Source organism: Myotis yumanensis, unplaced genomic scaffold, assembly GCF_028538775.1.
Source record: "Myotis yumanensis isolate MYYU_CA2020_CCGP unplaced genomic scaffold, mMyoYum1.0.hap1 SCAF_5, whole genome shotgun sequence".
NCBI lineage: Eukaryota > Metazoa > Chordata > Mammalia > Chiroptera > Vespertilionidae > Myotis > Myotis yumanensis.
Genome location: NW_027223756.1, coordinates 41,475,644 through 41,547,732, shown reverse-complemented (window position 1 = coordinate 41,547,732; position 72,089 = coordinate 41,475,644). Strand labels below are relative to the sequence as shown.

Here is a 72,089-nt window from a genome sequence, read left to right as displayed (position 1 = left end):
TTGATTGGCTGAATGTACGGCTGGATGACTGGGCACTTAGCATATTAGGCTTTTATTAAATAGGATAGCCCCTTCCTCTTCTTCTTTCTTGGGAGTGGTCTTGCCCACAGAGTAAATATTCTTATTTGTCCTAGTCATTTAGCAAGGGAAGATGGCGGGTTCCTGGCCTTGCTTGTGTACGCACATATAATTCTGGCGTTCAGTATTTAGAAATATTTGTCCGCAACAATCAGCCCCTTCCTCAAAAACCAGGTTGTTCATATAGTTAACGAATTTGTATATGGGCTGCCTCTTTCTAAAACTTCAGTTGCAACATTTGTTAAGAATGAACATTATTATCTGTTAAAGAGATATTTTCATCTATGTCACCTTCATCCTCTGGAACAGTTAAGTGGTTCCTTTGAGAAAAATAATGAAATGTGAATACATGCAATGAAATTGTCAGTGAACACACATATATTTTGTGATAAACATGGAACATATACAATTCAATATACAGAAAATTATGCACCAAACATTAAATCAAAGGTTGTGGCCTGGCATAACCTGAGGATGAAGAAGACCCTGGCCGGTTGACATGGAAATCTTTTTGTGGTCTGTAGTGTCTGAAGTTACTTTTTTCTGACCCCTTTAATATTACTTTTTTAATGAGTTGAAAGAGGCTCATTCAATGGGTTCCTGTCCACATTATGGAATCTGTTTTTGCTAAAAAGGCTATCACAGCGCCCGCCTTCCCCAATACAGAAACCATTATTTTATATCAGGAGATACGTTTCCACTCAAATATCCAACTAAAAGCACACATTTACACACTCATTTCTTTCTATTTTCTTGTGTTATATTTCCCTTATTTCCACAAGATAAGAATATTTTTCTAAGACTGATATACTACAGCTATAGCTTTTTAATGCAATACTAAGAATTTTATTTAATATATATGTTGCTTCGAGTTTTTCAGTCATTATAATTTTTAAGCAGCAAAAGCATATAGCTACATTTTCTCCTCCAGTGTCACAGTTGAAGGTTGGTTTGTCTGCAAGCAGTAGTAGAGATTATAGTTATGTAAATGAGAGATAATGGGGAATACTGGAATAATATATACTCTAATAAAAATATGTAGTTTCTGAACATTGCAATCTTTAATGCCAGAGACACATTTTTTAGGTACTGCAAAAGAAAATGCTATCTTCAATCCTTACAGAATTTGCATGTTAACTTATTTCCTGTCTACATAACATAAACAGATAACAGAAACATAACTGTTTCACGTTAATATATTATTTTGTGTGAGGGTGTGCAACATAAAATGCTATTGAAGCATACAAGTTACTTCTGTCCATTACAAATAAGGGATAAAGCAAAACATAATTAAATTAATAGCTACTAGCTCTGGAGAATGAAAGGTGAAGACACTGTTTTATATTTTAGCTACCTATATTATTTTTTAAACTAATTTACCCAGTACCCAGTAATGAACATTACTATTCCATAGACACTGATGCATACACTTCAGATGTAGCTATGGCCTGGCTGGTGTGGCGCAATGGTTGAGTACTGACCTATGAACCAGAAGGTCATGGTTCAATTCCTGTCAGGGCAAATGCCTGGGTCGATCCCCAGTAGGAGGCAGCTAATAGATATTCTCTCTCATCATTGATGTTTCTATCTCTCTCCCTCCCCCTGCCTCTCTAAAAATCAATAAAAACATTTTTAAAAAGATGTAGCTATGCACAAGAAAGTAACATTTGTGTTTCTCATGGAACTGATTCTCAGGGAATATGGGCAGCTAAAGTACTTCATATAGGGGAAAGTGGTATCGATAAAATAAACCAGGGTAATAGAACCACTGGGTAGGTCTGCTGGCTGAGACGGGATTAGGAAAGGCTTTCTGAGGAAGGCAAAATGCAGATATGATTGGGACCTTCATCTCTGAATTCCTCAGGCCATTTAACAGTGGTGTAGAAATCAACACTCCTGCATCTTATAAATTCTCAGTGGTGACAAAAATCTCCATCACACTCCTCCTCGAAGGCAGTCCTGCTGTTGATATACTGTAATGACTGAGGGCAGGGTTGGCAGTTTTCACTTGCTTTCAGGTGCCTGTTAATTGAGCCCGGCTTTTTCTTATCTTATAAAGTGTACATTGAGTTTAGCAAATTCAATGCTATTTTTCTCAAATTCACCACAGTAGACTTCATTGGGTATATGTTCCAAAACCCCCAGTGGGCGCCTGAAACTTCAGATAGTACTGGGCCCTATTTATACTATGTTTTTTTTTTCCCCATCCATACACACTTATGATAAAGATTAATTTATAAATTAGACACAGTAAGAGTTAACAACAATAAAACGGGACAATTCTAGCAATATACTGTAATAACATTGATGTGAATGTGGTCTCTCTTCCAGTAATTTTTATATTTTTCGGTGCAAATCTCTGCCTAGATCTGCGCGGCCATCTGTCCCTTACTTGCAGCAAATGGCTTGGGCTCGCTGGATTCAGAGCTCCCTTGCTGACGGCTCAGTGCTCTCTGGTGCAACTCATTAGCTTCAATCAAACACCATCTCTGTATTTGTCTCCCACCCACAATCATAACGCCCATTTCCATCTTAACGAAGCGTGTGTCATGTACAGTAGCCATCACTTTGGCAGTCTGAGGTGTGACAGCAAATTAACTCGGACTTCTTTTGCCTTCGTCCCAGGTTCAGGGACAGAAGATTCATTCTTATCTTAGATCTTAGCAACTTCAGCACGGGACATTGTTTCCTTTCCTTATTAAGGCGTGACCTTTCACCTTTTCACCTAAAGGAAGCACTCAAAGCTTCTCTCCCGCACTTCCAATCACCATCGCTGCTCTTGCACGTCTGGGCGGTTAGGAAGTAAAATGAGGGTCAGTTAACACAAACACTGCCGAGTGGCTACCGGGCTCAGAGTGTGTACAGCGAGCAGACACTGGACAAAGGGATGGGTCCCGTCCCAGGCAGGTGGAGCGAGATTGCATCATGCTCCTCAGAACGGTGAGCAATGGAAACTGTATGACTTTTTTATTTCTTGAATTTTCCTTTCAATAGTTTTGGATTGGGGTTGATTGAGGGTAACCGAAACCTTGCCAGAAAGCAAAACTGTGGATGGTGAGGGTAGGGGGTGTACTGTATTTCCTCCAAATGTGTTTCAAACAAGTGATAAATTACGCATTTCCTTCTCCCTGGCACGTTGTTCTACTTCACGAGTGCATTTTTAACAACTGGGTCAGCACCTTGTGCCAGGGCCGGTCCTTTGTTTCCCTGCCTCAGGTGATGAGGTGCTTGCTGCCCGCTGATGACCCACCTCATTGCCTGCTTTTCAGGACCACTCTGGCATCCACTGTCACAGGTCGGGATCTCGAAGCAGACTCTGAGCTGAAGTTAAATGTGTAGACGTTGTCTGGAGGTTGTCCTAGAAATGAATGCTTGTGGAGGGGAGGTGAAAGAACAGGGTTGGGCAGAGGAAGATGATGGGCAGAAGCATAGGGCTGACGATGAAGATGAAAATGGCCCTTTAGAGTCCCTCAAAGCTGCCCTCATGGATTGTCACAGGTTATCACAGGTCACCAGTGAGTATTTCCGGAGGGGAGCAGGTGGGAGGAGTTGTTTCTTTTCTTTCTTTTTTTTATGTTTACATCAATCGTTTTAATGAACAATTGGTGCAAAAAACAAAGTATGGAAGGCTTGGGGACCTCCTGTTCTCAGTCCAGCCAGCACAGGCCTTGAGTCACAGGTAACCACAGTTTGTCATTACCTTGGGACCCAACATTTCTGATCCTAATATGAGGTGTGGGGGTGTCTGCAAAGGACACTGGTTCTCTGTAATGCTCACGGCAGTTTTTGGTGACAGGCCCAAGCTCCAGGGGCTAGACTCCCCCCTCCTCCTACTGAGTTCCCCTAGGATCGGGATGTCCTACAAAGTAGCTTTGCCTAAGGAGCCCCAAACTGCCCTCTTCTTGGTCCGGCTTGGCCTGTGGCCCGGGAGGCTGGGAGAGCAACGGGTGTGCTTCTCGGCCTTCCTGGTGTGCTTCTGCTGGTCTTGGCCAATCGCTTCTGGAGCATGAAGCTGAGGCTGCACTTGTACAGAGGAAAGGCTTCTTCCTGGTGTAGAGCTGCAGGTGGTGGATCAAGTATTCCTTTCAGCTGCAAATACTTCCACACTCAGAGCCCTAGGAGGGGCACTCACCAGTGTGAAGCGTGTGGTGCCCTTAGAGCCAGAAGCACACAAAGCTCTCATTGCACCCCAGGATAGTGGTGGGCTGGCTCTGCACAAAGCCTGCTGGCACCTGGCCAAGTGCCATGGCCTCTGTGTGCAGCTGTCCCCTTGCTCCAGATCCAGGTATAGCACTGAGGGGGTTGGGGGAGGGCATCTCCTTGATGGCCTGTGGCAGGAGGTAAAATTCCTGAAGCAGCTGTAGGTTCCCCAGGCACCGCCTTTGGCCTCTGGGAAGGCTGCTTCTGATTGAGGCTGATACCTGCATGCTGCTGCTCCAAGTGTTACTGCAGCCAGATGGGCTTCTGTGGTCAGTGCTCGGAGCAGGGCCCCTTGCGTCTGGGAGAGCTCAGCTGTGGAACTTGTCCTGGGGAAGGGGCACCTGGGGAGGCACATGTTCTAGTCCTTGGATGCCATGCTCTTTATCAGCCAAGTCTACTCAGGAGCTCTTTTCTTCTTGTGGAGTATGCATTCGAGGCCTCGATCTCACACCACTACCAGAATCTTCTAGTATATTAATCTCTGCACTGAGTCTTCAATATCCTCAAACCTCTGTATTCATCAAGAAGGGAAATGACTTTCTCTTCTGGGGCCCAGGCCTTTTAAAGGCGAATGTGCATAGGAAAGATGACTGAGCTGCATGAAGCACAAGTCTTTGGTATCTAACAGAGCCATCTCAGACCACTGATTTTCAGAGCACACAGGCTCCCTTTTCACACAACCCTACTTGGGCATGTGTTCCCAAGTGTGTGTGTGTATGTGTGTGTGTGTGGTAAGCATGTGTCGCACTTCATACATCCTATAGTTCCTTTGACTTCCTGGCCTCATCCTTGCATCAGCTGAATAAAATTGGCCAGTCTCTCTTACAGGTGCCCCTGTGGAGTTTTGGCTCTATGCAGTGTGGTTTTACTGCTCTCCCTCCTTCTCCCCAGAATGTACACATGGTTAAGTATCATATCATATTCCTTGTATATATGAACCCCCAGTTTTGGGTTCATGTTTATTGTTTTTTTATGAGGCCTTAAAATCAAAGGCTATGACCAGATACCTGACTTCTGAGCTCCCCAGTATTTTATGGCAGTTAAGGGTCCTAAGATTGGTTGGCATATGATAGACTCGTTTGCTCAGATCAAAGACAAGAACACTAGAGGGAACTATTGCCTAATTTCACAGATTAGGATATGACAACTCTACTCATCTGCTAGCCATGAAATGTCTGCAAAGCAAACTATTATTAATATGAGTGTGTTTGGGAGATCTATTGATCCACAATGAAATTGGTGAAATTTTTAGTCAAATAAGATATTCTGTGCTTGGTTGCAATTTTTTCATGTTCACTAATTATTTTCCGTATCTCACACTATGCAGTAATCCATTCTGGTTTGCACCAGGATGGGTTATTCAGTGGATCATTTGTTTTAGACTAACTTCAAAGTCTTATTTTCTTTGGCAACAACTATGTTAATATCAGATTCTAAGAACAGAATCTTTCTCACCTGAGTTTCTATTATTCTAATAACATTTGTTCCTAATTTGCTAATGCAAACATCTCTAATGGATTTCAGAAGGATCTGTGACCTGTTTCTTCTTTGAAATTTCTCTTCTCCTTTAAGTTGAAAAGAGTCTCTGGCATGGAGAAAAGAATTTTGATGTTGTAATTATGAATCATTATACAAATGAAAGCTATTCTTTTTATTGTTTATTTGATTTATAAAATAAACATAATACTGATGGAATGCTATATAACTATCAAAATAATCTACTATATATTAGTAGTTGTCAAAATATAGAGAATAATCTCCGGGAGTGTTTATATAAAAATGCAGATTTCTGGAACCCACTTCTCAAAATTCCAACTTAGTGTGTTTGTGGGTCGAGGGGGAGGGGGGCTGAAAATTGGCATTTTTAAGTTAACAACTGTGCTAGGTTGTTCTGATGCAAGTGGTGGGCATTCATCAGTTAGTTATGTCAAAACCTTTTATGTTTACAAATAATTAAAATCGTTAGAAGAAAGGAATCTTGGTGAAAACTGTGAATAACCTCATAAACTTGAGATGATAAACTAGAATCTCAGAGTTTGAAGACTATCTAAAAGTCATCCACCTTGAAGTGATTGTCAGAATCCAAGCCAATGCGCCCCCAATACCACCTGCTAAGTAGTCTGTCATCAAGTAGATGCAAGGTTGGTTTGACGGAATTCAGATTCAAAACTTGCAGAATCCAGTAAGTTTCATTATGCTGCTCATGAAAAAATTGCATATTTTGCACTTTAAATGATTACTGTGTGGTGTTTGTGTTGACACACACATATTGACATAGATTTTAAATTTTCTGAGTGATGCTTTGATAGGCAGAAACATTTTTGTATCCGTTTAAGTTTTGCATGTGAAAGAATCTTGTTCTATACATTATTTAGTAACCTCTTGGAGATACGAATAGAAGGCCGTACTTGCAACATGAAAATATGAGAAAATATATAGATGTAAGAGTCCAACTAAATCAAACCCAATCTACTTGGACTATGTATGTTCTCTCTAGAGATTCTAAAGAATTTTTTAAAGATGCAAAGACGACTTATCCCTCTTTTCAACTTCTCTCCTAGTAGATACTGTGGTTTCTCTGCATGGACATTGAAATATCACTTAAACATATGGCCCATATGCATTTATAATAAAAATGTTCAATGTCAAGTACTACAGAGTCTCCTTTCCATAAATTACTTTGCATTTTTCTTGGTTTTCCAAGCTGAGAATTTTGGGGGAATATCATTTGAGTATGTATTTCATTAGGGGATAGTATTTTTGGCCCGAAGTTTTTCTTATTGATGTCAATTCTTGGCATATTCTAAAAGTAGAAAAGTGAAAATTGCTCAGCAGCAGTATGTATGAATCTGGGAGAAAAATAATGGCAGCAGTTAACCATGCCAGCATGATCAGAGAGGAGAGAATAGCATAACTAGAGTGCAGTGGAAGAATGTAAAAAGAAGGCATACTGGGCTATGTTACATTTTTTTAAAAATCATAAATCATGATAGATTTAATCCTAGATCTGATTGTTAACATATATTTACAATTCAACTTAGAAAAAAGTCACTTAATCTCCATCTGAATTAGTTGTGAGTTCTTAAGCTTTCATACCTTACAGTTTGCTATCACATTTTAATCTAGCTACCCCCAAGGAAAACATATTAAGGGAATGCTTTTTTTTAAAAAATATATTTTATTGATTTTTTACAGAGAGGAAAGGAGAGAGATAGAGAGTTAGAAACATCGATGAGAGAGAAACATCGATCAGCTGCCTCCTGCACACCCCCCACTGGGGATGTGCCCGCAACCAAGGTACATGCCCTTGACCAGAATCGAACCCGGGACCTTTCAGTCTGCAGGCTGACGCTCTAGCCACTGAGCCAAACCGGTTTCAGCAAGGGAATGCTTATAAATGTAAAATTCTGTCAGAGCAGTAGGCCCTTCCTTTCTTTTATGTATAACAATTTGTATGGACATGACAATTGCAGTTGTAGTGTTGAGTGCAAAAAGTCATGAAAATTCTTAGTAATTTTCATAAAAGCCTTTTGTTTGACTGAAGCAACTGTATTCCACTACAGTGAGAGAGGAATGGGAGTTCATAAAGTAGTTCCCAAGGTTTGGGAATGTGGCGAAGGATTATGTGAAGCACAGTAGTGAAGATTGAGATGGCAGGGCAGTCAGGAAGGGTAATGGTCCAAAGATGGAGTGATGGTTCTGTCCCATTCATCACTTACAATAAATTGAATTTGAAATTTTAATTTTTTAAAGATTTGTTAACATCTCCTAAATCAAGAATAACATTGAATTCTTTTTTCCTAGAGATAATTGAGAGTATAAATGCCTTTATGAGCTCTGAATCTTGGCAAAAAGGAATTGATTCTTTTTTCCCTTCATTTTATTATATCTTGTTCTTTATCCAGGGGTCAGCTCAAATGACACTTCCTCATTCCCTAGAATAGGCAATATTCCCTATTATGTACACCCATACCACTGTATAGTTTTGCTGATATAAAGTTCATCACACTTCTTTAAATTAATTGCTTAATGACTGTCTTTTTACCTATACTGTAAGCTATGAGAAGACAGAGAGCACAGTGGTTATAATAAATATTCAGAATATAGCACTTGACTAACCTACAGCAGGCGATCACTAAATATTTGTTGTATTGCCTCTAATTGGATGATTGCCCCTCATACATCTTTTCTCAGGACTCTTCTTTCTTACCTGGCCCCAAATTTCAGACATTACAATCCTACAATTTGTCTTTCTGAGTTAGACCAACTTGTTCCAAAAATGTGTGCTACAAAAAAACATTGTTAAAAGATATTCTAGGAAGCAAACACAATTTTAGGGTTGAGTAGGTTTTGGAAACGCTGTGTACAATGTAGGATTGTTTTGTTTTGTTTTCACTTTATGTTTATTTATAATAGCAAGTGTACTGTAGGATGTCACAGACTCTGCATTCCGAAATAAAGAAAACCACATAACCTGACCTGACTCACCCTTTCAGGCTTGTTGGACATTGGAGCCCATTCTGCATGACTTGTCTATCACATCGTACAGAATTATGTTGCAAAATACCACTTTGGAGAAAGATCGAGTTAAACAACAATATCACATGTGGATTTGGATCAGGGCCCTTCCCAGCTCACATGAGTATCCTGTAACGAGAATCCCATGACAGTTACAACCTGGTTTCTAACCCCATTTCTACTGTTTACTGACCACGTCACCTTAAACTAGGCAAATTCATGCCACTTCTATGAGGATCAGTTTTCCTCTTCTGCAGTGTTATCTGACCTGCTGAAGTGGGTCGCATGATGGCCCCCAACATATCTGTCTATTTGGTAACTCCCAGAATCTGTGAATGGGACCTTATTTGGAAATCGGGTCTTTTCATATATAATCAAGTTAGACATCTTCAGATGAGGTTATCCTGGATTATCCAGATGGGTCCAAAATCCAATGTCAAGCATCCTTATAAGAGACAAGAGGAGAAAAGGTAGACATGGAGGAAAAGGTCGGGAGAAAAAGGGGCAGAGATGAGAGTGATATAGTCACAAGACTAAGAAAGCCTGGAGCAGGGCAAGGAAAGGTTCTTCCCTAGAGTATCCTGAGGAACGTGGCCCTGCCGACACCTTGACTTTAGATTTCTGGGCTCCATAACTTTAAGAACATGTCTATTGTTTTATGCCATCAAGTCTGTGGTAATTAATTATGGCAGTCTCAACAAATTAACATAACTTCCTGTTATATAGAGACCATCATAAGGCATGATGCATGTGAAAGTCATTATTTTGGGTATTAAAATGAAGTATGAATATGGTTAATTTTTATTAGTGAAGCTGAAAATCAAGGGTCATTGGGTAGTATTGATTTTGAATTCTCAATAAATGGAAGGAGTGTCAAAGAGGCAGCAAAAGATTTTGTCTACATTTTTTTTCCTTCCAGAAGGAGTTACTTTTGTTTGTTAGAAGAAAGTATACTTTTAGAGAAATATGACTGCAAAGAAATATTAATAGTAGCTATAACATAATTAAAAATAATTGAGTAACTAATAATTTCAGGTGTGTTACATGAATTACATAATTTAATTCTGGCAGTTTCCCAGAAAAAAATATTCTTTTCTTTCATAGATGAACAAGAAAGATTTGTTATTAATGGTGGTGTTCATGTTGCTAGTAATAATAGAAATTTTAGTAGCAATTACTGCTGATTGAGAAACTGCGTTATGTTATACTAGTACACCATAGAATGCATACTGGTCTATGCCTTCATATATATTTTCATGCAAAATGCTTAATTTTCAGATAAGAAAAATGAATCTCAGAGCAGTTGAATAGCTAGTCCACAGTCACACAGATGGCAAGGTTTGGAAATGGAATTTGGCTAAATCTTGTGACCTTTCTGTTATATCATGACAAGTTTGTTTTAGCCCATGTTTATTTCTAAAGGAAGCTTATAGGCTGTAATTGAACATGGTGTGACGCCAGGAAGGAATCCTTGCTTTCTGAAGGAGGGATCCATTGAAGGAAGAAAAAAGAGGGAGAAGACGAACTAGAAAGATAAAGATTTGTCACATATGGTACCTGAGAGAGCCCAGGGAAAGAAAAAATAATTATAAGTATGCTGGTAAAAACAGGCTAGGGTGTCAGGCTCTCTTCACAAAGAAAATATTCTACATCATAACTGGAAACACATTATTTTCATAACTATACCAGCAAGCTGCAAGCAGAAGGGAAGTTTTCTGCCACCATAATATACTGAAAGAGAAAGCTCAACAGATGTCTTTCTCTCCAGGTTTATTATTTCTTGTAATGTCCTCTATTCAGAGAACTTGCCCTGTATCCAGAACTTGTCACTTCAAGATCAGCCAGGCCTTTTCACCTTCTTAATTTTGACTTTAGGATTTATATTCCCTCAACGATCTCTCATTCTTTTTTTTTCTCTCATTCCTACCATGTTTATCCTTTTTGCTTATTTAACCCGTATTTTTCTTTTAAATTTCTTGGGGAAGATGAAACAGATCATTCAACATTACATGTCTTACATTTTTGTTTCGAATTGAGTGCAAGTTTTCGCTTTACATATTTTGCTCATAATGAACAAGATCCATGACGGAAATAAGTTTTGAAATTTTGTGTAATCCTTAGAGGGAGAGGAATTTTGTACTTATGCAAATATAAATACATACATTAAATAATTATGTTTTTATTACTGCATTAAGGGAAAAGCCTACAATGAGTGAACCAACGTAGAGACTATCAATCTTGATTACAGAAACGGAGTGACAAAATGCCCTCTTTGTTGAAATGACAAATCCCACACCTTTGTGTCTCTATCTCTAATTATCAGGGTGTGATTTAAATGCAAAACCAAATCAAACAACATTCATCATGAAATAGAAATTGGTGGCACCATTTCTTTTATTTTTTATTGATTTCAGAGAGAAAGGGAGAGGGAGAGAGAGATAGAAACATCAATGATGAGAGGGAATCATTGATTGGCTGCCTCCTGCATGCCCCCCACCGGGGATTGAGCCCACAACCCTGGCATGTGCCCTTGACCGGAATCAAAGCCAGGACCCTTCAGTCCACAGGCCGACACTCTATCCACTGATCCAAACCAGCTAGGGTGTGGCACCATTTCTTTATATTAGGATTATTTGTAAAAACCATTTGTCAATTCTCTTATTTATTCTTGAGGGGGCTGACAGTTTTTTCTTTGCATACCATGATGAGGAAAAACAAGGGCTTCATATAATTTGCTTCATTTAAGACAATAATCTTTAGAAATTGTAATGATGCTCCATGTTCATAATTCCGCACACCACTTGGCTCAAACAAGAATAACTGGGTATAGTTACTAGGGGGGTGGTGGGGGGGAGAGATTATATTGGTTTTTTTTTTTTTTCTTTAAATAAAAATCTTTTTGAAGTATAAAATTGCCTTCTGGCCTCTGACAAATTTTGAGAATATCTATAGTTACTATCTGTGGAAGAAAACCTACTCAGAGACACTACAAAACAAAACAAAAAAAACAAAACAAAACATTGCCTTCACACCATTCTCTGCATTGAATGGAATTATTGGCAATAAAAAAAGTTCGTATTAGCTCATTTTGAAAAACACTGTATTATCTCAATTTAACTTCAAAAATCTCAGCAGTGTATCACAGTTTACATTTAAACCGGTTATGTGTGTCACCCTTTACACTGATAATGAGTTCACAGACATCAACATATGACTTTGAAAGTCACTTAAAAAATTTGACTCACTACAAAACTTTTCACCCTGCTAAGTGTTTCTTTCTCTGCCTTTCCATCTCCTAAACAAATAACTTTGGAAAAATCAATTAATTCCTTGGACTTCAGTTATGTCATATTTTATTAAAAAGACCATCTTAAATGGAGTTATTATTCAGACACCTAGCTCTAAATTTCTAGAAGATACAGCTGCAAATCATTCAAAATGCATTGTCAAACATGCAGCAAAGAAATATAAAGAAAAAAAATAAGTTTATTTCTGCCTTCCTGACTTCCTTCCCGCCTTCCCATTCCTGGCCAACTGAAGGGAAAAATATGCACATACAATAACTGTAATTCTTGTTACTGAATATGTGTGCTATTATGGTCTTTTGTCTGTTGCCTCCAGTAATGTTCAGGCCTTTGACTCTGCCTTTTGCCACAGGATGTATAATTTTAAAGCATTACAATTTTGTCTAAATTATATCTGCCATAATAAAAAAATCTTCATTTCTCTTTGTAGGCAATTTTAAGTTAATGATTATAAGTATTTGACCTGCTTTGAAATTTCCACAGCTGTAAGAAGAAGAGATCATTGGAATAAAAGCACACATCATGTATTATTATCAGTAGTGATAGCAATATTAGTAAACAAAAACAATAGCTAACATTTATTGAATACTGGTATGTTTGAGGTATTAGAATGTTAGATATTTTTTCATGGGCAAGTGATTTTTTTCATCAATTTATAAAACAGGGGTTCCAGATTAGCAGGGTTAAATAATTTGTTCAAGATTATACAGCAACCAAATTGCTTTAGAGCCCATCATCAAAACCACCAGGCTAGAGAAACCAAGTAGAAAGTAAGTTACCCACTGTACCATCAACCATACAACCTCTGTTAACATGTGCAGACGGGGCCTCAGTGCCTAAGGCCACTGCTGGCGCTGTCCCAGTGTGAAGGTCAGTGTGAAGGCCATGTGGTGATGTATCCAGTGGGCCCCCTACAGGGGTCCCTAGTCCCCAAAGCTCATGTACTCAATAGCCAAGTAGCCAGAGAAACTTTCATTAAGGTTTTCTTTGTGGAAGAGAATGCTCTTTCTAGGCCACTTATTTTAAATCCAGATAACCTTTTGTCAGGATGAATAAATAATAAGTGGTTAATAGTTTTTAATAATTTAAAAATACTATAAAAATGAAATTAGCTATACTTGTATATTGATCATTCATTATGCTCCAGGCTCTGTGCTAATCAGTGTGAGTGTATGCAGGCATGAGAGCCTGTACTTTTTGCCTGTGTGTGCACATGTCTGTGTGCATGTTTGCTTTTTCATTCAGTCTAGAAAATAACCAGTTTATGGAGGAAAAAATTGAGTCTCAGAGTTTGTCACTAATAATGCCCAAAGTTATTTGCCTGGTTGATGGCATGGCAGAGAGAAACGCAATTTGGAATTACATATAACTGAATTTTAATATTTCTTTGCCAACTTCTAGACGGGAAGTGGTAGTTTCTGCATTAGTAAAAGTTGGATAGTAATATATACCTTAGGCTGCATAAAGTTTAAATGAGAAAATGTATCTAAACCACATGGTCCACTACCTGCAGAGAGCAAACCATTTGCTCATACTGCTCAAGTTCAGCTACTCTGCTTCCAAAGGATGAGCAAGGAGCTTTACCTTCCCAGTACATTGGGCAACTCGGTGGGAAAGGCTTGCAGCCAGACAGGAGAGAATGGTGGTGGGAGTAGATGATTTCCTCAACAGTTAGTTTTAAGTGATCAAAATTATTAACAGTTAGAAAAATTATCAAAGTTATTAACAGTTAGAAAAATTACCAAAGTTATCAAAATTATTAACAGTTAGAAAAATTATCATGAACTCATGTACTGTGCCCTCCTCTGGATGAGAAGAGCATCCCATAAAGACTAAAGGCAGCACCGTTAGTATAGAATTTCTTCCTGGGACCAGTATATGTGTTTATGGCCCTGGCTCGTTTGCTTGCTTTATGCCACAGGACAGAAAGCCTGGAGACACCACAGTTTGACTGCTCACGCTTCACACTCACTATGCATTTAGAAACATTGCAGTCATCTCCTTATTTGCTTCACCAAGAGCATTAACATCAAGTAAAACAGGCTTGATAAATTCAGTGATAATTCAAAAGCTGTGTCAAAACCACATTTTGCTGAAATGGAAATACTACTAAAACTGGGGACTCGGAGTTGATTACGGCGCTCACCAGGTTTTCAGAGAAGTTGCCTCTCATTAGTTCCCATCCCCTGGTGGACTCTGGCTATTTTTACAGTTGGGTTGAAACAAAGCGTCCAGGGCTACCTGGCAAGGCGGAGCGGGCGCTTTGTTCAAGGCCTTGCTCATCACATGAGGTAATGGCACATCTGTTCGGACCATCGAAGCCCAGATAGCAGATGCTGCTGCAAACTGAGCATTTGGAGAAACAACAACAAAAATAAAGAGAAGGCTAGTTTTAAAACAGTCCCCCTTCAGCTCAGATTCACAGGCTGCTGCCAGAGACCGCAGAGAGCTGTACGCACTCCCAAATGTGGCGGGCCGCTCTGATGCATCACAGATCTCCGGTTGGAGGGATTAGATGAAAATAACTTTTTCTTTTAAATGTAACAGATTCCTTGCAACACTAGGACATTCAAAATGATATTCTTAACTGGTGTATCTTCTAGGAAATGACAGACTTTGCTTTGTGGCTGTGTTAAACAGAAGAGCGTTGTGCAATCCTGGCTAATATTGGAAATGGCCAGATAGTCTACCTGTAGTCTTCATGGGCCTGACCTTTCTGGACAGTTCATGGCCTATACCTGGGTCATTTTAAACAGAGTAACATCTTATTTATCATTGGTGTTTAGTCTGTTCCTCAGACTGTCCATCTGTAGATCCATCCATCCATCTAACCATCCATTACAATGGTTGGACATTACATTGGCTATTTAGGCTTGTTTCCATTTCTTAGTTACACTGACTCAAATTGTGTATTTTAAGCCATTTATTTAATAAGTATATTTTTTCTTCAGGGCATTAGGAAAGATAGTGAAAATCGGTTTTCATTAATGAGGACTACTTTATGTGCTTATAGAAAGCAGAGAGTCCTGGATTTTTATCAGACAGATGCCAGATGTTATGTGCATGTGGTAACTTGACTTGTGTTGGCCGTGCTAGTCCCTATTTTTTTTTTATTATCCTGGTATTCTACTTAGTTTATCATTCCTATATTTTATAGTTTTAACAAAGTAAGAATTTGTATTAAGAGCAGTTGGGATGAGTTTACTAACTCCAACCTTGTCCTTTGAGCTTCGATTATCGTTTCCATTGGTAATATGTGGTACTGGAAAGTAAACAGAATTTTTATTTTAATATATAGTTAAATGTGTAAGTTGACCAGCCACTTTTCACTCATAACTCTTTATAGATACAAAGTAAACCTGTGTTTCAAAAAGAAGGCAGAATGCTTGCTGTTAAAATGAAGTGCTCCCAGCTATACATGTCTAGAGACAGCTAACTCCTGGTCCCCAGTGGTGGTGGGAGGTTTTACTTGTTTGTTTGGTGACCTGTCTTGATTTTATTAGGAAGGAAACAACTGAGCATCCCAGACACCTCCTAGGCTCTCCTGGTGGGAGAATGACAGAAACCCAGACATCACATCCAGTCCTGCCATGTACATTGTTTCCTTCCACAAAAGTCAACCTAATTGTAGTTCTTACTCCTTATTTTATTTTTTTAAAATATATTTTTATTGATTTCAGAGAGGAAAGGACAGGGAGAGAGAAATAGAAACATCAATGATGAGAGAGAATCATTGATTGGCTGCCTCCTTCACGCCCCCTACTGGGAATCAAGCCTGCAACCCGGGCATGTGCCCTTGACTGGAATCAAACCTGGGACCCTTCAATCTGCAGGCTGGTGCTCTATCCACTGAGCCAAACTGGATAGGGCCTTACTGCTTATAATTTTTAGCACATCAAATGTGTCATATATTGATAGCCAAGCAGGATAAACACTTTGATCGTACTTCTACATACCCCCAAATGCAGGAAACATTGAACTCCTTGCTGCTGTAGAGAGCCCCATAAAGTGTGGGGAGAAAGCATTTGCTGCACAAACAAACAAACAAACAAATAAAAGCATTTATAATCAACAAGATGTGATGTTGGATGGACAAAGGTAACTAAGGGGAAAAGTATTCCTAGAACTAATGTCCTCTGTCCTCACGATGATGGAGCCTAGGAATTTGTCTAATATTTATGAAAATATGTATACTGTTGGTGGGTTGGAAGTAAGTGGGCAGCCTCAGGGAAGCCCCTTGGCAGTGGGTTGAAGAGAGGAGGGCGTCTGACAGGTTGAGGTGGTTTTGGATTTGTGCTATTGTAGGAACACTAGCAAACAGACTGGAAGTGGCCTGGTAGACTTTTAGTCCATAGTGACCCAAGGTGAGACATCAACAGTCTGGACGCCATCTCACTCCTCAGTCCCCTCCAGCACAGGGTTACTGCCATGGCGAGGCCTTTGTGGTTATTTAAACGGCCTCTGGTTTTGAAACTGAGGATCATATGGAGGATGTAGGTGAAGATGAAGAGTATGGTCAAGGGGGGAGCCATCCCATCCAGATGCCTGGAGAAGAAGCCAGCAGAACCAGTAACCAAGGATCCAGTGGAAAGGATCTGGGCTGCCAAGACACTCGGCTTTTCCTTTCTAAAGGACGTAGTGGGAAGGTCTTCCCTAAGAGTATGAAGACGTGCCCTTGCTAAGAGGTCATGAGCTGTCAGCATGCCAGTAGTCAGAGTGGTTGGGAATTGTGGGAGATTATAGGTTAAGCATATATGAAATGTGTTTGGTAAAAGGTGCTGAGCAGTTCTGTCAAGCTTACAAAGGCTGCTTGGAGTATTCTTGCTATTGTCATTCTTGCTATATTATACAAGGTAGACCTGTGAGTGGGTATGCATTACTTAGTAGTATTTTTTAATGTAGCAATAAGTCCTTTTCATAATAAGATGTTCAAAATAAAAAGTGCATGTTTAATGCAAAACTTAATAATTGAAATTCAGTTTTTTAAGGAGTTTGATGACATTAATCAACAAATATAGGGGCTGCACTGACAAGAAAAAATCAGGATAGTGATGAACATTGCTTCAATGTTCATAATTACTTCTAGAGGAGCATAGCAGTAATTATACATGGCCTGCTGCAGAAGGGTATTTATGTGGCCTTCTGTCTTCATGACTTCTGATGTATATCAAGTGACTATTTGTCTAAATTAACTTCACTCATTTTCTAGTCAAAGTTTTATGTGTGTGAATGTACAGCAATTGATACAGTAATTGTGAACTCATAAACAGATTTTGCAGTTTAATATCTGTATCCTCAGATGCTTTCAATATAAAATCATATCATTAATTCTAAAAATACTTAAATTTCTCCCATTCCAAGTTACAGTATCAGAGCTTCACTTTTCCAGGCTCATTCTACTAAAGGTAAAACATCTGACATTATTGTGTGTGCTATTATAAATTCAGTGTTTAAAAGTCTAAAGGTGCCGGTATATAAGCCCATGGGAATTCATTGAAGAAATACAGATGGAAAGATAGTTTGCTGGGCTAAACTGAATCAGAACAGAGTTAATGCCCTTAATGTTTACTCTTAAAGTTCCCTGTTAAGTTTTCATAACTGAGAAAACACACACACACACACACACACACACACACTTGACTGGCCAGTTAAATCCCATACTTGTATTTGATATTTGACTGAATTTATTAGAATTCCTATAATTGCCTCACTCAGACTTAATATCTTTTAGATTAATAAATATCCTGTCTAAAAACATTGCAGGATCTTATGATAGAAATTTTAATTTTAAAATATTAAATTTCTCTAGGCCTGGAAAGAGCCTAACTACAGTAGACAGATTGCCATATGTGTTAAAATGTCTTTGCGAGGATTTAAGTATGTGTGAATCTAAAAGACAAGCGGAAATATAATTGGCCCATGAAATAATGTTATGCATAATAGCTAAGAAGATGATAATGAATAATGTATGTGTTGTTATTTAAATAATGACTTGCATTTGAGTTTCTCACATGTGCCTGGTACTCAAGGGAAAGATGAGATGTTGTAGAAGCCATAGATTAACATACAATTAAATGTGATTATATGAATAATTTGTTCTTTTGAAGACTCATTTCTGTCAGTGATGGAACATAACATGAAGCTACTCTGCAGACATTAAAGAGTCTTGAGATCTTTAAACAAAAGTAAGGTGTCCTGAACATTTCACCTGAATGTATATTCTTTTTGTTTTCTTCTTTCAGTTAAATTTTTGTCCACTGCTTGGATACCTAAGTGGGTCCTGGCTTTGCCTGTGAAATCTTAAAGACCTTTGTCACTTGTTTGCACTGTGATCCAGCAGAACATCGCTGTATCCAGCAGTGGATGAAACTGAAAATCCGAATGCAATTTTCAGAGTGCAACTAAGAGAACAAAACTATGGATATAAGTAAAATATTTCAAAAACAGTTTTTAGGAATCCTTTATTTTTTATGTCTGAAAGCCTTGAGTTGGGAGCTGGCTTTTCTCCACCACATGTCTTCATGGCTTTATTGTTTAATCAGCTGATCGATAAACATCTCTCCTTATGGGAGTTGTAAGTTCTGGCAAAATGTCTTCTTAAAGTTCAAAGTCTTGCCATGACTGGCAGTATAATGCATTGGTTCCTTTTGTTCCTTGATTCCTTATTTCTGTCTCCTTAGTTCCACCCTAACCCAACAGACACTTTTTTTTTTAATTGTCACCATCTACGTTCAATCCTATTATATTGTGTGCTTATCCCTTGAATGATAACTATGGTCCTTGCAATCACCCTGTTACCATATAGCAATGATAAAATTGTAAAACTTCTGTAGACCAAGCTTTTCTATTTTATCATTTAAATCAAACCATGGGTCATTATGGCAAATTATATTGTGGTTTTTTACCATGCCATGTTGTTGCTTCCCTTTTACTATGACTTATTCTTAGAAATGTTTTGCTAAAAAATAGAAAATTATATAATGATATTACCCCAGTGGTGTATGGCAAACACATTACATACTGTGTTAAAACTACCTAAGTGCTGCGAATTTGGCAAGAAGTAGGAGTCATGATATCGGTTTGAACCATGGTTCCAGGATTTACCAAGATCACCTCATGTGTCTTAAGGTTACAACGAGATAATCAACTCATACCCATCATAGCAGCTACATGAAAAGTTGCTGGTTAATAAATCTCAATATTTATGGCAAGAGCTTGTCAAACTATGTGAACAAGCCCAACCACAAGGACATAACCATGGAATCGCCAAGAGGGCCAATTCCTAAGAGAAAAATAACCTTATATTTACTGCTCAAGAATGGACTTGGGGAAGGTTTTTGAAATGTATACAGAAGGAAAACAAATTAGTAAATATTATTATTACTTGTTTTTAATGCATGGAAAACTAGATAATTAGCTAAGTGACATTTTTTATGTATTTTTTTTTCCATCAAGCATTTTTTTCTGGAAAGGATTAAATCCCAATTGGCAAATGACTGCAAATCACACTAGACATATTTCAAGTCCTAAATATCTATGTGTGGTTGGTGGCTACTATATTAGATAGTACAGATACAGATAATTTTCATCACCACAGAAAAATATATTAGAGAAAATTCATTAAATACCAATTTTCAGGTGAGATTTTATGAATAAGATATTCACTTTTTAATGTAAGATATGCACTTATTATTGAATACAGAATCTACTTTTCCAGAATTAACACTTATGCATAAGCATAGTATTCTGATGAATATGAACGCAAAATATTCATATTCCATCAAATGTATTTCAACAATAAAGAATATGTGTTTCTGTATGTGCTTCTGTATGTAGGAGCACATTACTGAGAAACCTTTTATAAAAATTCTAAACTGTATTATTAAACATATATTTTCAAACCTGAACTTCTCAAATATAGATTTTAACACACTAAAAGGCACTGTTTTAGAAGACACAATTCAATAATTAAAGGTAAAGATTAAAAATGCTCACATAGTAGAAGATAAACTGAAGCAATATAATTGTTTCCCAGAATGTTTCTGGAGTTAATTATTTGAAAAATTATGGCGTCCTACATAAAGAACAGAACTGAATTTCCCTTGCCAGATGATATAGATGTAGCAATGTTTTTAAATAAAAGAAAGCCTTATGCTTCTTGAAGAGCGGATTACATTATTGAGGATATTGGTCATTTGAAAAATGTAAAGGTTATGTTAATAAATTATACACATTCTTCAATTAAGTTTGACGCTGCACAAGCCACATGCATAATTGATGTTCATTCAGATTAAAATATAAATGTAAATATCAAACCTTAGTACATACAGTAGGTACTCAGTCTCCTTGGGTGTTATGTCCAAGTAAATCCCATTATTTTTTAATGTCCTTTCACAAAAGATTGCGTTATGCAATATTGTCAGATCATATTCATGAGTTTGCAAAAACCTATATTACATCTAATTACTACACAGGCCACATAGACACCCAAATTTTTGCTCATGTTAGTTGAGTTAGTGAATGACTTATTCTATTTAACCTAAATCTAATAAATGTAACATTATAATTTTATATTAATATTATATTCAGCTATTTAATAGTTTTAAAAGGACTATGTATTAGGCAGAAGTGTTAGGTGGAGTTTTGATGGAATAAGAATAAGAGAAAAGCAGAGTCTCTATAAAGCAGGATAAGATAATAGTTGGAAGAAGTTGCTCTAAACTAATATTAATGTCCTGAAAACTGTGTTTTGTTTTTTTAATTTCCTCATGTTACAGATGTTTTACTTTCATAAAGGAACTTAACATTCTAGAATAGTTATTCTACCCCCTTCACACTTTCGTCTCAGGATTTGGATTGTGAAGGTTTTTTTTTTTTTTTTTTTTTTAATCATAAATATGAGATCAACTCAACCCTGCTTAAACAAACGAACCAACAAAGAAATCTATTCTAATGATAAAGAGTTTTGGTTTGTAGTTTTTAAATGAAACTCAAATGGGAAAGTGCAACTGGGCATTATTGACAGGTGGTGGAACCAGCAACAGGAACACAAAACGTACAGGGAATGTGAAATGTACAAGCTCTGTCTCGGTCCTATGCTCCTCTGTCATTGCTGCTTAGTTTTCTCTCTGCAGGTGAGCTTCCTCTTTTACTTGGTTTGCACGGCTGAAAATGGCTGCCCTCAAATCCTACGTTTCCATATCTCCACCATTCAGCCCTTTATATATCGTCCATCGCCTTGCTTACTATCTAATGTCCCACCGGGAGTCACTAATTCAGGGGTGGGCAAACTTTTTGACTCGAGGGCCACAATGGGTTCTTAAACTGGACCGGAGGGCCGGAACAAAAGCATGGATGGAGTGTTTGTGTGAACTAATATAAATTCAAAGTAAACATCATTACATAAAAGGGTAAGGTCTTTTTTTTTTTTTTAGTTTTATTCATTTCAAATGGGCCAGATCCGGCCCGCGGGCCGTAGTTTGCCCACGGCTGCACTAATTCATCTTTCAGGATAGAAGACAGCCGTGCAGGGAGTCTGGGCTAATTACCCACAGTGTGATAGAGTTTCACACTTACATGCCTTTTCTTCATATACTACACAGCCCTAAATGGTTATGATGAAGTTGTAGCCTCCCTCTTACTTTATTTTATCTATAGAGAAATGTCATATGGACATGGGGCACAAACATTTAAGTGCCTAATAATCTGGTCTATAAGCACCTAACACAGGATAATGAGGGCCAGGGCACTTGCCATATGCCCATTCTGAGATATACTTCCAATTCATATGTGAAATCACCTGTGAAACTTGCCACAAAACACCTGAGTAGAGAAGAAGGCTGATACAATATAGAAGAGAATGGGCTAAATCAATATATAACTCCTGCTAAATTGTGGAGAGCGGCCACAGTGTTTGGACAGGTTCAAGCCTCGAATTAATGAGAGAGCACAGTCCTCTTGTGGCAAAGCCATGTGCAAGTCCTAAATTGGGGGGCAAAGCCCTCCCAGCACAATTACAGCCAAAGACTATGGTTGTAAGCTTGACCTTATGGTCCAAACCTGTGGTCCCACGTGGCTGAGTGATATGGGCTGCGGGAGGTGCAGCAAGTAAACAAACCTTGATCCGGTGCATGTAATTGAGTAGATTCGAAACCCCCGAGAACGTTGTATCCCCACCCTTACTTTGCCTCGTGGAATCTGGCTATAAAATAAAGACAAGGCTTTCAGGCTGTGGCACTGCCTCTCCATCAGAGAGCAGCGTTCCACCCAGCCTCAGCTTTATTCTCTTGTCTGTCTTTTCTAAATCCTTCACCACCCCCTCTCAGGTTCACCCATAGGTTTTTTAAAGTTGTTCTTCCAACGTTCAGTCTTACTTTATTCTTCCAAACTTACTGGCTTGAGTTAGATTTTGCTTCCATTGTTTTGTTGTTGTTGAACATATGTTTATTGATTCCAGAAAGGAAGGGAGAGGGAGAGAGAGATGGAAACATGAATGATGAGAGTCATTGATTGGCTGCCTTCTTCACGCCCCACCCTGGGGATCGAGCCCGCAACCGAGGCATGTGCCCTGACCGGGAATCGAACTGTCCAGGCTCAACCACTGACCCACACTGGCCAGATTCATTGTTTCAATTTAAATGAAAAACTGCTAATCTGTGACCAGATGACTTTGACTCCATTTGGTTAAATTCAAAGCCGCCATTTTTAGGTCATTCTGCAAGAGCACATACATACTACCTCAGGCTTCCCTGGAAAACAGATCAGATTTCTTCTTTGCTCATTAGCTGCTGGTGTAATCTATTTTGAAACTGGGCAACATTTCTATTCCAACCTATTTTTAATTAAAATATGTTTCTGCAGCCCTTCTGTCTGTTTAAAGGTACCTTCTAACCTTTTACTACCTGAATCTGGAGAACAGGCTGTAAAACATTAAATATGAGAAAGCTGGGAAATGTAACACACTGTAAATGCATGAAGGTAGGAGCTCAAAATGTGTGGACATGAAGGTTTTATTTCTTTACATAAGGTTTAAATGAAGAGTCCGCTGTATAATCTTTACTTTCAAACTGGGCCATCGTTTTTAAGCAAGAAAGGAATGCTTTACTCTTAAAAAGAAAACATTATACTTTAAGGCTAATTCAAAAGAACCACAGAAAGCAACACAACATATAAACTTGAAACTCCCCAAATGATAATGCAAATGTCAAAACTATTTTCAAATATTATTATGTATCTTACTTTCATTTAAAACTCATTCTTGAATGGTAACACAAGCTGATTAAATTAATATTTGTGTGTGCATAGTGCTAAAATTATCTAAAAGATACATGGTTCATCCTATTAAAATTTATGTTGTAGTGGTACATTTTATATATTATCTTATGATTTATTATATGCATTTAAACATAATTTCAACATTATCTCATACAAGTCCTATGCTAGTTTATTATCTTCTATTTGTAAATGAGGGAGCTTTGACTAGAACAGAAAAAAGTGATTTACAAGAGGCCACACACACGGTGAGAATGTCTCAGTCACTGAACTTATTTAACTTGATTACACTTGGCCAAGATGATTTAAATGACAAAAAACACTGCAGTATTGTTACTATATTGATATCTGAAAGGTCTTAAACACCAACTAAAGACTTGTACAATGTTTTCCTTTGTTTTTTTAATCCATACCAGAGGATATTTTTTCCACTGATTTTTAGAGAGAGAGGAAGGGTGGGGAGGAAGAGAGAGAGACAAAGAGACAGAGAGATGGAGACAGAGACAGAAACAGTTGGAGAAAGAAAGGGAGAGGGGGAAGGGGGAGAGGGAGGGGAGAGGGGGAGAGGGGGAGGGGAGAGGGAGAGGGAGGGAGAGAGGGAGAGGGAGAGGGAGACATCGATATGAGAGAAACACATTGATTGGTTACCTCCCACACCTGGCCAGGGCTGGGGATTGAACCTGCAACCTAGGAGGCTCCCTTGACCAAAAATGGAACCCACAGTCCTTCAGTTCACATGGTTAAGGCTCTAACCACTGAGTCCACTGGCCAGAGTTACAGTGTTTCTGTAAAACTTGTAGTGCTTCCAGTGATCAGTGATGAGGAAACATGAACTGGTTGTGTCCTAGAAAAACACTGGATTATGTGCCAGTTAAAATTAATGCTGAACATGCAGAGAACTGGGAAAACAAAACAAACTCAGCATACTCAAACCTAACAAACAAACAAACAAAACAAATGTAGGCATATGGTAGAAAACTGTTGCTAATTTATGAACTGGATTTAACTATGCATGCACTTGAATGGCAAACATGAAGTCTTTCAAAGGAAAGGCCTGAGAAGTTTGGGATCAAAAAATGTATTTCAGAAAATTTAGGTGAAATGTATTTCTGAAAATCCTTTAGCACATACAGTGACCTAGGAGTTTTCAGTAAGAAGTCAATCAGCCGATTTGGCTCAGCGGATTGAGCGTCGGCCTGCAAACTGATTCCAGTCAAGGACACATCCGCAGGCTACGGGCTCCATCCCCAGGGCAGGAGGCAGCCAATCAATGATTCTCTCTCATCATTGATGTTTCTATGTCTCTCTCCTTCTCCCTTCCTCTCTGAAATCAATAAAAACATAAAAAAAGAGAAGTAACTCATCCCCAAGCTAGTTTTCCTCTGCTGTACAATATACTGTTTAGGACAGTAAAGCATGATTTTCTGTCAAATATGTAATAGAAAATTGCACTTACAAATAGAGTTAGATTTTTCCCTCTGATGCTGCAGTAAATGCATTAATGACACTAAAAAAAGGAAGATTAATCATATCTTCTAGTAACTTAAAATGTCACAACCATTTTATAGATAGTTGACTAAAGAAGTGCTGGTCTACCATCTTGTTAAATATGAGTATCTAATGTGTCAAAAGGGGAGGGACATATGTAATATTTTCAACAGTAAAGATTTAATTTAAAAAAAATCTGCTTGCAGTTGTGACTAAAATAAGGTTTGTAAAATCATTTTATGAACTACAAAGCACAACACAAATTGTAACTATTATTTTTAGTGAACTGTGATATGAGAAAATATTAGAAATTAAGTTTTTCTCATGACTTCCTCAGAAATATAGCATTTTAATCTTGTGAGTAACTATAATATTTTATAGTTATTTATCCTGAATGTGTTAAGTGTTCTCATTTTCATTTTTGAGAGATATTTCTTTCTTATTTAAATATTATTGCAATTACCAGTCAAAACATTCTACACCAATATAAAAATGAACAAAGAATGTCATACTGTTTTAATAATTAGGTTAATTTTAATTTTTTTAAATATAGTTTATTGATTTTTTACAGAGAGGAAGGGAGAGGGATAGAGAGTCAGAAACATCCATGAGAGAGAAACATCAATCAGCTGCCTCCTGCACAGCCCCTACTGGTGATGTGCCCACAACCAAGGTACATGCCCTTGACCGGAATCAAACCTGGGACCCTTCAGTCTGCAGGCTGACGCTCTATCCACTGAGCCAAACCGGTTAGGGCAAGGTTAATTTTTAAATAGATGTCTTATGTCTCAATTTTTTTAAATTTTAGCAAGCTATTACAAAAACCACTGGTGATATTGCTTTCTGTAAAATGTTGCTTAAACATCAACTTTTTAATGGCTCTTCAGCATTATTATTGTCTATAATGAATTCATTTACACACCCATTTCACCTTTTAGTGCTTACTAAACTTACAAGGTTTATAAATTTTCATACAGGGGAGTGTTATTTGAGTTTTCTTTAAAAATCATTTAAACTCCATAGACAAAATGAATTTCAAGCCTACACAATAAATGTCACAACTGATTTTTTTTTTGCATAGGAAAAACTAACTTTTCTTGAGGAAATTCGCTAGTCATTGACAAAAGATACTGTAGAATTTATAATATTAATAGTGTTTACATTACACATTGATTCTTTAAATCGCTAATTTGGTTCAGAACAACTCTTCATTTATTCTTTCACAATTTCTTTAAATTCATAGCAGACTGGGTGATAAGAGGAGGGGATAAAGTGTAGAAAGCAAGAGGCTTTTGGAATATATAATAGTACCTTTAAAATAATGTTGACTCATTGAGGCTAAGAGGGATTATTTGGTAGGTTGTGGTTTTAAATTTCTAGATTAACAGTGAATATTTGGCCCGGCTGGCGTGGCTCAGTGATTGAGCGTTTACCTATGAACCAGGAGGTCACGGTTCCATTCCCAGTCAGGGCACATGCCTATGGTTGCGGGCTGGATCCCTAGTGTGAGGTATATAGGAGGCTGCCAATCAGTGATTCTCTCTCATCATTGATGTTTCTATCTCTCTATCCCTCTCCCTTCCTCTCTGAAATCAAAAAAATATATATATATAAAAAAAAAACAGCGAGTATTTGAACTCAGGGACCAAGTTTTTCATTTTAATCATTTCAGAAACCTTCCCCTGCTTATAGAAAAGTGCCATGCCCGTGGCAGCTCCTCCATAAATGTGTGTGGGTAAAATTGGCTCTGCTCACCAACCCCTAACCAGCTTTGCCACTATTGTTAGCCCGCCCCACAGCACTGCCCACTAGATGGCAGTCCCATACAGAGGAGCCTCCTTTTGGCATTTGCTTGGTAGAAAAATTGCATTTATGCCAGAACCTGATAGGTTTTGTTTTACAACAACAAAATACTTTAAATAAATGTTTTAAAATTAAAACCACTTTCAACTTTCAGGGTTTTTTGTTATTTGTCAGTTTTTTGTTTTGATTTTTAAATCAATTTTGACAATTACAGTCCTCTTGGAAAATAGTGCATCTATTGGGTTCGGGTCTCCTGTATTAAATTGTTGCATGTGCTAATACTACCAGGGGTAGAGAAGGTGTGAGGAAGGCAATGCTGAAGGACTTTCCTCATTCATCATGACACAGCTCCTTGTAGTGAGGTTGTACCCCCATAAAGGTGAGCACACCAGAAATACATGGAGCATGGAGCGTGGTGCTTGCAATGAATAAAAACCAGTATCCATGACTGAGGGAAGCACAGACAAGTGAGGTTGAACAGATCACCGTAATTCACTTCTAGCATCCAATAAATCTTGATGAAAAGATTTTAATCCAATGTGGCATTGGGGTTAGAGTCTATCATAGCTGAAGCTGAAGAGCTATTGATGAATTAAAGAATGTTATTTGTGACCCATTTTATTTTTCAAATTTAATATTCTAAAAACAATAAAATGCATATAAGAAAAATTTTACTTTTCAGTGACAGACATGCGGTAGTCAAATATTTAATATGAATGGTTTAACTAATATTTTTTCTTATGTCTTCCGAAAGTTAGTAATTGAGGTAATTTCTAAATTTACTCAAACTGACTTAAAAAACATTTTTTTTAATTTCAAAATTACTTTTGAGTCAGACCAGCCAGGGTTTTGGCATCAGGGGTTAATCACCAGCCAGTCACAGAGCCTAGCTGATTTGCCACAGTCACATAACACAGCTCCCTTGTCTTTTGTATTAGTTATCTGTTGCCTCTTTACAACTTTTCCCTGCAACATAGCTAAAGAGAACATCAGCCTTTATTCTGTCAACATTTCTGTGGGTTAGGAAATAGTATGGCTTAGCTGAGTGCCTCTGTCTCAGGGTCTCTCATGAGGCTGCTCTCAAGGTGTCTGCTCGGGCGATTGGCAGTCCTCAGCTCCTTACAGACCCTTGTCCTGAGACATCAATGTGAACTTCTTCATAGGACTATTTACAATATAGTGACTTTTTCCTGAGGGGACAGGGGGATGGGGGAGAGGAAGAGGGAGAGGGAGAAGGAGATCCTGGTGATTTTTTAACCCTATCTCAAAAGTGGCATCCCATCACTTTTGCTATATTGTAATCCTTAGAAGAGTCACTAGGTGCAGCCCACACTCAGAGGACAGAGGTTACATAAGGAGGCAGAGATCATTGGGGGTCATTTCAGAAGCTTCCTACTACTAGTTATTGATTTTGCTACAACTGTCAAGTGCATATTTCTTCTGAAAAATGTCCCTGCAAAGAAAATAATTTAGTAACAGCAATGAAAACAAACAAATAAAATGTTGGTTTTTAGTGATTTATGAAATGCCTTAGAATTGGTTCCTCTGAGTATATTCTGCCTAGATTTTGTTGTGCCTTTTGAAACTTAAGGTTTAAAATTTTCTTTGCATCAACAAATTTTTGATCTTCATCAATTTTTTTTTCATTCTTGTTCAATTGCAGACATTAATTGCATTATACTTGACACTGACCCACAGGTCTGATTCACTGTTCATTTTCTATTCAACCTTTTTATCCTCTCTGGGCATTATTTTGAACTAGAGGCCCAGGGCACGAATTTGTGCAGGGGTGGGATCCTGTTGGCTCACCCCGATGGGGGACAGTTGGGGCCGGGTCGGCAGGGGGGAGGAGCCTTGAGAGTTTGGCCAGCCGGCCCCCGTCCCAATCCGGGTTCGGGGTGTGATTGGGTGCTGGGCCTGCTGAGAGGGGCGGCGGGAAGTTGGCCGTCCCTGCCCCTGATTGGGGTGGGGGACCAATTAGGGGCAAGTCTGGCCGGGGGGAGGAGCTGTAGGTGGTTGGCTGGTCGGCCCCACCCCCAATTGGGGAGCAATCAGGGGCGGGGCCGAATGGGGGGAGGGGCTGTGGGGCGGGGCCGATTGGGGCCCCCATCGGGCCAGTTGACTGCTGCAGTGTGCGTCATAGCGACTGGTCGTTCTGGTCATTCCAGTCATTCCGCTGTTCCGGTCATTTGGCTTTTATATATATAGATAGTTGCTATGGTTATGTACTTAAGTTTACTGATTTTTTCCTGCAATGTCTAATCTACTTTTAATCATATCCAATATATTTTTCACAGAAGGTATTTTTCATCTCCATGAGTTTGATTTGGGTCATTTTAAATTTTATTTCATTTCTTTTATCATGTTCAATTTCTTCAAAGTTTTTGATCATATGGAACATATTTGTAATAGCTGTTCTGATGTCTTTTCCTCTTATTTCCATCACTTTTTTCACTTCTGGTTTTGTTTTGATTGATTGAGCTATTCCTCTCAGATATGTTTCTGTGCATGAATACTTTTTAATTACATGCCAAACATTGTAAATTTAAGATGTTAGGTACTGGATTTTACTTATTTACTTAAATAATTTTAGACTTCTTTTCCTGGAAGGTAATTAAATTACTTGGTATAAGTTTGATCCTTTCATGATTTGTCTTTTAGCTTTGCTAAGATGAGCCAAGAGTAGCCTTTTAGTCTGAGGAAGATTTAGCTGGGGTATTAAGGTGATACCCTTCTGCGAACCCTACTTCACACTCCATGTATTTAACATCTTTCTCTTCTGACTGGTAGAAAAACAGGTTATTCTTTACTCTGTTGAACTCCTAGATTATTCACCTTATTATCATTTCAGTGGTTCTTTTCCCAACCTTGGGTCATTTTCTCTTATGCATGTGAAGGTTAGTACTCCATCAAATGCTTGAGGGGATGGCTCCCACCTCCCACACAGACTTCTAGTGCTCTCACCATCTCTGTAGCTGTCTCTTCTCTTGGCACACAAATCCTAGTCACTTTTGTCTGATCTGTCTGCTCTGATCAGTGAGACCACTTGGCCACATTTGGTTTCTCTCTCCCTGTCTATAATCTGGAAACAGCCTCCAAGCAATAAACATAGCCTTCCTACTTCTTTGGACAACTTTCTGTGTAGGAAACTATAGGATTCTTAAGATAATTCTCAAACTGATTAGGCACAATATTATGAAATTGACATAAGAGGATAATACTAGTAAACTATTTAAGATTTATTAGTTATAGATCTTACAAAGTAGATAAGATAATATGATTAAAATTATTTTTAAAAATGATTGAAGCCCTAGCTGGTTTGGTTTAGTGGATAGAGCATGGGCTAGTGAACTAGAGGGCCCCAGGTTTGATTCTGTTCTCTGGCTCTGGTTGGGGAACATGTGGGAGGCAACCAATCAACCAATTGATGTGTCTCTCTCACATAGATGTCTCTCTCTCTCTGTCTCCCACTCCCTTCCATTCTCTCTAAAAATCAATAGAAAAATATCCTTGGGTGAGGATTAACAAAAAAATATTGAATATGGGGTGATGGTCATGATCTCTATCTTGATAGGAGTTTGGAATACACAGATGTATGTATTGTCAAAATTAGTAAATATACAATTCAGATTTCTGAATTTATTGAATGTAAATTTTACATAAAAATTAAAAATATTATAAATAATATTAAATTATAGTTAACTGTGTATGTTGAAATAATTAAAGGCAAGCTACATATATCTGAAATTTACTTTGCATCAAAAAATAAAATATTGATGGATGCAGATGGATAGGCCGATAAAAAGATAAGTGATGAAACCAATGTAGATGTTAATGGAAGAAACTAGGCAGTGAATTTTCCCTAGAATTCCTTTAACTTCCTTATGTGTTGAAATTTTTTTCTTAAGGAAATGTTGAATAAATTAATTGAATATACACATATTTCTTTCACAGAAAAATATGTCAAAACGGAGTAAGAGGTAAAATACCAGGAGCCAAGAAGGAAGGAACCAGACAACCCAAGATTTCCTGACATGCTTCTTTTATTTTAAAATAACTCACAGATCTATGAAGTGAAAATTAGCCGAGTCTCACGGGAAAATTTGTGGGTGTTTGCAGGAATTTATGAATACCACTGAACATCTGCAAAAATATTTTCTATTCACTACAGAGGACACTTTTTCAATGGACAAGACAGCTTACAGAGGCTAGTATGAAGCAAACTGTATGAAGGGAAATTCTTGGCACTTAAATGCTTTAGTTTCTCCTGAATACAATATGGTTAAATGGTTCTACTTACTGTATTTCTGTGTTGGTACAGTGTAACGCATACTTTTCCAACTGGGATTATGCAATATAAGGAGATGGCTAAAAGACAACTCATACTTTTTCAGAAAAACCAACTAAATGCTAAAGTTTATCTTTTCACATTTTTAGTTATATTTGAATACCCTAGAAAACCTTAGCTATAACAACAGTTTTATATATACAGGATTTGATGTATTTAGAGATGATAGTGGTTTACTGTCCTAGACAAGATTACCTGATTGTATGTGCTGGCTATACACTTATTAGCCAAGAACCTTTCTATACCTTCAATTTTCTTACCTATAAAATGTGTATGATAATAGTAGTAATATCCTAGGTTTGTTGTAAGGCTTAAATAAGCATTTATAACAGAGCTTTTCACATAGTGGGTACTCAACAAATGGTAGCTAATATTATTAAACCTAGGCTTATAGCTGGAAAATTGATAGGATAAACTCTTCACATATCCAGAGATCAATAGTACATGAAGCAGACCCAAAATTCTGGTTCTGCTATCTGTTCTAACCATGGAAACTATTAAACCAAGATCCTCAAGATCTTGAAAATGAATAAATAAAAACTAATTCAGTGTTAAGTTGCTTAAAGAGTTCCCAAAAGGGTTCTTAAACATAATTAAAAAATAATAATTCCAAGACCCCTTTCAAGCCATCATTGGTCGACTAATTTGGGATAGAGCTTTAATTTCACTATTACTTCTTGGTTTCTTTCTTTTAAGACAGTTGGTAGAGCAATTATGTGGAAAAAATAAAATTATGTTTTAATACAGCAAACGACTAATGGAAAATAATTAGTGAGTGAAAAGCTATGAATTTGTTTTAGCATGACTATGTTATAATTAGGTTTTTCTAAAATATATAATGCACTTCACATTCTTAGAAATGTCAGCCTTATAAGACAGTCATTCTTTACAAAAAAGCAAAATGTCATTTAAACACAAGTGAGATCCATTACTTGTTAGTCCAGTACCTGAGGCAGAACTCTTGCCTTGATGAAAAGTTCTCTTTATATTACTCTTTTCTCTATGGGCATCATCTGCATGATATACTATTGCATCCTACATTGAATAGCAAGAGCTAATCCATACCAATCTCATATGCATAGTCAGCTGTCTTTCAGGTTTCTTTGGAAAAAACAATCAAAAGAAAATTGGAAATAATAAAATCTTGACTCATGGAATCATTGAAATTAGGCTCAGTGTTGGCCCACATCCATCTTTGACTTATCTGCATTGCAGATGGCCTGGATAGTCTTTCTGCCCTACCTCTTTTGGACTGGAAATTTAGATTCAACTTGTGTGGACACACATTCCAAAGAGCTTTGACCCTTTAAAGCAAATGGACCCTGTGTTTGATCAGTATTTTTTTTTATTTCATTTTTAGTTACACTGTAGCTCTGTTTCCCCCTCCATATTGGGTCTGGCTTATCATTTTTGGATACTAAGAAAAGGGTCTGTTTCAGTTATAAGAAACACATTTATTTTCTATTTATTTATTTTTACTTAGCAGCAATTTGTTTTAGAATATAAGTGCAATAGGAAAGAAAATGTCATCATGAATTCTTGGGTACATTACTAATAATCTGATAGAATTTTAATGGGAAGAAGGAAGAAGCCTAGGAGGAGTTATATTAAAAACATATTTTTCACCAATTTATATTTATCATTAAAATGAACTCCAATAACAGTATGCAGCAAAACAAAACAAAACAAAACAAAAAACCACACACAAAAAAACCCAACACTCATACTTAGCTCTGTGTAGAGGAAAACAGCCAGAATCTCTATCCCACTATTTGTTTATGTCCATCAGAACCCCAAGCATCATCAACCTCCAAATGTGTCTGTTAAATCATTATCTAAAGACTATGAAAGCTTAGGTGCACATCTTTCAGGCGTTAATTTTGTGTTTATGATCACGTATGTTAGGATTGCTATCCCCCCACCCTTGGATGGAACTGCACCTGTATATCTTTCCAGAATTTCTAGCACTTACTGGATGTGAGGGCTACCTTTCAGGATTTTGAATTATTAGTATGTTTGTCTGGCATGCCTAATTTAACTTACACTGTAGAAACAAGCTAGATATACTGCATCATGTCACCAGAATGTCATTGGAATGATGTCCAAGACTAGGAGTCAGTCCAAGATATGCAGAGGTATAGTAGAAGAAATAACTTCTTACAGGGAAAAATATGGATGTGCTGAATCCAGAAGTTAGATAAGAGGATATGAGCTAAAGTTAAAAATGCATGTTTCTGTTTCTTTATTTTAAAAATTACATTTTGAGTTTTTAGAGAGAGAGGAAGGGAGAGAAAGAGAAACATCTATGTGTGAGAGAAATATTGATTGGCTGCCTCCTGCATGCCCCCTAGTGGAGATAAAGCCACAACCTGGGCATGTGCCCTGACTGGGAATCGAACCAGTAACCTCTTGGTGCATGGCATGACACTCAACCAACTGAGCCACACCCGCCAGGCAAAAATGCATGTTTCCATCAGGGAGTTTGCACTATACTTTATTATTTGAATTTATAATAATTAGCCCCACAGTAAATTTCTAGATGAAATAATTCAGGGACTATTGTCTATAAAGAAAGGTTCTTACCCCTGCATTGAACAACCTGGAATTTTAACATGAAGTCAGATTGCTGTAATATTTGGAACATCTATAAGGAATACTGAAAATTGATGGGAAGATCTTTGCCCACATGCGAATTGAATTCACCATGTGTGATGCATTAATTGGATAAGAAGTCAACATATGCTGATTCTTAACATAAAAGGGAATGAAATATTGCTCAAGCATGTAGAACCTGTGAGAGGGCAAAACATTTTGAACAGTAAATAGAACTAGAAAGGAAGTTTCCAAAGGCAATTGTCAGGATCAGAAAGGTAGTGGGTATTGTTGCAAGAGAGTGCTGGATCTAAGAGATTCTGTCCATAGTAGTTTTACTAATTGAAAGCAATTTTTTTCTAAGTTTATGCTTCCCATGGGATAGAAACCAAGAAGCCCAAAAAGTCAAACTGCCCTCACTAATTAGGGCCATGCAGGGGAGAACACAGCACAGTAAGGAAGGATAAGTTAAAGTAGAAGCTACAAGGAAGGAAAAAAGGTTTCCTTACTCATGAGTGAGATATGATTTTGAGAATGAGAAGCAGAATGAGTTACAGGTCCCATGAGCCTTTGGGTACAGTTCGATAGAGAACACTCTGAGAGCCAATGATGTAAGGGAACATATTAAGGGACTCTTAATCAATGACATTTTATTTCAGTTTCAGGATTCATTAACATTCCTCCTTATGTTGTTACATAAGAAATTTGAAAATAATTAAATGCAGGCTAAAGGACTTTATTAGTCAGGGTCCTGACAGGAAATATAAGGTACATTTAGCCAGAAACTCAAAACACTAATTCAAAAGAATATGTGCACCCCTATGTTCATTTCAACATTATTTGCAATAATCAAAATATGAAAACAACCCAAGTGCCCATCAGTAGACAAGTAGATAAAAATGTGGTGGTACATTTACACAATGGAATATTACTTGGCCATAGACAAGAGTGAAATCTTACCATTTGTGACAGCATGGATGGACCCAGAGGGTATTATGCTAAGTGAAATATGTTAGTCAGAGAAAGACAAATACCATATGATTTCACTTATATGTGGAATCTAAAGAACAGTATAAATGAAACAACGAAACAGAAACAGACTCGTAGACACAGAGAACAGACCAATGGTTGCCAGAGGGGAGGGGAGTTTGGAAACTGGGTGAAAAAGGTGAAAGGATAAAGAAATAAATTGGTAGTTACTAAATAGTCACCAGGATTTAAAATACAGCATAGGGGCTATAGACAATAATAGTCTAATAATTATGTATGGTGGCAGGTGGGTACTGGAAGTATCTGGGGGATCACTTTGTAAAGTATCTGATTGTCAAAACTAATAGAAAATAAGCCTGACTGTAAACTGTAAATAAAAATAAAGTGGTTTGGGAAGGTCAAAGGGAACAAATAAGGGATACTGAGACACCAAGGAAGTAGCATAGGCTGAAAACCATTATGACAACTAGGACTAAAATGTCAATACAAGGAAACAGAGTCGCTAGAGCCTATGAAAACTCAAGCCATTTAAGGGACCCTCGTGACTACTCCAAACCCTTGTTCTTTTATCTTCTGTCAAAAGTTGCATTGGCTGAACCCAATCAGAAGTCAGAGGGCAGTGGACCTGGGCAGAAGTAGTCTCTGAGATTACAACTCAAATCACAGAGCAGCCAAAACAAAGGGCAGAGAATATATCAGAAGAAAAGGAAAGATAGACATTATCTTAATAGAGAACCAAAGGGCCAACATTGATGGAAACATTTTTCTTCAAATTTTAGGATCCTCAGATGTCACACTATTTTCTAGTGTTCAGAGTCACAGTGGGGTTTGTGGAGGGAAGGTAAGGCTCCACTAGGTAAGGCTCACTAGAAAATAATATTTTTCTCTCAAGGTTTAACCAGTTGGAGAGAAAGAATGTCTGAGGGCAAATTGGAGCCTCACTTTTTTTTTTCTAGAGGCTAATGGAGAAGGTGGTTGGGGAATCTGATATATATATAAACATGATATGTTTTTTCATGGGGAAAAAACATGAAAACATGATATGTCTTTTTACATTAACAATTTTTCTTGAAAAGATAATGATGTAATCTTTGGTTGATAAGTGTTGTTTTGTTTGTTGTTGTTGTGTTCACACACAATGCATCACAAATGAATAGGTTTTCCATTAAGTTCTAGAGAAAGCTAGCCACCTGCAACTCTTGGAAATTGCCAAAGTGGCTGAGTTCTTCAGGGCATGTTTAATGAAAAAGCCCATTAGTGTTATCATGAATATATAAATGTTAGCACAGAATTTAAGCTTTGTTTCATAGTAATGAAAAGCAAATGACTAGTTCATGTTTACGCTGGTGGGAAGTTATGAACAGTTATGTCAAATGGAAGTTATAAATATGATAATGGGATCTGGCTAGTGAATTGTTGGTGACTTTAGTGCTGTATTCATCCATTGGTTTTGCCCAGAATCTCCACATACTTTGCAGAAAAGATTTCACTCATCTTTATAGCATCTCTTTTATAAGAGGATAGTTGAAAGTTTTTTTAGCAAGTCAGAAGAGGAGTGAGGAGCATCAGTTTTGCAATGCTCGGTTCAGAGTTACGTGTATTCCCAGTGACCCATCAGTACGGTACAGCTGTGTCCCTGGGTGGAAGGCGCAGGGGAACAGTTTGCCACAGGCTTTGGAATTCTTCAAAAAATTGCACCAAGCATCAGTATTGCCAAAGGCCCCAGGCATTGGCAAAGCTCTTCCCACTTCCCCCCATATGTGGTATTGTTTGTGTTGTGTTATGTTTAAAACTGGAAAATTTTGTTTATGGGGTTTTTTTAATGTGTGTACATGATTTTAAGCAAAGTATTTTGCATTCTGGTATTTCAAATGGCCTGTAACTATCCAAATAGATATAAAACATTTGATGTTTAGAAGAAAGTGTTCCAAATATCACAGCTACCATGAAAAAGGAACAACATTTACAACTTTTAGAATCAACAGCAGCAACCCCTCCCCCAATGGCTGCTTCTTAAAGGGCCTGGAAATGTTCAGGTGTGACATGAAAAGAGAAACACAAATGAACACTAAATGCAGACTCCTTAAGAAGTATTAAGCAGCAGCTTATCCATTTTTCCATACAACAAGTTTCAACTCCTCCAATGTACAAGGGACTGCGAGAATCAGTATTTCAATTTTTGGATGTATGTGCTCAAAGAAGTACAGCTAATAAATGGCATCATTTTTTTTTTTTTCATTGAGCAGATTAGGAAACATTAAAAATATTCCCCAGGTTGAGGATTACTGGTCAGGTGTTTAGGATCTGTCTGATGTTTTTCTCATGATGAGTCTGGGTGATGGGTTTGGGGGATACTACAGAGGTCAAGTGCCATTCCCATACCAAGGGTATATACTCTCTGTATGTCTTATCACTATTTATGGGATACTTTTATGGTTCTGGAATGAAACCAACTGTTTGGTGCCTGAAAAGTCTATTGGACCACTAGAACATAACTAGAAGAAACCTGACTAGAGTTGTAGTGGCATATAAGAGGTTATGATATATTACATATAGTTAAAATTTGTATAAGTGAAAATTCCTTGCTATCTAGAAACCAACTGTCCAGGGAATAAATCATTCTGTCTCTAAATATTGATAAGGGTGAGCATGCATACACTTACATGTGTTTCTACATTCACAGGTATGACATTCTTTTTTAATAAGGAGATTCAGTTTTGAAAGAAAAGTTTGTATGGCAGACATTATTAGTTAATATGCATTAAGCCTCTCACTTTTAGAAAAAATTATAAAATGAGACAAATGATAACTCAGAGACACTGTCAGAACCCAAGATTCCAAAGGACATACCTGACTGTGGTTACTCAAATGTGAGAGAAGGCAATTGTGATTTTAAATATTTTAATAAAAATAATTTTAAGTTATAAATGATTAATCCAAAAACTTCATTCCTAGAACAATTTGTATAATTCAAGTCTTTTTGAATTTTCAATTTTAGACTGTATAAAATGACATTAAAATATTGATACATTATTTTTCTTCAGTTACAGAATAATAAATGGATTGACAGTCTAATATTTTTAGAGACAAAAATTTTACATTCATAGTGATTAGCCAAATGTCCAACCGTTCTTTTTTTTTTGAAATGCCAGATGGCAGAATTTTATGGTTTTATTAACACAAGTACAATGTGCCCACAAGCTGTCTATTCATTTTATTCCCTGTGCAGCTTGGCTTTGGGATTGGTGACTGATAGCAGCTGGGCCGCTCTTTGCACAATGGCTTTGCGGTTCTTTGAGGAGACATTGTGAACAGTCTCAGCACAGGGAGATTTGTTGCACATCAGCAGCACGTCAAACTCCTTGGCGCTGTGGACCAAGAACTTCCGAAAGTCACTGGGCAGCATGTGCGTTGTGTTCTAGTTGCTCCCGTAACCAGGTTCGGGCATCAAGATCTGTCCTTGAATCTTCTGTGAACCCCACTGTCAGTGCCTCTAGGTTTCTGCCAGTTCTGCTTAATTTTGATGTATTGGTCCGGCTGGTGTCGGATGAACTTCTTGGTCCTCTTCAAGGCGATCTTGGGCTTCACAAGGGGTCTGAGGCAGCCACAGAGCCAAGGAGGACCTGGCTGCCACCTCTGTAGGCAGCACTGAGGAAGAGTCGGCCATTCTAATATTTAATAATGAAATAAAAATAGAGCTAATTGATATTGTGTTCCCTGAAAGCAAAACAAGAGTTTTATTTAAAAAAGTGAATAGAGAAGGAAACACTAATACTTACCAAGTAGCACTTCAAACGGTGCTAACATTTGTTATCACAAATGAACAAAGGAAACATTATATTAATATATTTTAAAATGCACTTGGTTGTAGTGCTTGAACTTGGTTGTAGTACATACTAAAAACAATGAAAATGCCAAACTTATAGCATAAGGAAGTCACAGGATGTAATGTACAGCATAGATAATATAGTCAGTAATATCATAGTAACTCTATATGGTGATAGATGGATACTAGACTTCTGGTGATCACTTCGTAAGGTATTTAAATGTTAAATCACTCTGATGTACATCTGAGCCTAATATAATATTGTATGATAACTATACTTTGATTTAAAAAATGCTTTACATGCTGGGGGGCAGGGGAAGAAAACTACATAGAAAATGGATATACATGTGAATGTCACATGATGATACTAGAGACACTATCAAATCTTCATGAATAAAACCAGGAGAAGAATAGAACCATGTTTTGTATACTGGTTCAATATGTCTCTTTCAGCTATTAAATGACATGCACTAATGTTATTTAAAAAAACCCTTACAAAATAAAATAAAAGTCACATAACTTTGTATTCTTGAGCTATTTTTCCCTTGAATTTGCTGATTTTCTTATAAAAAAAACTATCTGAGTGAGCATTCATTTTAGAGATAGATTGATAGGTACATAATCTTGGGCATATACTTATTTCATGCCCAGATTTCATGTCCTTTATCTCCAAGTGTTATAAAATTTCTATGCATTCTATTTTCTCCAAGTACTTACAAGATTGGAGATCATACTAGAAGATTAATTACTCTTTTTAGAGAAATCCCTCCAGAGAGCTTTCCAAACCCATTCTCTTATCACCCGTCTACCCTGTTTCACGGAGGCTTAAGGCCACAGTCACTCAGCATCCTTTCAGAAGGAAGAGGCGTCTAACAGCCACTGAGATGTAGTTGCCTCAGTGACAGGCCTCAGCTCTCAAGGTTGCTGCCCGGAAGCTACTCCTGCGCTTTGTTTTCCTATCAAGGCCAGATGTTTTTTTTGTGGGTTTTGTTTTTTGTGTGTGGAGTGTGTGCATTACCTTATTCTATCACACCTTACATTGCACTCTGGTATTTTCCGACTTCTATTTTAGTGTGTTTAATCACTGCTATCCTGCCCAGATTTTTATGCTTTTCTGGTTGCCTTAGAACTGGCATGCTATCCTGCCCAGTGCTACTGGCTGTCAATGGTAAGAATGGAATGGTAGACAATCTGGCATAATCTTAGGGCATTTCCTGAACAAATCAGCTAAGCTGTTATTGTCTTTTGTTTGTTTGTTTACTTGTTTTAATCCTGGAGAATGTTGAATAATGCCGCCTTAAGCTTGTATTTAAGTTAGAATTTATGAAAAGTCTTCCCATTATGTTATTCAAAGAAGTCTCTGAATGTATTTGGATATTTCTAATTTTAAAACACTCAGTGAAATATTTGAGAAAGAATAATGTGTTAGAGTTCATAATGTGTATTTTTCTCTGTTTATCCATAGAAAAAAATGCACATGATTGGAAGGAGAATGGGTGAAATACTTTGAAAAATGCAAGAGTTCTATAAAAATGAGTTTTCGTCCTCTGTTGGCAGACACAAAAGCAGGACTGTCCAGAAAATGAAGTGAAATCAGAATTCAGGACAATGATGCAATGCTAATTAGTGAGTTTTATATGCACTGATAGAGAGAAAGGAATGGGAGAAAGGACAGGATAGCTGTAATTGTGCTTTGTTTAACTTAGCCGTTTCGTCCGCCAGAACTTTTACAACTAACTAGCTCTTTTATGGCTATGACATCTTGATGCAGTGGTCCTTTTCTTTTTCTGACTTGGCTGCTTTTGTGCACATTTCAAACGTTTTTGATCAAATGCATATATACAGCCCAATGTTTTCCCCCTGAAAGCACTGTCCCTTGACTAAGGAACGCGTTAAAGTAGCTTTCATCAAGGATAAAGGTATGGGGGGGGGGGGGGGTTGGGGGGAATGGAGGGAGGGGAAGAGAGGAGGCAGGGCCCAGGCTCTATCTGTAACAGTTTGAAAGAGATTTGAAGGGAGATGACATGACCATTGAAAGCCTGTTGACTGGTCAAGGATTGTGCATCTGCACAGTGGAAAGGCTACTGAAATAGCAGAGATTCCTTGTTGTGGGATTGGTCATAGGGCTATTCCTTTTTTCCCTCACTTGGCTGAAGTAAAAAGTGAGGTTCCTGCCCGAACTCTGGGCCCCTGTCTCCCTCAATGCTGGCAGTGACCTGCACAGATAGGATTGTAAATTCACAGAGAGATGGCTGGTCTCCCCTGTTTCCCCATGCCGTGTGGTTATGACCTACGACCTTCTGCTTCTCCCACAACATAAACCTTTCTTCTTAGGAAAAAGAAAAAGGGAGGAGGGCTGAGTTAGGAAGGATAGAATATATTACCTCATTCTATCTGAGGCCTTGCAATGGCTCAAGATTAACTAGTCCACTGAATATTCTCATTTAGGCATCCAGCTAAATAGGCATGCAGCTCAAATTGGATCATTCTGTTTTATTCAGCCCAGAAAGAGATAGGAACAAAACACATTGAAAGAAGATACAAGTAGTATTAATTGGGCCAGTCATTGTAAAAGCAATCTCATCAGGATAATCCAACAGTTTTGTTTAATTTGCACTTGTTATTAAGAAGAAAAGGATTTTTATTTGTGAATTTGAATTTTTTACATGACCATATGAATATTATATTCACTTATAATGAACCTTTATGAGGTATTTATAATGTCTATATTTAATAATTGTGTATTTGTGCAACATGGCAGAGGGAAAGAATAATATAGTATAAGAAAGTAGTCATTTCTTTTAAATACCATAATAATCCTATTCATAAATAAATTGATGATAAATAGTATATTCATAATAAACATATAGCCTTTCTATTTTAGTGGGCTATTGTAACGACCACCTGAGATAATACATGTAGATTCAGTTATTGGATTTTTTTATTGCTTTTATTGTGTTTACAAAACATAAATTGTCACGCTGTTCTTTGAAATGACTGGTGTTTATCCAAGGAGGAATTTGTGCTAGTGACTTAGCAACTTGTAGGCAAAGCTGTAGCCAGTTGCCCAAGAAATGGTTTGTGGAACATAGGATGGAATATAGGAATGTTATAAAGGAGAAAAGTCACCTTTATTTTGAGAAAACGCATTCATAGACTTTTGTAGTAGAAATCAGCCCATATTGTTCTAGGTAAATATATGTATTGATCAAATAAATTTTACATTTTAGAAAATGTCAAGAAGAAATGTCAGAATTCACCACTTTTTAATATTCTGCCTTAAACTTGTGTATTTAATTTCAAGGAAGGTTTTCTTTTATATATATATATATATATATATATATATATATATATATATTATCATCTGTTTATATCATTTACCTACTATCCATCTGTCCATATCTCTCATCCACCTACCTACCTATGTACCTAAGTACATGTATAGATCTACCTCTCGTTTATCTACAGTCCTACTTAAATAAGTATTTATTAATCATTCTAATAATTTACTTTTGGACTTGTGATGGTATATTTGATTAGTCCCAAATCCTTAGGATACTATCATTTGAGATTTATGTAAGGCCCTCCATCGTTTCCGCCCTTCTTTCATCAGTTCTTTCTTTCCTTCCTTCTATTTTAACTTCTCCACTTACATTTCTTTGTCTCCATAGTAATCATACTGATACATTTGGTATGCATAATTTATTTGCCTGTGATTTTGTTTCATGTGCATATACATTTAATTTACATACATGCTGTTACATTATAAGCCCATTCTGTTTATTTTCCATGTTTTAAAACCTATTCATGTCTCTGTGTTTAGATCTAGTCTTTTTTGCTAACTGCTGTGCAGTATTACATAGTGTTCATGGGCCACATTTGATTGTCCATTCCTCCCTGGATTGCATTCAAGTCACTTCTTCTGAAAATGACACTGGGGTGAACATTCACATATATTTTCTCATACTTATTCCAGAATTGCTCTGGGATATGCAACTCGGGAATGACTTCATTTAGGTTGTAGGTAGCATGTACCTACACTGAATTTAACATGAAGCTGACACATTGCTCTTCAGATGGCCCGGCCAGTTGCAATTCCCACAAGCAAGCAATTCAGGAGAATTTTCATTTCTCCACTTTTCCAGCAGCACCTGCATTTTCTGGTTGTCTAACATTTCCCTACTCTAGCATTTCCTATTCTAATGAGAACTACAAATTATTATGCCTTTGTTTTAGTGGCCTTCTTTTGTGAGTCTTTTTTGTTGTTAAATGCTTATTTACATCCTTTGCCTATTTTTTTCTTACTTTGACTTGCTAAGTTTTTCTTGAGGATTAGGAAGAGTTCTTTGTATAGTCTAGCTATAGGGATTAGACCTTTGTTGGTTTCCTATATGTTGTAAATGTTTTCTGTGAGTAATAAACAAGGGGTTTATTAACTACTAGAGGCCCGGTGCACAAAATTTATGCACGGGGCGGGGATGTCTATCAGCCCGGCCTGCACCCTCTCCAAACCGGTACCCCTTGGGGGATGTCTGACTGCCTCTTGCAATCCAGGACTGCTGGCTCCTAACTGCTCGCCTGCCCATCTGCCTGATCACCCCTAACTGCTCCTCTGCTGGCCTGATCGCTCCTAACTGCATCTGCCTTGCCCCGCACCCAGGACTCGGGCTTCCCTCCCTCTAGTCAGCCACAGGCACCCAGGACGTGGGCCGGCTTCGCCCAGGTCACAGCCACAGGTGCCTGGGACCATGGGGAGTACAGCTTGTCCCTCTCCTGGGCCACAGGTGCAGGCGCTGGCACCCAGGACCACAGGGAGGGCGACTTCTTCGTCTCCTGGGCTGCAGGCGCAAGCACAGCCATTGGTGCCTGGGACCGCAGGGCAGGCAGCTTGTCTCTCTCCCAGGCCACTGGCACAGCCGCTGGCACCCAAGACCGCAGGGTGGGCAGCTTGTTCCTCCCCCCGGCCACAGCCTGGCTGGTCCCCATTCCTCTCTCATGAGCTCATTTGTGCCTGGCTGGTCCCCACTTCTCTCTCCCCAGTGTTGAGTGTCTGAGCCGTTATGGCGTGATGGCGTGAGGGTGTGATGACTATTTGCGTATTAGCTCTTTATTATATAGGATGTCCATCATGTTCTTTTGCTGACCCCAAGCCTCTGTCTATTAGATGTTATAGAATTCATGTACTATTCATCTCTATTACCTTTTGTTAACCTCTCTTAACTTTGTAGACTGATCTTTCACAATTAGAGCTTTTATTCTTTTGGGATATGCCTTTTTATATGCAATGGAATAGAAATTCATTTTTATTTTCCCTAATTTAGTGAACCAGTTTTCATACATCATCAACTAAACACTCAGTTTTTGGCCCATTGATCCAGGTCTTATTTAAAATCAATGACTTTCTATTTTCCTGAAGGTATGCAGGCTAGAAGGCAATGAAGTGACATTTATAAAGTGCTGGAATAAAAAAGCATATATATATAAATGTATTCCATTAACCCAGAATTCTATGCCCAGGGAAAAGATCATTCAGAAATTGGGGAAGGGATGCATTTTCACATAGATAATGAGGGAACTTACTGAAAGAAGCATATTCTATAACAAAGGCTTAAATTTTATTTAGATCCTTACACAAAATATAGAGTAGTATAAATATTATTTGAAGGTGAATTCTGATTACATATGTATATTACAAGGCCTATGTCAACCACTAAAGTTTCTTAAAGAGAATGATAAGTAAATAGAGGTTATAAAATGGAATTATAAATATTGCTCAGTTAATTCAAAAGGAAAACAGAACATATAAAATGAATGGAAAATATCTATCCAGTAGTAGATTTTAATCAACCATATTAGTAATGATATTAAGTGTTAGTAGCCTAAGCATATAAATTATGTCAGATTGGAGTAAAATTATAACAGACCAAACTGCATGATATGTATAAAAAATTATCTTCAAATATGAAGATAAAAATAGGATAAAAGTTAAAGTATGGCAAAAGATATGCTAGGCAAGCCTTAACCAAAATAAAACTGGATTTTAGAATAAAGTATATTGTCATGAATAAATATGGTAATTATATAATCATAAAAGCATCAAATTTTTAAGAAGACATAACACTCTTATGCAGTTGGCATGTAACAACAGAGTTTCAAAATATATTCAAAGAAAAGACAGAACTGAAAATAAAGTGCCATTGTAGTCTGAGACTTCAACACTCTACTCTCATTAATTGATAGAATGGATATATAGAAAACTAGTAAGCACAATAGAGGACTTGAACAACACCATCAACCCACTGACCTAATTGACATTTACAGAAAGGTGTACACCCAAGGAAACAGAATACATATAATTTTCAAATCCACATAGAACTTTCACCAAGATAAGTCACATTCTGGGCCATAAAATGTATCTTAAATTTAAAAGAACAAAAAAAGACACAGAGTATTTTCATAGCTGATGCCCGAATTTTATTAGAAACCAGTAACAGAAATATACCTGAAAAATACCTGGATAGTTGAAGATTAGAAAGACACATGGATCAAAGTGGAAGCCCCAGTGAAATTAAAAGAAAAAATATGTATTAACTGAATGAAAATGAAAGTTCAACATATCAAACATGTTGGGCTGCAGTTAAAGTAGAGCAAGACTTCAGATTAGTAATCTAGGCTTCCACTCTAAGAACTGCCTTCACTTACTTTCTAAGTGTATGGGGGTTTTCTGATTTTCTAATTTTCTAGTTGAATTCCATGGTGGTTTGAGCATATTCTGTGTTATTTAAGTATAATGATTTTTTTGAGATTAGAATTATGACTTAGTGTATATTCAATTTTATTATATATCTATATGCATTTGAAATGAACATATATTTTTTATTCATTAGGTTGTCTGTCAATTAGGTAAAGTGTATTGATCACACTATTTATTCTATATATAGGGTATCCCAAAAATGTATACATACATTTTGAATAATTATAAAGGCAGTGTTTATTAAAATACATTTCATTTTCAAAATTGAACTATCAGCTGTTAAAGTGTGTATACATTTTTAAGGGACACCCTGTACTTACTGCTCTATTACCCACTTGTTCAACTGTTTGAGTGGTGTGTTAAATGTCTATAATTTTATTTTTATTTATTCTCCACCCACCCCTGCCAACCCCACTTCTAGCCATCACTGCACTGTTGTGTGTGTACATGGGCTATGCATATGTGTTCTTCGGCTAATCTCTTCACCTTATTTTATTCAGTCCCCTCCCTCTGAGATCTGCCAGTCTGCATTTTTTCCCTCTCAAGTGCTAAGTTAGACCTGTTTTCAAGTGGATTCTTACAGTTTCTAAAATTAGTTCCTTAGATGTATGCTGCCTTCATGATTGTTCAATATTGATATCTCTCTCTGATTGATTTTTGAGGGATGCAGCAACTCAAGCTAGTTCTTTGTCAAAAACTAGAAGCCACATCCATATATTTATTTTTATACATTCCCAACAAATCTATTAGATATAGTTACCTATTTATATGTATGTATAAACACATATACTAGAAGTATTGACATTGAGTTTTATGTTCATAGCTGTTCTGACTTACATTTTTTTGCGTACAACACTGTGACTTTTTAACCCACGTATAGTGTCCTGCTGGATGTTTTTATAGGAAAACTAATAAAATATAGGACTGAATTTTCAAAGGCTATTTCTTGGACTTGTGATTGGCCCAATGCCTTTCCATAAGTAGATGTTTCCTTGAATTGTGAAGCAATAATTAGACACTGGGGAGCTATCATTTGTGGGGCCTCTGAGTAAATTTTGTTTTAATGCAAAGCCAAAGTGGTGTGCTGGTAAAGGGTATCTGGAAATATGGCTTGATGTATCTGAATGCTGTTGTTTAGTATGGAAAACACATTTCCTTTGCATTAGGACATAGCATCTAAAAATTTGGCCATCTGTATAATACTCAATACTTCTGGATTATGTCATAATCAGAGATAAAGGCACATAAATGTATTAACATCTCCAAAGTAGTGCACTGTTTCTTGCCCTTTTTAGTTTATTTTCCTGAATTTTTATTGTTTAGGACTAGAGGCCCGGTGCACAAAAATTTGTGCACTCAGGGGGGTGGGGGGTTCCCTCAGCCCGGTCTGCGCCCATTCACAGTCCAGGACCCCTTGGGGGATGTCTACCTGTCGACTTAGGCCCACTCCCTGGGGGATCAGGCCTAAGCTTGCAGTCAGACATCCTTCTGGCAGCCAGGGAGCCCCCAGGGAATGTCCGACTAAAGGCTTAGGCCCTCAAGGGATCGGGTCTAAACCATTAGTTGGACATTCTTAGTGCTGCCACGGAGGTGGGAGAGGCTCTTGCCACCACCAGTGTGCTGGCCAGCCATGAGCCAGCTTCTGGCTGAGTGGCACTCCCCATATGTAAGTGCACTGACCACCAGGGGGCAGCTCCTGCATTGAGTGTCTGCCCCCTGTTTGCCAGTGCACATCATAGCAACCGGTCATTCTGCCGTTCAGTCAATTTGCATATTAGCCTTTTATTATTATTATATAGGATGTCCCTATTTCCCCCGTTTTGCCCCCTCTACCCAGCTCTTGCCCCCCACTTCTCTCTGGCCATCACCATACTGTTGTCTGTGTCCATGGGTTGTGCATATATTTTCTTTGGCTAATCCCGTCTTTAAATTCACTTCTTTAAATTTTTATTTTCAGATAAGTGCTTATAACTGCACTATTATATATTTTCTATTATATCATTTAGAATTAAGATACTTTTTAATTGAACCCTTGTAAATTTTAGCACAATTTAATAAATTATGCTAGAAGCAATTAGGAGATTTTTCATGTAATGCAGATACATTTCAATTAATATTTTATTAATTTTTAATTTTTTAATATTTTAATTTGAAATAATACATGTAAAAAAAACCTATAAAATACCACATCATATTATATGTACCCTTCACCCAATTTCTTAGGTGTTAATAATTTAAACATAACCACTAACAACTAACAAAATTTGGAATATATTTTTCTTATAATCTCTTTAATGTTACTTAATCCATTTACTTTGTTTTTGTTAATCTTCACCCAAGGATAGTTTTCCATTGAATTTTAGAGAGAGTGAAGGGAAAGGGAGAGACACATTGAATGGTTGCCTCCTGCACATGTCTTGATAGGGACTGGGGATCAAGCCAGCAACTGAGGTGCATGCCCTTGACTGGAATCGAACCTGGGACTCTTCCATCCACGGGCTAATGCTCTATCCACTGAGCAAAATAGGCTGCAGCTCAATTCATCTACTTTTAATCTATGTGTCTTTATATTTAAAGTGGGTTTTGTTTTTGATTCACTCTCATAATCTGTCCTTTAATTGGTGCATTTATGCCACTGACTTTCAGATTGCTTACTGATAGAGTTACTACCATATCAGGCGGCTGCTGGGGCTTCTGGGGCGGGCCTGCCTTGCTGTCCAGGACCCGCCGATGGGGTCCCGGGCGGCCGGCCTGCCCTGAATGGCAGCACACTGGTGGTTTGCACTGTCCCGCCCCCTTGCAGTATGCAAATTAGCCGCCATCTTGTTGGCGGTTAATTTGCATATCGCACTGATTAGCCCATGGGAGGTGTAGTGAAGGTATGGTCAATTACCATGTTTGTCTATTATTAGATAGGATTGTATTGCGATTTAAAACCTATAATTAGGAATGGTCATTTAGGGAATATATTATCAGTTGTGGACTTTCTGAGAAGCATTTTTAAACAATTTAAGTTGCTAACTAACTAGTTTTGCTTCTGCCCCCTGGTTGTCAGTGCACATCATAGCAATCAGTCATTCCGTTGTTCAGTCAATTTGCATATTAGCCTTTTATTATATAGGATATCACATATATTTATATATACCTCTATACACACAAACATATATATAGTGCATATATATACTTGAATAATTCTTAAAAGTATAAATCCTTGAAATATATATATACATGTAATTTTCTGAAAGTAGATTATTAAAAATTCCTTAAAAAATAATTGATACCTTTTAATATGCTTTGTATGTTTTATTTGAAAAATGTTACCCCATTGTATTTTGGGCTGATAGGGATTAAAGTCCTGGTCTTGTATGCCTTAAAACCTATCTATTTTTGGAAAGAGACATCTTGACAACAATAATCTTTTATTCTTTTATCTTCTCTCCTCCTCCTTGTCCTTCCTCCAGGATGTTCAGGTTAAATGCATGCTCATGAGCTTTCTTTTATGCTAAATTTTCACAAAACATTACTTTGTCTTCTTTATTTGTGCATCACTAGGAAAAGACAACTTTGTGAAATTAGTGAAAATTCTTTTATTCATTGACATTGACCAGTGCCTTATGTTTTTCATTGTTTATGTGGAGCCTTTTAGTTTAAATCTAGGCTTTCTCAAAAAAGGACTAGGGTTTATAAACTTAGTAAATGTGCCAAATATGCTTATTACAGATCATAAAACAAAATATTTTTGTATATAAACTTACTCGCTAGAGATGTCTGATGGAAATCTCTGCAATTTTTGTTGGGATAGAAAAAATCCCCAAAAAACGGGGCCCAATTAAATCATGATCAACTGTTCAGGAAGCTGGGCCATATGACGTATAGTGCAGTTCTCTAGAGATTAGTGTAGATGCCCCTCCCTTTCACTCATGTTGGGGGTGAGAGAAAAAAATAGTACTTTTTCCTTTGTTACTTTTTAAAATATAGTATTAATCAGAAGGTTTGGAGCAGAAGGGAGGAGACATTTTACTATATTATTCTTTGATTATAAAAATGGTTTTCCTTATGTCTAGGCCAGCTGACACAATCATTCCAATTCAGCAATGTGTGTGTGTGTGTGTGTGTGTGTGTGTGTGTGTGTATGTGTGATTGAAAGGATATATATCAAAATATGTATAGCATTATTTCTAGGGACTTAATATATGAATGATAGCTACTTTCATTTTTATATGCTTTTATTTTTCATTGTATTTATAGTGTGCATATATTATTTTATAATCAGAAAAACAATATCTTAAAATTAAAAAGAAAAATTCATAAGAAACAAGAGTAATCAAAATTGAAGCCTTCTTTGTTATTGTTAATTTTTATATACATACAGTACAGACCTGGTCTGAGAGAGTACAGCAGCTTACCATAAACTTTATTTGGAATTTGGATTAAAAAATTAAGCTAAAAGTGTCATTAAAATAAGGATGTTAGAATATGTTAGATTTGGAAAAGACTTTGTAGTTCCAAGCTTTCGCTAAATGATCCCTCCCATATAAATGCCTTTTCTTGCTCCCTACCTTTTTTGCATGACCTGCTAGGTTCCCTGTGAGACTGCATGTTCTTGAGGGAAGGGGCATGCCTTTCTCATTCTTATTTTCCAAGCATCTGGTATATGAAAGATTCCCAAGAAATATTTGCTGAAAAAATAAGTCAATGAATGAATGTGTGGAAGGCTACCTTCATATAGATTTTTATATTAAAAATATTATAAATTCCTCAAGTGAATGATAGTAGATCTTGTGCAAAGTTCAGTTTTCAGGTCAGTGTTCTGTTTATATTAAATGCCCAATAAATGTCTGTTAACTGCACTTCCCCAAGAGTTAACAGAATAGTCTATGGCGTGAGTCAAGGCCACCCAGAACACTTGAATCACAATCACATTGCCTCCCAAGTAGAACACTGAACTCCACATACTGCACCCAACTCCAACTGTATTCTCATATGTAATTCATAGGCTGAGACATTTTTTATGACTAACAGAGCGTGAGCTTTTGGTGAATTTCTGGCTTTTAGTGATTCACTAAAAATTTTTAAGATGAGATAGCTGCTGCCTCTGAAATTATTGTCTCCGAAAATAGTATCAAGCCTTAGTAATCAAAACAATAAAACATGTGACTAGGAAGCTCTGTTTCCAATATACTTTTTCACAAAGGCTTTATTTCTTACAATAGTAAATTAAGATCAAGGAGGCTAAATGATTTCTTAGGGTTACACAGTTTGTCGGTGGTAGAGCAGTACTGCAATGTGGGTCTCTTGGCTATAAACCAGACCCCTTCACTAATTACAGGATGAACCTTGCTATTGTAGTAATTCTGAGATCACAGGCAAGGCATCAGCCTCTCTCTTCCCAGCCCTTTCCCATTTCTGTCCCCAAGGAGATTGCATTGAATATTATCAACTTGAAGTGATAGGAGGTAAATGAACTTTGTAAAACAACAAACAGAGTCTCAGAAAACGATCTAACGGATGTACAAGTATTATATATCTCTGTGTGATATCTATACATAGTGGCTCATATATATATATATGTATATATATATATATATTATATATGTCTGTGTATATATGCATAAATATATGAACACTGTATTATGAATAGAGAGCTTATTGCTGTTGAGTTCTCACTTTATCTCTGGGAGTACAACAATTACTACATCATGATAGTATGATAATTATCAAAACTGAATAATTGTTTTACTACATGAATGTTTCTCAGAAAGATTGCCCCAACTTATCTTCACAGGAACCAAAAAGGAATAGTGCTCTGAGAAACAACGAAAGAGTTGCACATTTTGCAAGGGTGGCTTATAGTATTTTATATTTTAAAATATCTCATGAGTCATTAATCCCGGCAAATGACTTAATGCAAGAGTAAAAAAACCTTAGAGTTTTACTTGCTTCGAATTTTTCCATTTCTCTTTAAAATAGTCAATGTAATATTTTTGTTATTTCAAAGTAAGCAAAACCCAATTATGTAATTTCAGCCTATATTTGTAAAGAATTATCACAATCTTTGAGTTTCATGATGTTTGGAAGAACAGATACATGTATGAAACAAAATCTGTGTGCCAGTATCAATAATCACATGTTATAACAAGAGTGTTTTATAAGGTCTTTCATTAAAAAACTGTCATTTTTGCCATTTTATTAAAATCAGCACACATATGGACGTTTGATCTATTGACATATTGCAAAAGATTTTGAGGCCAAAGACCTAGGCCCTGTGCCATTGAGCTGAGAGATATGTTCACTTAAGGAGTTGTGACTAGCTCCGTATTCTTGTTAATATCATGCCAGGTTCATACAGTTGCTTCTGTGTTTCTCAGAATTCAGTCTCCCTACCCAGACTTAAAGGATAAAAAATATAAAGCTGTGAAAGAGTAATGCAGTACATGTAAAGACATTTACAAGATTCGAACCATATCTAGTCTCCAAAGATTTGGTAAAATTTAGAGTAGAAGGGAGGAATTGATTGGGGATCTGGCAATAGTTAAAATATAAAAATCCAAGACTCTATGTTATTGCAGCTAAGTGAGAAAATTTCAGGAGGAATTAACGACATTTGTAGCTTTTCCAAGATCTTTAAATAATATTGATAAAATACTATAGGCTAACTTTTCCATTTCCAAAACTCAGTAATTGACTTTTAAAATCTAAATGCAATAGCTTTAGAACATTTTACTTCTCTAGAAAGAAGGTATTGTCTGTTTTCCCCCTATATATTATTAAATATTAATATTGAAGTATTAAACTTCAATGAATGACAATTGTTATGTTTCTTTAAAAAAATAGTTCTGTTTTTCTAATGTTTGGGGAAGGCAAAAATTCAATACACTATTTAGAGTGATATTAAAATATGTCTGATGAAAAACAAAGAAAGGTTGTGGCACCTATTCAACCTCATGTACAATAAATTTTGGATAGTGCCAACATTTATTAAGATTGTTTTCCTCATCTTTCTACTGCTTTGAACGTAGAAGACTTGAGATACTTTCAATTTAATACATACAGTTGATCTGGAAATATACATAGTATGTTTGAAATTTTAACTCTTTATAATAATCTCTTTATAATTTCACAGAATTTAGCATTGTTACATAAAATGGTAAAATTGACTTATTAAGAAATTATTTTACTAGGATCTGAATCTATACAGCTAGTTAAGATCTAAATCAAATCCATGCCTGCAATTCTCCTTGAAGTGTAATAAGTTGTCATGTGTCACTTCAAATATTATTGAGTTCCTTAATAATAAACTGATAATCAAATGAAATTTAATAAATGCACACTTTCACTTCTTTCATCTAATCTTTATTCTGACTATTTAAGTTGAGATGTTTTATTTTCATTGCATACGGGTTAAGAATTCAACCTATCAGACATTTGACTAGCTCTAATTGAGAATTATTTTCATGTCTTATAGGATTTAGAGAAAAGTTAGAAACTTGAGAAATATTCTTTATAAAATTAATCTTTCCTAGATTCGACATCATCCCAGGTGTATTACACTTTTATTCAATAACATTGGCCATATACTCTCTCAATCACGGTTTCCACAGCACAGTTTTATGTTTAATGATGATGAAAAGAAGAACATTCTGTGGTAAAAAAAAAAATGATTGAGGAAACAGTTAAAAAAAGAAACAGAATTTTTACTCATCATTATTAATAATGCAAGATTTCCCAGATATTCTAACCCACTGTAGTGATTTCCAAAAAAGTTGATATAATGTGAAGCATATTTGCTCATATAATTTTTTAAAGAAACATCTTAAGTAATTGATATTAAATAATTTATATTATAAGCAGATCATACTTCTCTCAATCTGTTTTGGGAAAGTTAATAAAAAAGCAAACAGTCCTACTCTAGGGTTACTTTTCAGCCATCTTATCCCTCTCCATTATTATCATCATTATTATTCAAGGAGATTAATATACTCCTCATATTAGAATAAAATCAAATTCCATTCTTGAAATTGCAGTGTATATGTGTGTGCATATAATTCATATAATTTCAGGCCCTTAAATTTTTGTATGTGTGTGTGTCACTATGTGTTTCATGCATTCCTAAAATGTCATATATCATTGAACTCTAGAAGTTCTGCTAATTGTCAGAAAAATATGAATGTAACAAAACATTGGTATAATAAGCCAAAAGGGTCAAACATCTGAAACTATTTAATTTTCTTCAGTTAAAAATTGATTAAGACTTGATTAAATTCCACTTGAATAATTATACTAATTCTCATGTTTTCTCTATGGGAGTGGGGGATGTGCAACGATTATCCCTCCAAGGAGGCATAATCTTTGGATTAAGGTCCAAGAGACCTATGTTACATGAATACTTTGGAAGAGTCATTTGTCAGGCCCAATTTAGGTAACAAGTGTATGACCATGTGCAAGTAACTTAAGTTTTCATGACCTCAGTTTTTATTTTTTAATACATAAAATGAAGTGATTTAGCTCCAGGGAATCTAACATTTTTTTCCAGTCCCATATTCTCAGTCTGGAATCTAAATTTTGGGATGCTTTTGTGTTACCAAGAGAAACAAAAGTCAGTCATTCTTCAATAATGCTATAGGTAATGCTCTTATATTTATGGATATGAAGCCATCTGAGGATATAAGTATTTCTACAGTGTGCAAAATATTTTACTTTGGGAACTATCTAGGAGGAACAAGTATACTCCTACAAAGTAGGTGATTTTATGTATGAAAAAAACAGTGCAGACAGCCCAGGGTGTAGATAGTTGTGTGTGTGTAACTTTGTATTTTTTTCTGCAGCTACAGAGTATAGCAAAGAGCATGGAACCAGGAGCCTGGCATCTGAGTTCTGTGACTGTCCCGGCCTGTCCGCTCTGTGACTTTGAGTGAACCATTTTTAGCTCTCATAGCCAGTGTGTGTCCTCATGTGTAAAAAACAAAAGCTGAACTCAATGCTACCCTTTCTAGCATTGTAATTCTATATATACATACATACACACACACACACACACACACACACATATATATATATATATACATATATATATATATATATATATATATATATATATCCTATATAATAAAAGGCTAATATGCAAATTGACCAACTGGCAGAACAACTGGTCACTATGATGCACAATGACCACCAGGGGGCAGACACTCAATGCAGGAGCTGCCCCCTGGTGGTCAGTACACTCCCACAGGGGGAGCACTGCTCAGCCAGAAGCTGGACGTATGGCTGGTGAGGGCAGCAGCAGTGGCAGGAGCCTCTCCTTCCTCTGCGACAGTGCTAAAGATGTCTGCCAGTTTAGGCCTGCTTCCCAAAGTCAGACTTCCCACGAGGGCTCCCAGACTGTGAGAGGACACAGGCCAGGCTGAGGGAAGCCCCCCACCCACGAGTGCACAAATTTTGTGCACCGGGCCCCTCTAGTGTATGTATGTGTGTGTGTACACACACACGTGTACACACACACACACACACACACACACACTGAGTGGCCAGATTATTATGACCACCTGATGTTTGTAGGCAAATTAGCTATAATTTCGTGCTGAAGTTGCTACAGGGCTATACCATTATAAATAGGGAAACAGGTTGTTTACCATGACAGTAGAAGTGATTTTTTTTCTGAAGATATGGATAAGCAACGCGATTTAACAGCCTTTGAATGTGGGATATATTTGAATGTGAGTGGCCAGATTATTATGACCACCTGATGTTTGCAGGCAAATTAGCCATGCACTGCATCGTATGGGATATGGAAGCTGAAGGCCTGTTTGAACACCTGTGCTGTCTGCAGTTACCAAGATAAAATGTCTCCAATTCGTACAGGAACACAAGGATTGGACAGTTGAGCATTGGAAAAAAGTCATGTGGTTCGATGAATCACGTTTCCAGTTGCATCATGCAGATGGCAGAGTAAGAATTTGGCAGAAACAGCATGAAAGCATGTACCCCACATGCATGAGTAAAACCCTTCAAGCTGGTGGGGGAAGTGTTATGGTTTGGGGCATGTTTTCCTGGCATGATTTGGGCCCTTTAATTCGTGTGGAACAACGTCTGAATAGCCCAACATACCTAAGTATCGTTGCTGATCAAGTTCATCCTATCATTTTGATGGCGTATCCCAACAAGACAATGCACCATGCCATGGCCATGTTGCTCGTATTGTGCAGGAGTGGTTTCAAGAACATGAGGGAGACTTTACTTTGCTTAGGTGTCCTCCACAATCACCAGATCTCAATCCAATTGAGCATTTGTGGGACAAAGTTAAAAGAGCCATCAGGCAGCTGGTTCCACAACCATCAAATTTCACAGAACTGGACAGTGCTATTTATCAGGCATGGTGTCAGATTCCTCACATCACCTTTCAACATCTCATGGAGTCAATGCCAAGAAGAATCGCTGCAGTATTGAAGGCAAAATGTGGCCCAACGAAGTACTGATGGGGTGGTCATAATAATCTGGCCACTCACATTCAAATATATCCCACGTTCAAGGCTGTTAAATTGCATTGTTTACCCACATCTTCAGAAAAAAATCACTTCTACTGTCATGGTAAACTACCTGCTTCCCTGTTTATAATGATCTGACCCTCTAGCAACTTCAGTGCGAAATTATAGTTAATTTGCCTACAAACATCAGGTAGTCATAATAATCTGGCCACTCAGTGTGTGTGTGTGTGTGTGTGTGTGTGTGTGTGTGTGTGTGTGTGTATTGATTTCAGAGAAGAAGGGAGAGGGGGAGAGAGAGAGAGAAACATCAATGATGAGAATCACTGATGGGCTTCCTCCTACACACTCCCTACTGGGGATGGAGCCCGCAACCTGGGCACGTGCCCTGACTGGGAATTGAACCATGACCTCCAGGTTTATAAGTCAATGCTCAACCATTGAGCCTCGTCAGCCGGGCTGTATTTCTTTGTGGCCAACATAGTGCCCCCAAATGGGAAACATTCATGCCCAATAAGAAGAAAAATAAATGAATGGTATTTGTAGCTTTATACAGTGCACAAGGTAAACATTTGATAAAAAGATAAAGGAAATTCAGTTCTGGTCCTGAGGTTCGTTGGTTGGTTGGTTTTTTAATTTTTTATATATTTTTTGTTAAGATTTGCCTTAAAATTGGAAAACAAAGTGAGGTAATGGGATGTCATTAAAAATTGCTTAACTTGGAGATTTTGAAGTAGAATTACCCAGGATCATTTCCCCTTGTGCTTGAATACATCCAACATGTTCAGCTGGGAGCAAAAGACCTAGACTGCAGTGGAAATACTTACAATACTAGGAGGGATGCCTTTCAGTGAGGAAGTTGGTGATTACCTGAACATCACTATATGATTATGTTACTGGTTTGGATGCTCCCATGCAAAAGAATAAAAACACATGAAGGCTAGAAGCGTTTCATGCACCTCTGCTTTGGGAAAGGATAGGGAAGCATGGATATCTGAGTATCAAGGTCATGGACAGCTGGGGGCAATTTTCTTTCCGGCTTCTGTGTGTCTGTGTTAACACACACAATGTACTTAGTGAGCGATTAAGAGAGGTCCACTGTTATTGGCTCTGGTTAAAAAATGCCTGTAACAGGGTTCAGTGAGTGTGCTAAATCTATATGCAGCTTCTGTAGAAAAAAATATCCAGGTTTGGTTTTCTAATGGAAATAAAAATTTCAAGGCAGTCTGCTTCACATAACCCTCTGCAATGAACAGTAAAATGGCTGTAAGGCAGATAATTTCTTTCCATATGGAAAAAATATGAGTATCTGTATAGCTCTGTTCTAGCTGAAAGTTTCTGCTCAAGCTGTTTATTTAAAATTTATATAGTGCTGTCCTGGCCAGTAGCTCACTTGGTTAGAGCATTGTCCCCATACGCCAAGGTTGCTGGTTCAATCCTCGGTCAAGACACATACAAGAATCAACCAATGAATGCATAAAGAAGTTGCACAATCAATGTTTCTATATTTCTTTCTCTCCCCTACCCTCTCTCAAAATTTACATATCAGTTTGGAAGATGTTAGATGATACCAAGTGGAATAAACATTTTTGTTTTTAGACAGCTAGTGCTCTACCATAATATGTATTGTATAAATACAGGGTGTCCCAAAATGTATACACACTCTTTAATTATACAGGCAGTGTTTATTAAAATGCATTTCATTTTCAAAATTGAGCCACTGGCTGTTAAAGTGTGTATACATTTTTTGGAACACCGTGTGTGATACAAACAAGCAAGTTTTCAATTTTTGGTATATTGTCTTATATAACTAACCTATATGCATGCAATAATACCATTTTCATTGATTATATAAATATATGAAAACCATATTCCTTCTACCTGAAGAAAGAAAAAAATTAGTGAGTGAATTGGTAATAATGCTGAGAAGAAAGGTGGCACTTGGAATGTTTCTGAATTGAGGATAATCCTCATTACAGATGAAGTGGCACAGAGCATGGGTCAAATGGCTAGAGGCAATCCAATGATTTATCTAGCAATACTAGCTTGTCAGCTTACCTCTCTAAATATGGTTCAAACCTTGTCGCAATAAACGTACTCTGCTACTGAGATGATAGGTTAACATAGAACATGGTCCCCATGCTTGGCTTTAAGGTGAAATTTTTTTTCAGAATTAAGGAATCTTATTTTAGATATTTGGAGCATCATTTCCATAGTCAATATATTTTCTGGCATTTGGATCCCTGGAGGCCCAACAGTATTTTCAATGCTAGCAATTGTTGAACTCTCACTATGTCCTAGCTAGCTAGATGCTGCTCTAAGTGCTGTGGCATTGCGTAGGGAAATCATTGCTAGTGCTGAAAAAACACCTTCAGATCTCAGTGGCTTAAATATAGGTGTATTTCTCATTCATGTGGAAGTTTAATTGGATTTTTAGGAGACAGCCTTTTACCTGGTGATCAAAGATATTGGCTCTTTCCAACTTTGTTTAAAATGGTCAGCAAGCAAACTGAGGGAACAGACGATGCCAAATGTTTTATGCCAAGACCTGCAAGGTCTTCGAATCACACGCCTCTGTCAGGAACACGGTGGTGTCATCCCAACCTAAATGAAGGGAAGCTAGGCGATGTCATCTCGAGAATCTAGGGAGAAAGAATAGGGTTGGCCATCATCTAGCTAGTCTTTGCCATGTTAGTGTGTGTTTGTTTAATTCTCTCAACCTAGATACCATTACTATCCCCAGTTCACAGATGAGAGAACTGAGGCACAAGGAGTTTTCATACGTATACCAAGTTTTACAAGGAGTGAATGGCAGGGCTGAGAATTAAAGCCAGGAAAAATTGTCTCCAGAGCTCAAACTTCTAATTATTATAAACATGAAGTTAAAATTAGGTGTCATTAAAATCATAAAATGCTTTTATTTACTAGACATTATTACATATTCTTTTCAAACCTAAGAGAGAAATGATTGCTTCTTTAACAGATTACTTCAGTGCTACTTATTATTTTATTCTCCTCCTAATCTTTTATGTGAATATATGTGTGTACAAGTGTGTGTATGTGTGTATCTTGAGTATTCAGGCCAGAAACCTGAATGTAAGTTTTTACATTCTACTCTACCTTACTAACTCCCACCCCTCCAATTACAGCTGGAAAATATAGAGAGAGATTTGGGGATGTCCTTATCCACTTTTACCTCTAGCAATGCTTTTTCAAATTGTACCCAGAATGACTATTTAAAACAGAATCTGAGCTTAAAACCCTTGAAGCTCTGGCCATTGTGGCTCCCATGCACTGAAAGGTTTCTGGGTCCATCCCCAGTACGAGGCAAGAGGGAGGCAGCCAATTGATATTTCACTCTCACATCAATATTTCTCTCTCTCCCTCTCTCTTCCCCTCGGTCTAAAAATCAATTAAAATCTTTAAAAATGCCTTTGAAGGCTTTGGAAGTACTTGGAATAAAGTAAGAATAACATGACAAGTAAGACCCCACATTGTTTGCCCCATGTACCTCATCACACGTGCCTCTCTCCCTACCTCTCTCAGTATGCATCAGCCATGTTGGTATTTGTTGTGTCACAAAACATGCCAGGCTTTCACAGTCTTGAAAATTCACATGTGCTTTTCTTCTCTCTGAAAGAAATATTATTTACTCTCCTCCCAACTCCTACATATCTCTTGGGTATCAACATAAATGCTGCTTTTTAAGAGATATTTTTATAGTGAATATAAATCCCAGACCAAAATAGCACTGAATTTTTGTTTAAGCAGACAAGCAGTTAACCTGGCTGAACTTCAATTCCACCTTCTGCTCTTGTGCAGCAGGCAGCAGTGGAAATAGGCACTCTGTTCTCCCACCTTAGCTGCGCGGGGTCCAGGCTGCCAGTGTGTGCTCGGTTCACCGACCAGCACAACATGTGGGCTCAGCCTCTGCTGCTCTCTCCTGGGACTTCCCCTGCACTTGGCTGCTGCTGTAGGAGCCCTGACGTCTTTCCTCTGGTTCCTCAAGGTCAGACTTCTCTCAAAGATATGGCCTTTACAGTGGGGACTGAAATTTCCCTCAGGAGAAAAGTTGTAAACAGGAGAATCTTGTTTGCCTCCGTGTGTGTGTGTGTAAATATATATTTTGTTTAGTGTTCATATCATATTTTTTATGGGAGGGTTTGTTTGATATGAGCCAATTCGCCATTAACAGAAGCACAACTGCAGTCAAACCAAAAAAATAATATTGAGTACCAACTGAGTACCAATTGTATGTCAGATACTCTAAGTGGTAGCAAGCGATAAAGTCTGATCTAATTGGGTATATATTCTATGGGAGGGAAGCATTAAATACTTAACCAAATAATTAATTGAAATTGTCAAAGGGGGCATGAAAGTGACTTTCAAGGGGACATGAGACTATACCTGGGGAATGTTGTCTCCCAAGTTGATTTAGAAAAGGCTTCCACAGGAATGGAGTTAACTGGTATTTGAGAGTTCTTAGAAGTTAACTGCTCAGGAAGATCAAGGTCAGCTGGACTGGAGTAGGCATTCCATATGCAGAAAGGACATTGAAATGGAATATTTGAAGCAAGGAGGGAACCTTGACGGAATGTCAATGTGATCAGAGTTTAGAGAATGAGGGAAGAATAGTGATAGTTTCTTTTAGGACAAATGGAATGACATGGAAACATTTTAAGTAGGGGAATTAGATGGTCAGGCTTATAGTTCTACCACAGGACTAATATTTGAATGAAGTACTTTAAATTTTAAAGGCAAATATTTATCATAATATAGTGTAAAACTTGTAAATTGTGTTTCGATTGTCCTTGTAGGATAAGTATTTTTGTTGTCTATTTTGCACAAACTTTTTATCAAGTACTTAGTTTTCCAATGAATGTATGCACTATATTTTTTTCAACTCTTTTCTATAGTTTCATTTGATTCTTTCCAAATTAGCCACTTCACATAATGCTACTATGAATATATTTGTATGAATGCTGTTCTTATATTTAGAAAGCTAAGTTATTAAAGGTATGTTATCACATAGACCTTAAGAACCTGAAGATAAAATTACTTGCAAAATAACATCAATGAGCCCTAGCCGGCTTGGCCCAGTGGATAGGGCATCAGCCTGCAGACTGAAGGGTCCCAGGTTCGGTTTCTGCCAAGGGCACATGCCTGGGTTGCGGGCTCGATCCCCAGTGTGGGGTGTGCAGGAGGCAGCCAATCAATGATTCTCATCATTGATGTTGCTATCTCTCTCTCTCCTCCCTTCCTCTCTGAAAACAATAAAGAAATAATAAAAAAATAACATCAATGAAGAATACATTTAATATTAAGTTATTGAATTAAATTTTTAAATGAGGTGCTTTAAATAAAGCATCATTCATATAGACTTATGCCAGATATCTCTGTGTGTTTTTTTAAGGAGGGATCTTTCAGGATGCTACAGGCTGCTTTTAAGTATTAAGCATGACACTTGTGATTATTTTCATGCAAATTGCTTGAAAAAACTTCAAATACCTTAATTACTTCACAGCTGCAATATTTTCAAACCAGTTTGAAGATTTTCCAGGAAAAGTGCACTTTATGTCTGATTAAGAGAACTCTCCCAAGTGAAAACCATGGTTTGGCTTTCTTTCTTTCTATTAAATCTGTTCATGAATGAAAACTACAGCTGAGAGTGATTATAAAGAGAATATTAGAAACTTAAAGAGACAGTAAGTGTTCAAGTGATCAAGCAATTCTTGAAAGCACCGACATCACTAGTCCTTTATCTTCTGTTGTGTTCAATAAATTAAGATTTTTTTTCCATTCTGTAGCTCAGTATACTGCTGTCTGCTTCCCCACAGACTGTCACCTTCAGCTATATAAGCATAAAACTGGTATAACAGAGCTTCTGGGCAAATATATGATGAATCCAATTCTCAGAGCTTCCTGTGTGTAGGCCTGTAGGCATCGCTGCAGTCATTTTGGATTAGTGATAAACGGTCATGAAATTGGAAACAGGTTCCTCCAGCTTTTCACAAGAATCTGAAAAAACACACAAATACGTGTACCCAGAAAGTGCGAGTCCAACTCAAACATCATAAAATAATACACAGTGCATGCTTAACGGCATGCAGGGATGTCTGAACATATTAAATGACATTGCCTGATGCCAAAGTCAAGTATGGTTTCAACATTCAAAGGTGGAGAAATCTGGAGCAGGCTTAGCTTCAACTTGAACTAATGACACAGCTTTGTGTTTACCCTTGTGAACACAGAAATAAATGTTTTACTCTCTCTTCATCTCTCTCCTTCAAAACAGTTGATGGGTGGCATTCTGACATTATTTTGCCTTTGGAGATAAGAACTATAAGATAACACCACCAACAAGAATAGTGTTGAACATTTAAAATTTGATAGGAAGTTTTCAAATAGCACCTCATTTAGTTATCACCACCACCCTATAAGGTAGGTAAATTCATTATTATCACCATTTTGTGATGCAGAAAGCTGTATCTATAGGCTGTCACATGGCTAACCCCTGGTCACAGAGCCAGTAGCTGGTGATGACTGATTTTGACATAGGTTATTTGGGCATGAGGTGCTATTGATTCAAAAGTCCCTGCACTGGACATCATCCCTGTACTGACATTACTGGGATTTTCTTAATTAGACAACTCAGTTTCCTTCTGTAAAAATTAGATTCCCAGTTCTGCCTGTGGAGTGGAGGCATTCAGATAAGATTGCCTTGTATCAGATCTACAAGGGCTCTTCCTAACATGTCCTGTTTCATTGCTTTTTGCCACAGACAACGCTGTTGCTTTTTATAACTCCAGGGTGTCCGACCATAGGAGCCCCTCTGTCTCTGAAGACTTACAGACAGAGTGAGGGCAGTGTTCCATGGGTGGTGAAGCCCTTGTGATTTCTTTATTCAGCTATTTCAGAGACAGACACATTGAAAGAGCAGCAAATTAATACCTGGAATTTGTAACTTTCTACAACATCCAATTTAAATGATCCCCTTCTGTGCTATTCTAGTTGGTCATTCAAGCAGAAAAGAGACCCAGCAGGGGGCCTCCCTGGGAATGGATATTCACCTAAAGTTTTATGTCTTTCTATTTCTTATTAATGGGGGAAATTGGAGACTAAGGAGCATGAAAACATCTAGAATTTTTTTTTTCTTTTTAGGTGAAGCATGGGAATTTTAAAACTCCAAGGCATTAGGCCCAGATTCAAATTTGGGATCCAGCCCTTCTGCTTCCTCTGACTTGACTGTTATATAAAACTCTTTAATCCCCATCATCACCTCTTTTGAGATCCTAGGCAAAAATTTCTATATGTCCATAACAGAGATAGAAAAAAAGGTGTGAATGATTTGATGCCTAAATAGTCATTATCGCTGAGTTGGAGTAAGCATCTATTAATATGTGGTCTCAGGGGTTAAAGAGAAACTCACTTCCTAACTTCTTAAATTCATCTCTCACCTGCTCACAGAGACCATAAATTATTAAAGTTAATTATAAGAGTCATCCCTTTGATTTAAGACTCCATGTATGGGGTTAAAATTCACATGCACCTGGGAATGACAACACACCATGCTGTATAAATCACAATTTAATGAGTAAGCCAGATCTTTTCATGAAAATGTGTTTTGATAGGGCAGAGCACTAAACAGTGAAAGAGGAGGGGTAAACTCAAGGCTTGGAAAAGGCTTCACAAATTCATGAGGACCTCATCTTCCTGAGCTTACTCCGAGTGATAAGGTCACTGTTCACAGTGTCAGGGACACCAAGGTGAGGCTAACCAGAACACCAGCCCTTCACAGCTGCCCATCTGGAAAATATGACTCACAGCAGGTCAAGTTAGCACCATGTGCACCAAGCAGCATCCAAAATAGGAAGTATTGAAATAGACTCTTATACAGGATGCAAACCTGCAAAATAGTCAACTGAGCTGAGGAGGAAGGAAGGAACCTGAGAAATCATTTATTCTGTGTATCTCATCAAAAACGGTGAGAGGGCAGACACTTTGTGAGGCTTTACATCCATGACCGGAACACAAGTGAGTAATGGTTCTTCGTAGGCAAGGCCCTCGTGTTGGCTCTCTGTTTTTGAGATTTGTTCAGGCAATGACAGATCCGGGTTAGCACACTAATCACCACCCCAGATGAAATGACCTAATACCAATAAGTAGCTCCTTTCATCATAATAGTCCTCAACCTTGACCTTCGTTCTGAAATGGATCGCATTCCAACTGTTTCAGAGAATGAACAAATATTTTGTTGATGATGATGATTAAAACAAAAATAAATGTGGCTGCCATTTTAGCACAAGGGTTTGTTCTGGCATTTTCCAAACCATAAATAAGTGAGTCTCCGAAGCCTCTTTATACAGAAACTGTTCTGGTACAGATGGGTTGTCCGCATACAGCCGGCTTGTGCTTCCTGAAGGAATCATAAATTTGAATTTCCTCACTCATGGCCTCATAAAAGCTCAAAATAATATGTACTCATGTAAAAATCTTAACATTTAATATTTTGTTATGCAATAGAAAAAAAAGTAAAACAAAAAAAGAGACTTGATTGATTGGGCATTTTGCATGGGACTAACTTGAGTCATTAACTTGGGAGAGAAATTGAGGAAAGGTAAACAAATTAATCAGTGTGTTTCTCATTTTTTACCCTCGGGCATGACATAGCAGGGCTTATTGCAAGTGGAAATGGTGAAAACGTGGACTGGCCTGAGGAATTTTGGGGAACAACATAAGGAAAGCTGACTCTTGGCTTACCGCTACCAGTAGCAGAGGAATTTTATTCATATTCACAGAGCACAACCGAAGTCTAACTTGATTTTATACCCCAAACTCCTGTGCTGATAGATGAATTGTATAAGCAGTTCTACCTTCCAGACTGCCCAGGCCTGTCCTCTGCAGTGTGACCTTTGGGGAAATTAAGAGATGACTAGTCAGAGAGTGCATGTACCTGAGAAACACAACCCCTGTTCATTGGGAAAGCCCCTGGGGACCCTGACGCAGCCTCTTCCACAGGATTCAGTCAAAATCATTTACTTGAGTCCATGCATCCATAGCTCTTTCTGTAAGTTCTCTTTCATCTTCCTTCAAGATCACATACACATACAATTTATTTACTGGCATTAAAACTTGCATTTGGTTACTTTGTATAAAATATGTTTAAGCCAACATTTTGGCTGTAAAACGCACAATCAAGCACTACTTTGCAAATGTTTCAATGCTTCGGAAATGTCTATCATGAAAAAGTGATTCAGGAAATAATGAGAAAAATGGAAGTAAACATAATTTAAAAATTAGATATGAAATGTTTGCTAAATATTATAGGTGACTAATGAAAATACTTAAGGTTGTTTTGAGCATGATAACTCACTGACTTCTTTCCCAACTAGTATCTAATTTGGGGCCTTCAGCAAACATGTAGGGCGGGTACCTTTTTAATATAAAGGAGATAAGAGGGATAACATTTCAAAATATAGCATTAGTAAATGCGGCCAGGAATGCCAAGTGCATGTCAATGAATAGCAGCATAAAGACATGAAACTAGGCCCTTGCAGGGTAGCCCAGGTGGTTAAAGTGTCGTCCACATATGCCAAAGTTGCAGGTGTAATCTCCTGTCAGGGCCCATATAAGAATCAACCAATTAATGCATAAGTAAGTGGAGCAACAAGTCAATGTTTCTCTCTCTTTCTCTCTTGTCCTTTCTCTCTAAAATCAACAAAAAAAGAAAAAGAAACTAAGTCATCTAACTTTAAAAATTAAAGACATTTAGATTTGCAACTGTCTTCTATGTGTAGAAATATTATGAAATATATGTTGTGCTAAAATATTATTTAGTATAAATTCATCTCATGATCTATACCTGTTTATTAAAGTATAAATTAAATTTATAGAAATGTGTGCTTTAATAATACAGATATACTGTCATATGGAGATATATACATCTGTATCTCCATATATCAATATATTCTATGTACATATATCTGCCCATATATTTATATAGGTACAGGATGTGGCAAAAGTAGGTTTACAGTTGTTTGTATGGAAAATAATACAATAATTAATAATATAAGAATAAATACTGTTTCACATACAGCTGTAAATCTACTTTTGCCATACCCTGTATGTAGATATTTATAATCCTCTAAAAAGCTATTTACCTTACGAAGTAAAGTCTGCACTGTTACAAGTAGCATTCTTCATGGTTTAGAATTGCTAAATACTATTCAGTACAAAATAATTTCTTTGGAAACTTCAAGATGCAATAATTTTGACAATATTTTAAAATAAAGCTTGAACTAGCTTTTAGTAAAGAAAACTCCTTTTCTCTAAATAAGAAAATCAATCTCTTTTTGTCAAAGAAAAGAAAAAGGTCTAGTTGCCCAAAATGTAGGCTAGAGGTCAGACAAACCAGGTTCATGGACTGAAGCACCATAGAGATTCCGATAGAATTAAAAATGGATAGTTAAGAATTCTATAGTCTCTGTTTTTATAAGCAATTATAATTATTTTTGTGTGTGTGCATGTAATATGTAGAAAATGAGAGATTGGGAGATTTAGAGCTTCCAATCTTTACATTGGTGTTTTCTAGGGATACAACAAATCGAGGATTATGCTCTCATCGGTTACAGTTTTCTGAGTGCATCTTTAATATTCATTCACCTTGGCACGTGAACAAATATATCTAAAAGGAAAATTGGCTTTTAGAAGTACAGAGTAACTTTTCTCTAAAGCACTTATGACACTGTCTTAGGATTTTGCATGTAAAAGAAATCAAAGGAAGCACATGGGACATACTGCTAGATGCACTAATATTTGCTTAACCTTAAAATTGACTTTGGAAAGAACAACTTCCCAGGGAATATGGAACCCTTGAAATAAGTGAGCCAACATGTTCAGGAAGAAGCTGTGTGACAGGCTTTCCATAGCTTTGACCTTAAAGGTAAACACCAGGCCAAAGAGCCCCCTGGTGTTCCTGGAACCCAAACTTACCCAAGTGAACAAATTGGCTAAATTCAGATTCAGAGAGGGCGGTGGATTATATGTAGAAGCCCCAAAGAGCAAATGAAGGAGAAATGGGACTTGAACTTTGTTACATGAGTATGTTTCTAAGAAAGAATGTTCTTCCCCAATAGTAAAAATTCAATCCATCTGTGGGAATAAGAACCATAAAGGAAAGAGCTTAAACATGAAGGAGCTTCAATTTATATTTCTACTCATCTCCTAGGTCTGCTTGGGATTTTGAGACTTGGCAGAGGTACGGTGTTGTCTTGGTGGGCTAAAATGGAGATTTACACTCCGCATCAGCCAGCTTTCACATTCTATTTGTGCAGACTGGGTTCTTAAGAAGCAAGGCTGCTCCTCAGCCTCGACAGGTCACAGGCTGCAGAGGGCATTCAGTGCAATGGGAGGGGATGGGTTTTAATCGTGGGATGGGGTGCTTTCTGGTCAGATGTTGTCCTTTCTGCACACTTCGGTAAAGTGAACATATAGATTGCTTTGAGTGGAGGTATGTAATCCCTCAGGAGGTTAGGCTAAGGGACCTTTAACTCTTTTTACCAAAGCAATCTCTCAGCTGACCTCCAGTTTTCCCAAAGGAAAAGAGAGAGTTCTCTAAGCCTCTTTGGCAAAGGTTAGTTGTGGGTCACTGAACACGGTGCCAGTGAATGACATGTCATGAATGATCATGGATGGAAAAGCTAAAAAAGAAAACTAATTTATGGTTCAATCAGTATGTGTCCAAAAATCATCCTTGCTACATTTATTTTTCTAACTCAAAATTCTGTTTCAATGAGAAAGATAGATATGCATTAAACTGTGTCTGTATTACCATCATTTTTAGGGTCTACTCTGTGAAACCATGTTCATTCATGACAACTATGAGTATTTACATGGTTTGGAAGATTGCATGGACATTTTTACTTCTATATTAGAGACACTGATAAAGCAAGTATTTGTAACATGTTAGTAGTACCACGATATTACAACTAAAATTGCAAATTCCTCAATATGGAAATGACTGTTTAATGCTCCCCAAGCCATGTTACTTAAGCTGCAAGAGCAGACACCCCATTTTCTTCTCTTCAGTTATTGTTATTCACGATTGAATTACGTGTATATAAGAAGCTCCCCACATGAAGTTGGTTTAGGAGAGCTGTATCAACCAGGTATTATTTACAACAGAATCCAATGGAGTGAAAGATTAAGAACTCAGCAACTCCATAACAGTCTTCACCTTACCAGAGGAACATCACTTCGTTCAGGCATTGACTGAACCAACAGCTTACCATTGGTCGGCAAACTGCGGCTCACGAGCCACATGCGGCTCTTTGGCCCCTTGAGTGTGGCTCTTCCTCAAAATACCATGTGCGGGAGCGCATGTACAGTGCGATTGAAACTTCGTGGCCCATGCGCAGAAGTCGGTATTTCATGGAAGAGCCACACTCAAGGGGCCAAAGAGCTGCATGTGGCTCGCGAGCCGCAGTTTGCCGACCACTGGTAGACTGTTCATTTGCTGTCTGTATCCCTGTTTGCCTTTCATTTATGCTTCCTTCAATGGAATCCCAGTTGCTTCTTCCTAGTATCCTGACATGTCTTGCAATTAGAAAATGTTAGCCAGCTGTGCAGGTGCAAGCTCTTGTGAATTTTGTGCATTCTTTTCTGCATTAACATAAGATCATTAAACTGTAATTTTTGTGTAGTTTAAGAATATTATTTACACCATAGTCTACATATTATAGTTACTATAATGTTCCTTATCTGCATAGGTCTCAGTTTAACATCTGTGCCCAGAAGCAGACAAGGCTGTAGCTTCTGAGCAAGGTGGGTTCTTGTATCTTTTCCCATCTTGTATCTGTAACACCTGTCTTAGAGTCTAACATGTGTAGGCATTCAACAAAAATTCTTGAAAGAAGGAATAAAGCAAAATTCACGAGTTTCACAATTTTGTGTCTTATTTCAGTGCTGACCTAATAAATAGCTTGTCAGAAAGAAATATGAAACATTTCTCTTGCTGTGACTCTTCTGTGTCTTCCCAGTTGAAGACATCATAGGGTCAGCATTCTGTGTTTGAATCATGAACTCAACCAATGAATTATCTCAGACACATTATTTACTCCATCTTAAATTATGATAATAAAACATATTAAGGCTATTGTGAGCATTAAATAAATTCATACATGTAAATCATTTAGCACAACACTAAGAAAGTGGTAAATATGAGCTCTTACTAGTGTTACTATTATATTAGTATCAGGATTAATGTTTTGGTTAATATTATTTTCAAGGAATACATTTTTCTTCTTATTCAGTCTTTTTCAACGTGAGGCTTAAGAACTCCATATTATTAGGAGTCTGCCAAAATCCTTTAATAAATACCCACGTATTAGTCAAGGTTAAGACTTTAGTAAAAGATGCAGAATTTTTTACAATGAGTTATTCTCAATAACTTTATTCCACTTTCCTTGCTTAGACAAAACTGCCCGCTATAGCAAGATGAAAAATAGTTTCACTTAGCAGGCCCATGTTTAAATTGTTGTGGAAGAAACTTACTTTTTATTATGGAAATTGCAAGTAATATCTGAGCACATGTATTGGCAAAGCCTTTTATTCCTCTGTTCTTTTATTTTTTACAACCAGTTCACTCTTCTATTCAAGTATAAACAGTATCACTAAAAGTCCATTTAAGAAGGGGTACAAGGGGTACTTTATAACTTTCAAAATATACTTTGACAGTCATTTCCCCAGCTGTGAAAATAAGAATAGGCTTATTTCCTCGGTGATAGAAATAATTTAGAAGAGAGGAGTAAGTGGATCGGAGGCTGTGAGAGCCCGGACCAGCATTATCTCGGGCAGAGATGACCGCTGCATGGCACCCTTGCCACGGGTATCACAGCCCATGCCCGTGACTTCATCCACAGTGAGTCTGGGACCCTGCTCCTGAACCCAGATACATTTATTCTCAGAATCTTTCTCCTACTAATGCAGTGGATATCTACAAGCCTTCAATTAAGTGGGTGGAAACCTACTTTTTAACCCATTTTCTAAATAAAACCTATTTTTTTCCATATATCCCTGAGTACTTATGTCTACAAAGCATCATATTAAAAACCCAAGACTATTAGCCACATTCCTTGTCACAAAGTTATTGATAGTCGTTATTATTTATAAATAATTTATTTTATGGTCTATAGGGGTTTTGAATCTGAATTCAATATTTTTTCTATTCCTATACCTGAAAAAAAAAGATCATGAGGGAACGAAAATAGTAGGCTAGCTATAGCCAAAAAAATGTCCTTGATCTACTCTAATTCTTTCAAATTCATTTCACAGGAAACACAATATACTTACAAAAGGCAGATGGGTATATTGGGGTGGGAAGGTACTCCGCAGTAGGAGGGGATGGAGTGACCACAAGCGTGCGAGGAAGCCGTTGGTAGATGTGGGCAGGGACGGTGCACAGTTAATGATTCCAGTGGAGCACTGACAGTTCTTGTTATGTCTGAGATCTATTTGAAAAGCTGCCCCTGGTATCTGGATTTACTACCGATCCCACATGGAAGGAAGGTTGTAAAAAGCTTCACAAATGTTTGGAAAGCTTTCATCAAACTTGGCCCAAACTTAGTTAAATGGTTTCATCAGTGCAAGTTTATTTTCATAATCTTAATATGAAACTAGTAGTTTTCAGTTGTTGTTTTATGACTTGAAGTGTGCATAAAACAAGTCCAGTTCAACTAAGTTTTGCCTTTAGAGAGTGTGTTAGAAAGGTTAAATCAAAATCCAAATATTTGCAAATGTCTGCAACATTTACTTACTTTTTTTGGAATTATATTTCCTCTGCATGCCAAGTAAACATCTTGCACAAAACAATTCTTTTTCCACGCACACACAAATCTGCAGACGTGCCTACAGATTTCCCTACCCAGAGGACTGATACGTCATCAGAAATGCTTTGCCTCTTCCCCTTGTCAGTCCCAACTTCCTGAATTTAATTCTTCTTCCTGGAGGGGGACTTATGGTATCAGTTCGGTATCAGTTCACATGTGGAGATCAGTCGGCCTGTGGATAGCAAACAAACCAAGTGCTGAAATGCCGAAGAAATTTTAAGGAAAAAGGAAACCAGATTGCTGGTAGCTAGTGATGTGTATGGTGAAATGCCAGAAATTACACTTGGGACCACAAAATAAGTGGGGGCTGGGTGGTTAAATGTATTTTAATATTGGAAAAATCTAAGTATTCCGGACCTTTGCCAAATTCCAGCAAATAATCTATAGGGCTCAGGACATTTTCTAACTTCAAAGGTAAATTCAGGCATCTCTTTTAGTGAAGCCAGACATAAAACATAACTACAGAATGATGTAATAGTCAAAATTGTACGGGTTGCCATTTGTAGATAAGGTTGGGAGGATGTGTGTTTAAAATGACTGGATAGTGGTTATAGTCAATGCAAATTCTATCTTTCATTGGATTTCAAGACCTATTATAAGGTTTGCCTGCTTGGATTTCTGGACTTTTTCTGTTGTCATACCACTTGGAGCCCTTTCCCAAGGCCAGCGCTTCAATGCGCATCTGAAGGCCGTTACCTGGAGATATACTAGGTATCTTCTCCAGCAAGACATTTGTCAATTTGTATCTTGGGAACAACAACCAATAAAAATTCATGCATTGTTCACTGCATATCAGCACTATTGCAGGCTTTTCTAAGCCTCCTTTTGAAAGAGTCCAGAAACATTGCAAAGCAGGCTGTCAGCAGAACAAAATTCCCCACAATTTACTTATGGAAAATACACACTAAACTTACTATGTGTTGTTTCCTCCATTGCTTATGACACTCTTCCTTGTAAGTCAGCATCGTATCTGGAGATATGTACATATGTGCACAGTTGGGGAGGACAAGCTACAGGGTAGTGTGGTGGTGCTGGACAGTGATACAATGCAGAGTCTGATTTTATCTGCAAGTAGTTGTGGAGGGCCCAGCTACTGATGTGCTTACCCATGGCTGCATCCTCCCCTCTGTGCATGTGTGCTACAGTGGAGGCTGATGACAGGCATCAGGCCAGTGGCTTGTAGTTGCACAACTGGAAGGGGAGTCAGCCCTAAGCATGGACGAGATGGTAGAGGTCAGCCCTGGGGTGGCCCAGGCTGATGTCTTGTGCTTGCATGGCTGCAGTTGCCTGAGCTGGTGGCTGCAAGTGAGGCTCCGCACTGGTCATGGGGTGGGGAGGGCCTCAGGCAGCTGGGGTCAGTGATGGCACATGCTGGTGAGATTTATTGGAGTCCATGGTGCCAAGTGCTAGCTGTTGGCTTCATCAGTGGCAAAGTCCTAGGAGGTTGTCTGAAGAGCAGGTGTCTATGAAGTGCAATCACTCATGCTGTATGTCTTCTAGTAATAGCCTTTCTTTTCTCCCTTGTGCAAGCTGGTTCAGTGTATGAGCTTTGC

At 37.5% G+C, this 72,089-nt stretch overlaps 1 pseudogene; it reads right to left on the bottom strand.

Moving 5' to 3' along the window:
* Positions 1-37,798: 37,798 nt before the first annotated feature.
* On the bottom strand, positions 37,799-67,972 carry LOC139011345 (large ribosomal subunit protein eL32-like; annotated as a pseudogene).
* Positions 67,973-72,089: the final 4,117 nt, after the last annotated feature.